The following is a 72,089-nucleotide window of genomic DNA, read 5'->3' on the forward strand; positions in this document are numbered from 1 at the left end:
AGCACCAAGTACGCCTCAGCAGAATGGTGTAGCGGAGAGGAAAAACAGAACCTTGTTGGATATGGTTCGTTTGATGATGAGTTACACTTCCTTACGGGACTCATTTTGGGGTTTTGCAGTGGAGACTGCAGTATATATACTCAATTATGTTCCTTCCAAGAGTGTTATGACACCTTTGGAGTTGTGGAACGGGCATAAAGCTAGTTTACATCACTTCCGCATATGGGGTTGCCCAGCACATATGCTTGAGGCTAATCCAAAGAAAGTGGAACCACGGTCGAGGTTGTGCCTCTTTGTAGGCTACCTCAAAGGTACACGAGGGGGTTACTTTTATGATCCGTCAGAAAAGGTGTTTGTTTCCACGAATGCTACTTTCCTGAAGGAGGATCATATTAGGGAGCACAGTCCACGTAGTAAAGTTGTGTTACGTGAGCTTTCCAACGAAACTACTGAAACTTCAACAAGAGTTGTTGAAGAGTCTACTTCATCAGCAAGAGTTGTTGATGATAATTCATCTAGTAGGTCAGTTCTACCTCAAGAGTTAAGGGAACCTCGATGCAGTGGGAGGGTTGCGAACCCACCTGTTCGCTATCTAGGTTTCACGAAAATCCTACCTATGGTAATCGATGGCGACGTTGAGGATCCGTTGTCTTACCAGAAGGCAATGGAAGATGTTGATCGAGATGAATGGGTTGCCATGGATCTCGAAATGGAGTCGATGTACTTCAACTCAGTGTGGGATCTTGTAGATCAGTCTGATGGGGTAAGACATATAGCTGTCTCTTATACACATCTAGATGTGTATAAGAGACAGATCCATTGTCTTACCAGAAGGCAATGGAAGATGTTGATCGAGATGAATGGGTTGCCATGGATCTCGAAATGGAGTCGATGTACTTCAACTCAGTGTGGGATCTTGTAGATCAGTCTGATGGGGTAAGACATATAGGTTGTAAGTGGATCTACAAGAGTAAACAGGGTATTGATGTGAAGGTGCAAACCTTCAAGGCTCGACTTATGGCAAAGGGTTATACCCAGATGGAGGGAGTCGACTATGAGGATACTTTCTCGCCTGTTGCCATGTTGAAGTCGATCCACATCCTCCTGTCCATTGCTGCTTATTATGATTATGAGATTTGGAAAATGGACGTCAAGATGGCCTTTCTGAATGGCAATCTTGAGGAGACCATTTACATAGTGCAGTGTAAGACCCTAACACTAAATCTAGGGTGAAAGGTTACTAAGAGAAGGAAAAATTCTAAGTATAAAATGTTAAAAAAATATTACTAAAAGAAGTATATATTGAAGCAAGAAAAAAATGGTGAATGCGTTAGTACTAAGTTATGTGGAAATGGAGAGGATTAAAAGATGTCCAGGAAAAACAAGTGTTTGGACTATGGTGAGCGCATGTGGAGGGCCTAAGTGCACTGAACGCAAGGGATGCATGGATGGCTGGCCTAGGATGCGTGGATGGCTAGCCTAGGGTGTGTGGGAGGCTGACTCTATGTTGCGCTAATCGTTGGACGCAAGGGTAGGCGAGGACGTGGGAAAGGCATGCGCTGGAGGGTGGCATGCGTCGATGCACAGCGCCCTGCCTAGTGCCCATGCGTCGAGCGCCTCTGCCAAGCGCCTAGCCATGCGTCGAGCGCCCTGCCAAGCGCCCATGTGCCCAGCGATCATGTCACATGGCGTGTGGCAAAGGGGCTTACGGCAAAGGAAGTATGTGTCATTGGTCGAAGGCAAGCGTTTAAGATGCACGACAAAGCTAAAGTATATGACAAAGGCTATGCATCGATGGCATTGAACATGCGATGGTTATAGCCACCCTATGCGATAGTTAATAGATGTATGGGCGCATGGACAAAAGGAAGGTTGACCGATGGAGGCTATGGATGCACTGTAACTCAAAGGTTGAGTTGACAAGAACCTCAAGAGAGGATGGCACCATCCAAGAGATGCGTCCATAGGCATAGTAAGTTATATGGATAAACATCCTTAGGCACTAAGTAAATGAGGTGGCGAAAGGAGGTTTCATGCAAAAGTGACTCTTATCACTCTAAGTAGGAGGTGGAAAAAGGAGGCTTCATGCAAAAGTAACTCTTATCACTCTAAGTAGGAGGTGGAAGAAGGAGGTTATATGCAAAGTAAGTAATTTTGCTGGAAAATTAAGGTTAATACAACTCATGACATTACTGGAAGGGGTTTAGTGTTGGCAGCCTTAAAAAGAGATTTATAGGTTGAGTTGTCACAAGGGGTGAGCTTGGGGTAGCTATAAATAGAGGGTTCGAGTGAGAACAATTCATCCATGCCATTGCCAAAATCTCAGTGTTAAGAGTCTATTTAGAGTATTAAGTTTGGGTACTGAGGCTACCAAAATAATTAGAATTCGAAGGAGTTAAAATTGCATTGATGGACTTGGAGGCTCGCACGGATGCATAGAGACTCGCCCAGCCAACTTGCACCATCGCAACGCAGCGCGCGCCTCGCACCAGCCAACACGTCGACTGTGACGCTGCGCCCATCCGTGCAGCACAGTGCGCGCTAGCCCAACGTTATAGCCAACCGTGCGACGTAGCACGCGCACCTCTTGCACAAGGCCAGATACCTCAGCTGACTGCCAGCATCCTTGTGCGCACCACGGTTAAAATAACCTTTAAAAGGTTGATTTTGAGGTTTTGACTAAGTTTTGAGTAGGGTAAGCTGGTACTTTTAACATATAAAGGTATTTTGACTATTTTAGCATTATTTAATGATATAACAATATTAATTGGGAATTTTCATTGAAATGGAGGAAATGTCAGGGAGATACTCTGAAAGTAAAATCCAATAGAAAATCTTGCAAGCGGTGAGTGGTTATTAAAATTTATGCATTGTTGTATGAATAAATGCATAGGTATGTACAAGATGCATGATTGTAATGTTATTTTGCTTGCTATGATATTGTCTGTATAATTACTATGGAAACTAAGATTATGCCCGAAATACATAGTTAGCATGCTTAAAAAGGGTACTTGGCAGAAAAATATAGTCGGCTTCTGTTGGCAGGAAATATAGTCAAGATACCTAAGCATGGCTAGCGGGAAATAGTTGTCGATGTGCACATTGGCGGGAAAACGGGATATAGGAAAGTTTCCATGAAAAGTTGTTATTATTGTTATTATATTCATAATATGAACATGTCAAATATAGCATGTGGTTGGAGGAAAATGATTGATTAGGATTACACGTAAATATGCATAAGTTATAATGAAATTGTTGATTATGTGATTGATTTCCCAAAAATATGTTTTTGTAATTAAAGCTATTGTTATTTTAAAAGGCACCACTCACTGGGTTTATTAGCTCACACCTTTCCAAATGTTTTCTTCTATTCCTCCCCCCTTCCGCCCCCAGGTTACGAAGTGGAGCGTTCAGGGAAGAGTCTTCAACCACTAAACACCAGAACTTGGTAATCTTTAAAAGCATGGCTCAGATTGTGTAATAGAAGAGTATAGGAAAATTTTGACTACATGTATGAGATTTGTACGGTTATTCTAAACATAATAGGGTTTTAATAGATTAATAAAAATATTGTCTTAGAATTATATTAGTATGCCTTCATGCTCTCGTCTAAGTCTTGGGTTAAGGCTAGGGAGGGGGTGTGACATGCTCGAGGGATTCATTGCCCAAGGTCAAGAGAAAAAGGTTTGCAAACTGAATCAGTCCATTTATGGGCTGAAACAAACGTCTCAATCTTGAAAATTCGATTTGATACTGCAATCAAATCGTACGACTTTGACCAAAACGTTGATGAGCCTTGTGTCTATAAGAAGATCATCAACGATTCGGTAGTTTTCTTAGAGTTGTATGTAGATGATATCCTACTTATTAGGAATGATGTAGGTCTACTGACTACAGTTAAGAACTGGCTAGCGACATAATTCCAAATGAAATATTTGGGAGAGGCTCAGTTTGTTCTGGGTATATAGATCTTTCGGGATCGTAAGAACAAAGTGCTAATGTTGTATCAGGCATCGTACATTGACAAGATGTTGCTCAAGTACTCGATGCAGGACTCCGAAAGGGGCCTACAGTCGTTCAGGCATGGAGTCACTTTTTCTAAAGACATGTGTCCTTAGACGCCTCAAGAGGTTGAGGAGATGAGATGGGTCTCATATGCCTCTACCATTGGCAGTTTGATGTATGTGATGCTTTGTACTAGGCTAAACATCTACTACACTATGGGAATAGTCAGTAGGTATCAGTCTAACCCAAGCCAGGGTCATTGGACTGCAATTAAGAACATCCTCAAGTATCTTCAGAGAACGAGGGACTACGTGCTCGTGTATGGAACTAAGGATTTGATCCTTACTTGATACACGGATTCTAACTTTCAGGCTGATAAGGACTTTCGAAAGTCCACTTCAGGGTCAGTTTTTACTCTTAACGAAGGAGCTGTAGTGTGGCGAATCAATAAGTAAGGGTGCATCACTCCACGATGGAGGTCGAGTACGTAGCGGCTTGTGAAGCTGGTAAAGAGGTCATTTGGCTCAGGAAGTTCTTGACAGAGTTGGAAGTTGTTTCCAGACATGTCTAGGCCCATCACCCTCTATTGTGACAATAGTGGTGTTGTGGCGAACTCCAAGGTGCCCAGGAGTCACAGGCGCGACAAACACATAGAGCGGAAGTATCATTTGATCCGCGAGATAGTGCATCGAGGGTACGTGATCATCACAAAGATCTCTTTGAAGCACAATGTTGCTAACCCATTTACAAAGGCTCTCATGGCTACAGTGTTTGAGGGTCACCTTTAGAGCATGGATCTACGGGACCACCCGCGACTGGACTAGGGCAAATGGGAGATATTTATGCACTGGGCCTTAATGCCCTAGTTTATTATTTTGTACTAGTTTTTATACACCACACTCGCTTTAGGACAAGTGGGAGATTATTGGGGATGATATCCTAAACTCTCGTGTCCTGTAGTTTGTAAACATAGTTTTGAACAAATGCTTGTGATGCATAATATATGATATTTTCTTCATTACTTGTCCTTGAATATTGGATATTTTATTTGCTTTACAACAAACCAATAAACTAAAATCCCTGGTTGTCATTATGTAACTTAAGCATGTATCTGGAGACATACAAGTGGATCATGTCTTAAGTGATAACCAAAATGGTCTATAGTATATGGATATAGGAGGGAAACCTTATCCTGCTAATGCTACGAATGCGGACCGCTTTGTAGAATAGTTACAAGTGTTGTGATTTGCTACAGATGGTCTGATCCTGATCATTCATGTGGGGACATGCGAGCGGGGGTGTCCTATACAAAGAGTTTGTATAATACCAGACTACGAAGTGTTAACGTCTCATTATATAACGTCGTTCATGACAGAGACTTCATTTCACTAGGATGACCATAGGTAACATGACCTCAATCCTGAGTGAGTTGGGAACTCCTGCTTTTGAGGGCGGTTCTTTGATTTGCATGGGTGTGAGTGGCTTGCTCGCCAACTCAAACCTACCACTTTGGGGATTCATCTGATTTGGGAGCTGGGAACTCAACTACATAAGATGAAATTCACTCCTTCCCCAAAGTAGAGGTAAGTAGATAGATTGCTCCCTTAAGAACTGATCCCGGGACTTGAACAATGTGGCACCACAAACGGTAAATTGGCCCAACTGTACTTACAAACATCTATGAAGGGTTATTGTACTGTTGATTGGTTATATCCAATGGACACAGAAATATATCTGTGGTAAGAAGATTTCAACTGTCGGTCTCTAGTGGAATGTCTGGCAGTTAATGGATGGTGGATCTTGTGGCTAAAGAGTTTAGTCAGCTATTCACGTACCGTTGGAGCTTCAAGCCATAGGTTCATAAGGTCCCCTTGGTAGCTCAATAGATTCAAGTTGAGAATCAATTTTTGGGTCAGTTTTGAAATGTTCAAATTGACAAGAGGGAGTTCAATTATATATGATATGATTGAACTAGTTAATTATATATGATATGATTGACTTTATGTATGAGATACATTAATTAGAGGAAAATGGATATAAATATGATTTATATCTAGTGGAGGAGAAAACATTATGGTTTATATGTGATATTAAACTATAGTTTAATGAATATAATATGATTATATTTATTATTTTAATTGGACAATTATAGGATAATTGTGCCTGCCGTTTTCTGTATAACCGTGTGTTAGTGGGAGATTCCATTCAATTTTGGTAACTGAAGAATAAAATGAAAATCGTTTTCATTTTGCAAAAGATCACATAATTTGCTCACGAAGTGTATACTGCCTATCGCATAGCAAATTGAGAGACATACGATAGCTCATCGTTGCTACACAATCGTATACACGTACGCATCTTTCTAAACGATCACCTAAGTTGTATAAATGATTGTCTAGCGTCGAGCGTTTACTAAACGATCGTCTATATGATCGCAGCCTTTTTACTACACGATCATGTACTTCTTCTAAACAATTAGGCATTGTCTATACGATGGACCCTGCCCTTCTCCCACTTGCTTGATCATTGTATATGATCTTCATATCCTCCTCCCCTCTACTAAATTCCAACAGAGCCCACTCTTTGGATTCTCACACTGAGAATACCAAGGGTTCTAAGTGGTGGTGTCATCCCCATTGTTCTTCTGTTCGTGTGGAGGCCGTTCGTGAGAAGATGATCGGAGTCTTGGTGAATGATTGCTTGGATGTTCCAACAAGAGCGAGAGGAGCCACCCCTTGAAGAGAGCGAGATTTTGGTGAAGAAAAGTTCTTCAACTAGTACGCATTCTTGTTCTCTTGTTGTTTATTTGTGAAAGCATGTCGGTAATTTGTAGTATAATACATATCTGTTCTGTTTGAATGTAAATGTGGTAATTCTGTCACGATGTATTTGGAATGATCCGCTTCCACTCAGAGGTACTCTTGTATAAGAGTTCCTTTAGGCTAAGGCTTGGGGTACAGGGTTTGGTTTGGTTCTTGAAACCTGGATGCTATTTATGTGGATTTTATTCTTGGATCTGTTTTAAGGAAATTTATATGATCATGTCATATCACTGTTTATAATGTCTTATTGATTGATACTAAGGTTTTGAATTTAATTGAATATTTCAATATTCTAGTATTGATTTATATCTAAAATGATTTGTATAAGGTTTTCAAAAGAAAAATGTATGTTCATATTAAAATCGTCACTCACTATGCTTCCCAACTCATATTTTCCAAATGTTTTGTTTCCCCCTCCCCCTCCCCCCAGGTAGCGAAAGAGAAGAGTTTCGAGTGCCACATAAGGACGAATTCTGTCACACCAAAGGATTAGGTTTCTTTTTATAAGTTTTAGTTCTGGGAGTGCAAGTAACGTGAAGTTAAGTTTGGAGTTTCTAAAAAATTTGTATGGACCATTTTGGTTGTACAAACTTTGAAATGTGTTGTAATAAAATAAATTATTAAATTGTCTACTTGGTTTTAAAAGTGGTTAGGCAGGACATGTCAAGACGAGCAATAAGTATCACAAAATGGTGGTATTGGTTGTCTTTACGCCTCATTCTAGGAGAAAGAGGTAAGCCTAAGAGAGGGTGTGATAGGCAGGTTAGGTGGTTGAGGCAAAGAAAGGAAAGTACTAATCAGGTTGAGGGATGCATTCATCAATATAGTCAAAAAAGTAATTAGTATTAGCCTACTCGTTGTTTATATGTATATATACATGTCTGTGAGATTGTGGATATAGATTGAAAATTTAGCATTTTTTTATTTTTTATTATTTTTGTTTACTCTTGAGTAGTTAGATTATTTTATATCTGGTTAGATCTTATTTAATAGGTGTCCTTAACTATAGGAATTGAGGTAGTTGAAAAAAAAAAACAAAAAAACAAAAAAGCAAAATTTGAGGGAGAAGTAGTTTTGTCACATGAATACTAACAAATCCTCCTAAAACGTAGATTTAGAGATTTTTGCAAATAAACTTTATTTTAAGTATTTTTTAAATGTAACTATCTAAAACTAGCTATTTTTGTGCACGACCCGATGTGAAAAACGGTCTAACAATTAGTGGATGGATGAAACTTGCAAAAGAGATTGCCTTGTTTGACAACATCAATACATCTCCTGAAGTAGGATTTCTATCATTTTGGGCTCAAACATATTCATCAATTAGTGAAATAACTAGGTAATTAGCCTACTATATAACTAATATTTCATAATATGTCCTAAAATTTAATATTAATTCATAATTAGATTATACCCACATTTTGGGACATTTTTAACCTTTTGATATTCAATCTTTAAATTTCATAATATTTTAAAATAAAAATATATATCATTTAATTTACTATTAATTATATAAGAACTTTATTTGTTCAAATATCATTAATTACATTATCTCTCATTAATAAATTATGGGAATATTTAACTCTTTCTTTTTTAACATCATTTTTTAATTTTGACTTTATTTTTGTTATTTATTAATTTCAATTAATAATCATTTAATGCAAGATATTTCAAAGGAATATTTCCTTCACTATGAGATTTCGTTTATTTTTTTCTAAATTTGTAGCTGTAAATCAATCACCTCTACATTTATATTTGAAGTATATGTCAAATAGACTGTGAATATACTTGAAAATGTAAATATACATAACATATATCATTGTTTACTTTTTGGTGTGTTTATAAATATACATCGTTTATATTGTTTGGTATATATAACGATCTATTTTACAAATTGTCTTGTTCATGCACTTACCAAGTAGTCTTCGTTGACTCTTACTTTCATTTATAAAGGTAACAACTTTTGCATATTTGGAGAAACTTTCCTTACTTGTATGGGGTTCGAAAAGAAAACTGTTTTAGAAAGTTCATAACTGCAAGAAACTTCCAACTTCCCTTACTTTGGTATTAATATTATTTTTTTAAAAAAAAATGAATAGTAAGGAGGGTTGAAAAAGTATGGACTAGATTTTTGTGTAAAATGATAGGTTATCTAGGTCAAAAATTGAAAAGTTTAGACAACTGTATACTTAGACCTATTTATTTAGGTTATACGTGGAGAAAGCCCTTGATTATTTGAAAACTTCTCGAGGGGAGGCACCATTTCAACAACGAGGTTTAAATTTTGATAAAATTCTAACTTTCATCCAAGGGATTTAATAAAGAGATTTCTTTTCACCCAAAGAGGTTGCTCATAATCTGGCTATCCATGCGAAGAAGAATCGATTTTTTGAATTCTATATCAAATACCACCCACCACAGATGCATGAAGCAATTGTTGATAAGATGATTTAATTTCTAATTTTTAGTAAGATATTTATTTAAGACTCATATGGTTTAAATGGTTTATCATCTTACATTAAGTAAATAGAAACCTTGTAATATTTATAAAATATATGAATTTGTCATATTTTTATAATATGGTATCTAAGCTCATGAAGTTCAAACAAATACTGATGTAACTCAATTCTTGGAGAAAATCTTAAAGTAGAGTATTATTGATTGTATGAGAATTGTAAACAATGATCCCTTTGAATAGACCCAAAGAGAATTTCACACCTAACTAACTAACTAATTCTAATCCTAAAACCCCTCTAAATAGACCCAAAGGGGAAGAGTGTTTTCACACCTAAACTAAAAAGAAAACAAATTAAAATTGAAAATTAATACAAATGGAAATTACAGAATATTCTCAAAATGTCCCTACATCAATTCGACCCCCTGAGAATTAAACTCGTCCTTGAGTTTATGATGAAAGTTGAAACTCATCAGGTGTGTAGTAGGAAAAAATATCAGCAACGTTGAATGTGTTGCTAATGTTCATAAATGTAGGTAGATCTATCCGGAAGGCATTTTCTCCAAATTTTTCTAACATTGTGAATGGGCCGAACTTTCTGTTGGTTAGTTTGGAAGAACTTCCAGCTGGTAGTCTTGATTTTTTTTATATACACCATGACTAGATCTCCAGGTTGAAAAGTTTGTTTCCTTTGGTGAGCATCAACTTTGTCCTTTTATTTAGTATTGGAAGTTGTTAGGTTCTTCACAACTTCTTCATGTATCTTTTGAATTCTGTCCACCATGTAATCTTCTGTCCACCATGTAATCTGCCTCAAGGTTGCTGTCAACAGAAGAAGGTAAATTAGTGAGGCCAAAAGTTAGTCTAGGAGGATGACTATAAACAATTTCAAAGGAACACTTCTTTGTTGATCTATTTTACATGTTGTATGCAAATTCTGCTTGTGAGAGTGCAAGATCCCATTTTTTGGATTGTTCTCCATAGATGCATCAAAGTAGATTCCCCAATGTTCTGTTTGTCACCTCAGTTTGGCCATCTATTTGTGGATGGCTTGTTAAGTTGAACTTTAAGTGAGTTCCAAATTTCTTCCAAAGGCTTTTCCAAAAAAAAAAAAAAATCATGAATTTAACATCTTTGTCAGAAACTATTGATTTGGGAATTCCATGAAAGCGTACGATTTCTTTGAAAAAAAATTGAGCAATATTTAAAGCATCTAAGTTTTTCTTGCAAGGGATAAAATGAGTCATCTTACTAAATCTATCAACAATAACGAAAATAGAATCAAACTCCCTTTGTGTGCAAGAGAGACCGAGGATAAAGTCCATAGAGAGATCCTCCCAAATGTTTTGGGGAATTGGGAAAGGGGTATAAAGTCTAATATTTTGAGATTGGCCTTTTGCTGTTTGGCACATAAAGCATCGTTTTACAAAATTATTTACATCTTTTCTAAGTTGTGGCCAAAATAATTTTTTAGACAACATTATATAAGTCTTATCTCGACGGAAATGACCAACTAAACCACTAGAATGAGCTTCATGTATGATGGCTTCTCTTAGGGACCCTTGAGGTATACATAACCAAATATCTTTAAAGAGATAATTGTTAAACAAATGACAATCATTAGGGGCAGAATGCGTATTATACTGCTACCAAATTGTATGAAAGTCAAGGTCTAATTGTTGGATTTTATATCCTAAAACTCGTGGTATGTAAACAATGGAGCTTATTCTGATAATTCAATAAAGGTGTTATTGAATAGATCTATTGCTTGAATAGAAATCCAATAAAACTAAAAGTCCTTTGACTATTGGACGAGTACATGAACTTTATGTGGAGACATAAAGGTGGATCGGGTTTGAGTAAATAGTCAAAATGATCTATAGTATATGGATAAGGTTGGGTACCTTATTCTGGTAACACTATTGGATACAACCTGCTCTATAGTTGTTACAAGGAGTTGTACAGTGCTACAAACGAAGTGATCCTAATTCGTTCATGTTAGACATGAGGAGTGGGGATGTCCTTGTGCAAAAGAGTTTGTACAAGATCGGACCACGAAATGAGTCACTCTTACTTTATAACGTTGATTACTGTTTAAGACTGACTATTTCAAAGCAGTGACCTAGGTAACTTGACCTTAATCCTAAGCTAACTATGAACTCCTGTTTATCTGGGATTGCCCTTAGGTTTGCATAGGTGAGGGTTGGCTCAACAGCACCGGCCCAATATGACTACTATTTCAGGGGTAAGACTGGATAGATATCTAGGGACATAGGGTGCAAGAGGGAATTCACTCCTACCCGCTTTAGGGATAGTAGAGAGGTTGTTCCCTTAAGTGCTGATTCTGGGGCTTGAACAAGGGATCCCACCCTCTCATTTGGCATGAGAGGGACTCGGTTTTGTGATTGGATCACAAAAAAATTGTTCATTAGGGGATCAATTGGGACTTAAGGAACAAGAGGTAATTTTAGGGGTAAAACAGAGATTTGACCCAGCCGTTATTGTGAATAACCTGTGAAAGGTTAACTTACTAATCATGGTGATATCGAGTGGACATAATATATCTACAATGAGGAGAGTTCAACTATGAGCTTTAGTGGAGTGACCCATTAGTTAACGAATGTGTGGTTAGATCAGTCTAATGAGTTTAGTCGATTAATCTTGTATCATTGGAGCCTATGATCTATAGGTCCATGAGGTCCCCCTACTAGCTCGGAAATGGATTAACTCTAGAGTAGTATGATAAGTTAATTTGAAACGTTCAAATTAGAATCAAACGGAATTGGAAAAAATATATTTAAATATGATTTAAATATATGAAGATGAATTTGTGTAAAAAATTAATTTAATATTAGATATTAAATTAATTAGAATTATTTAAATTGTTTAAATAATTATTTATTAATTTTATTAGAAAATTAATTTTTGAAATTAATTTGTAAAAATTAATAAATTTTGATTTTAGAAATAAAATATAATTTTAAGTTCAAAACGGATTTTTGGAAATTAGAAAATTACACAAAACTTGAAAAAATGGGTTTTTCATCTTCAACTAGCTTACTAAGAACCCACCACCTTCTCCTTTGCTTTACTCCAAGCATGAGTTGCATTCCATGCAACACATCTCTTTACATGATAGTCTGCAATATATTGAAGAGATTAGAGTGAAGAAAGGCATGAGAACCGACTGAATTTTTGCTGAAAAATTCGGATGAAGAAGGTGTTCTTCAATGGGTTCTGTCCAGTGAGAAAATTCCCTTTGATTCTAGCTTATTTTGAGTCCCACAACTCAATCTAGAGCACCAAGAGGATAGTAGGGAAGATCTTGTAGTGGTCTATACAAGAATTCGGAGGATTTTGCAACTGAAAATGGAGATTTCGTTGGTTCGGCCAAGGTATGTTCATGAAACCCATTATATTCTGTTTTTAGCATGTTTCTTTTCAACCAAATTAATGAATTAGAATGCTTATGGATCTTGATTTCTTTCGCTGCATGATGGTGTCCATCAAACAATTGGTATCAGAGCATCTTATAAGCATTCAGTTCAGATTAATTCCGATTTGGTGGGTATTTTGTATGAAGATATGAAACTGCTATAATGATATGGTTTTCTGAGTTTTGGCCTTTAATTTCTCTTTGATTTCCCATTTAAATTTGTAATTGGCTCTTGTTTGATGAGCTTTAATGTCTTCCCAAGAGTCTGTAATTTTTTTGGAGTCATTAGAGTTGAAATTAAGCTGTAATTCGAAGAAACAAGCGAATGGGTCGAGTTGCAGATTCCAGACGATCCGCCTTTGTTCATATCATCGTTAAGCTTCAGTAGCTAAACGATCTTTTAGCTTCATACGTTAGAAGATATGAAGGAAAGGCTAAACGATCGTCTAGCTTCGGGCGTTAATCATTTAGGTGTTGTGCGCTAGACGATGGTCTACCTCTGGAGCTAAGTGATGTGTTGTTTTGCTATGCGATGGCACTACACGATCGTATAGCTTCGGGTGGGATCTAAGCGATGAGGCAAAGAGCTATGCGATGGCACTGAGCGATCGCTTACACGATCATTTACCTTTGATCGGGAGCTAAGTGATGAGGCGAAGAGCTACGCGATGGCGCTGAGCGATCGTTTACACGATCACTTACCTTTGATCGGGAGCTAAGTGATGCGGCGAAGAGCTATGCGATGGCACTGAGCGATCGCTTACACGATCATTTACCTTTGATCGGGAGCTAAGTGATGAGGCGAAGAGCTACGCGACTGTCTCTTATACACATCTAGATGTGTATAAGAGACAGGCTATGCGATGGCACTGAGCGATCGCTTACACGATCATTTACCTTTGATCGGGAGCTAAGTGATGAGGCGAAGAGCTATGCGATGGCGCTGAGCGATCGCTTACACGATCATTTACCTTTGATCGGGAGCTAAGTGATGAGGCGAAGAGCTACGCGATGGCGCTGAGCGATCGTTTACACGATCATTTACCTCTGTCTCTTATACACATCTAGATGTGTATAAGAGACAGGCTATGCGATAGCACTAGGCGATCGCTTACCTCAGGTGTGTGCTAAACGATCAAAACGCGGTGCTAAACGATGGAGCTATACGATAGTGTTTGACACTAAGCGATCGTGTAGCATCCACCGGCGCTAGACGATGACACTATGTGATAGAAGGCAAAAACTATACGATCGTGTAGCTTTGTTAAACGATAGGCGTTGGTTGCTAAACGATCAAGCCCAACACATGATGATGGTCGTCAATGCTAAACGATCTAAATTGACGAGATTTTGGGCGAGAGCAAGATCAGCTGGTTCGACCGGTTCTCTTGAGGTTTGGTCCGGTTCATCTTCAAATGGTTTGTGGTTGGTCCGGTTTCAGACTCTGCTAGTCCAGTTCAAATGGTTCGAGTTCGATTCAAGCAGTTTTGGAGTGGTTCGAGTGGTGTTGAAGCTGTTTTTGTAATAGTTAGGTTTTTGTTTGCTTGTTTTTGCCAAAACTAAAACCATATCATTACGTGTTTAATTATTTATGCATTGGATGTATGTTACAATTAAATAAATCTTGTATGTGCATATAGTATGCAATTTAGATTTAAAATCCCACCATAGGAAGCATGCAACATGCATTGAAAGAATTTGTTATAATATATAGTATGCATGTTAGGGTTTCTTGTATTTAATATAAGTGTTATATTAGATATTGAATGTCTGTATGTTGTGGATGTTTAGCATGTCTAAAGTTTTATAAGCTGTTACAAAATTGGGTTAGACATTTAAAATCCATAACGAAGAATAGTTGCATGCTCACGTAGGTTAACTACTTGTTTTAGTTAGTTAAAATAGGTCGTTAAACTTGTAAAACTAGGGTTACAAACTCAACCGGTATATAATCTTGTCGAAGGTTGGGGGTATTTAAGTTGACAGTCTACGGAACACCTCCTACCTGGGGATTATGGTCGAATAATTGAGCGTTGGTAACTAGTTTTATGAGTATCCGTGAGCGATGTGAGGTAATAAAAGGATTTATCACCTAGACATCGTAGGTTTATACATGGATAAACCACATAGACTTAGGGTTATTTTTATTTAGTCAGAAAAGAACCTAAGTATGTAGTTACCCAAATATTAGAACACTTCAGTGGTAGTGAATAATTTCTATATGATAGAGTTATTAGAAAACTTCAGCGGGAGATTAATAACATACGCAGTATGTTATTTTAGCTCTCGCGTCCCTAAGAGTTCACAGTCTGGATTTAAGTGATACTTCGTGTCACCCTAAGAGTGACCTCCCTTTGGAGAGTATTTTTTAGCTTAAATTTAGATTCGGGTAAATAAGGGGAAGTTGTTCGATCAGAGATCAAGTGTATGATTTCAACTGCCACGTCTCCACATAGTTCACACCGTGAGATTCATATGACGCTTCGTGTCACCCTAGGAGTGACCTCCCTTTGGAGAGCGGATATATGCATTAATACCAAGGTGAACAGAGGAAGTAGTTCATAGTAAGTGGGTGAAGGAAATGTGTCAACATATCCTGCGGTCTCCTCCATTAGTCTGAACTGTGAGATTCCTATGTTGCGTTGCTGGTTAGCTTTAGGCGGCCCTTTACTAGTCGTTTAACGACGGCTATCCCCACAGAGGGTTGTAATATAGGATTCGGTAACAACCCAGGCTTCAGTAACATGAATAGGGTTTTATAGTTCCGTCTTGGGTATTGTTTTCTATTTTCATAGCGATACTCATCCATTCTATAAGATCTGAAAATGGCGGGTCTACACTTACATAATTATTAATTGTTAATAATGTCTGACCAAAAGTGATACCTAAATGACTATCAGAATATGAGTTATTCTGGAGGTAATATTTAGTCAAGAATGTCTTGATGTAGTATCGTTGCAAAAGAATAATCTTGGGTAAATTATTAAAATTGGTAAAACTTGATTGGATATTTAAATTTCAGAATGACAAGTTCTTTAATACAAGTGTTGGTGTCAGATAAATTTATTGGGGATAATTAATTGAATTAGAAATCAAATTTGAACACGATACTTGTGATAAACAATTTGAGGTTTTTCTTAACTGAGGTCTATCTTCTCATTCCTAGCTCTAAAACACAAACGGAAATGTTCGAGATGTATATGATTGATGGGTCAAGGCTAATAATATAGCCTGTGTTTATATCCTCGTCAGCTTATCTGATGTGTTGACAAAAGAAGCATGAAGATATGAGTACTGCCAAAGAGATTATGGAGGGATGCCATTAAGTATGTTTACAACAGTTACATCAAAGTGGGGACCAATGTTTGTGAACATATCCTGGACATGATGGTCCACTTTCATATGACAGAAGTAAACGGTATCGTCATGTACGAGAGAAGTCAAGTTGGTTTTATTCTAGAATCTCTTCTGAAGAGTTTTCTGCAATTTTGAGTGCATTAAAGAATAAAATTTGACTACTCTACTCAATGAGCTACAGGCTTACTAGATAATGTTGAGAACAAAGGGTCTGATGCCAGAAGTAAATGTTACTACTACCGAGAAGTAAGGAATGTACTCCAAGCCTAAAGTTGCTTCCTCTTCAAAGAGTAATAGTATTCTTGTGAAGAAAGGCAAAGGGAAAAGGAAGAAGAAGCCTACTGGATTGAAAGGCAAGAATAGCGCTGCAAAAGGAAATGTTTCCACTGCAACGATGAAAGGCACTAGAAGAGACACTGCCTTCAATATCTTGTCGAGAAGAGAGCAGAGAAAAGGTAACCAGGCTAACTTGACCCTGGGACCATTTGCTTAGCTCATCCAGTGGGAGAAGTTGCTACTTGGTTTTAATTGTTAAAACTTATATAGAACAAATTGTATATATTTTTGTGTTAAATGAAATGTTCATTTTCAAAAATTATGTTTATTCTAGCAACCTCTGTTGAGAATCAAATTGTTAAATGTCATTTGTAGATATTCAAATATCTAAATGGCTAGATCAAAGTATAGAAAGTTTAAAGATTTCTAGATCTGACTGTTAACAAAGAGTTGTTGAGACAGGTCAAATGCATCTTGCTCAAAGAGTTGAGAGTACCTCAATGTAGTGGGAGGAAAGTGTGCTTCTTGGCCATTATTGAGATTAAGATGCAATCCCCTTATAATTTTATCTAAAGTCTATTATATACTAAAATGTTTACAATAATTCTCTCGGCTAAAGTGTTTGAGAATTACCTAGTAAGACTAGGAATACTAAATAACCTAGGGCAAGTGGGAGAAATATCGGGTATAGAGATACCGAATGATAAAAGATGGGTATGGGATGCCCTAGTTTATTGTATTTCTCTATAAAACTCAGAAACTCAGTCTTATATATTCGATGTATAAATTACCACTAGAGTTTTAGTCCAAGTGGGAGTTTGTTGGGTTTTATGTCCTAAAACTCGTGGTATGTAAACAATGAAGCTTATTCTGATAATTCAATAAAGGTATTATTGAATAGATCTATTGCTTGAATAGAAATCCAATAAAACTAAAAGTCCCTTGACTATTGAATGAGTACTTGAACTTTATGTGGAGACATAAAGGTGGATCAGGTTCGAGTAAATAGTCAAAATGATCTATAGTACATGGATAAGGTTGGGTACCTTATTTTGGTAACACTATTGGATACGGTCTGCTCTGTAGTTGTACAAGAAGTTTTAAAATGCTACAAACGAAGTGATCCTAATTCGTTCATGTTAGACATGAGGAGTGGGGGTGTCCTTGTGCAAAAGAGTTTGTACAAGATATGACCATGAAATGAGTCACTCTTACTTTATAACGTTGTTTACTGTTTAAGACTGACTATTTCAAAGCGATGACCTAGGTAACTTGACCTTAATCTTGAGCTAACTATGAACTCCTGTTTATCTGGGATTGCCCTTAGATTTGCATAGGTGAGGGTTGGCTCAACAGCGCCAGCCTAATATGACTGTCATTTCAGGGGTAAGACTGGATAGATATCTAGGGACATAGGGTGCAAGAAGAAATTCACTTCTACCCGCTTTAGAGATAGTAGAGAAGTTGTTCCCTTAAGTGTTGATTCTGGGGCTTGAACAAGAGATCCCACCCTCTCATTTGGCATGAAAGAGACTTGGTTTTGTGATTGGATCACAAAACAATTGTTCATTAGGGGATCAGTGGGGACTTAAGGAACAAGAGGTAATTTTGGGGGTAAAACAGAGATTTGACCCAGCCGTTATTGCGAACAACCTATAAAGGGTTAACTTACTAATCATGGTTATATCGAGTGGACATAATATATCTATAGTGAGGGGAGTTCAATTATGGGCTTTAGTGGAGTGACCCATTAGTTAACGAATGGGGGTTAGATCAGTCTAATGAGTTTAGTCGATTAATCTCGGATCATTAGAGCCCATGATTTGTAGATCCATGAGGTCTCCCTACTAGCTCGGAAATGGATTAGCACTAGAGTAGTGTGATAAGTTAATTTGAAACGTTCAAATTAGAATCAAACGAAATTGAAGAAAATGTATTTAAATATGATTTAAATATATGAAGATGAATTTGTGTAAAAATTTAATTTAATTAGACAAGTTGTTAATGGAGTTTCTAATGTGCTAAAATGTTTTATGAATTTTCTGTAAAATGAAGCTAACCCTAGAAATGATTGTACCTCCTTGACTATGGATGGTATTGGCCAATTCTTTATAGCTTCAACCTTGAGAGGATTGGCTTGAATTCCTTTTGAGCTAATAAGAAAATCAAGGAAAGAAATTTTGTTATTTAAGAAAACACATTTCTTCAGATTAATGACTAATTGATGAGTGTCAAGAGTATAGAAGACATCCTGTAAATGTGATAAATATTCCTTTGTACTCTTGCTGTAAATTAAGATATCGTCAAAGTAAATAACAATAAACTTATTTAAGAATGGTAGGAATATTTGATTCATGAGTCTCATGAATGTGCTAGGTGTGTTTGATAATCCAAATGGCATAACCAATCATTCAAAGAGACCTTCGTTTGTTTTGAATGCAGTTTTCCATTCATCTCCTAGCCTAACTCGAATTTGGTGATAGCCACTATGGAGATCTATTTTGGAAAATACTTGAGCACATGCTAATTAGTCTAGGAGATCACCGATTCTAGGGATGGAAAATCTGTATTTTATAGTGATTTTATTTATGGCTCGACTATCAATACAAAGGCACCAACTACCATCATTTTTTGGGGCTAATAAAGCAGGAACAGCATAGGGGCTTAGGCTAGGTTGGATGTGCTGTTTTTTTAGGAGGTCTTCGATAATTTCATGAAGTGCTTTGTACTTGAATGGGCTTATTTTGTAATGGGAAAGATATGGAAGTGAGGCACCGGGTATCAAATCAATGTTATGTTAAATGTCCCTTAAAGGAGGTAAGCCCTCTAGAATTTTGGTGAGGTTGGGAAAATTGGTAAGGAGATTTTCAATCCTGCTGTCTACAGGATGTGGTAAAAAGGGGGTAGTGGAGAGATCTTTAATCATTAAGGCTAAAGTAAAGGATTTTTAATCATTAAGGCTAAAGTAAAGGTAGGTGCTATTTTTAGAGCTCTTTTTATAGACAAAATGGAAAATAGGTTGTCTTTATCTCTTCCTAAAGTGGAAGAGGAAGTTGTTGTATGATCTTGGAGAGGTAATAGAATAACCTTCTTACCTAACCAATTGAACTCATGTAATTTCATGGCATTTGTGGATGGCATTTATGTCGTATTGCCATGTTCAGCCAAGAAGTAGATGACAAGCATCCATTTCTATAACATCATATATGATTTGATCTTTGTAGTGGGCACCAATGGACAAAGCCGCATATTTCATTAATCACTGTTTCACCACCTCTTTTAATACATCCGACCTTATATGGATGTGGATGTGGATCAACTTTAAGTTTCAAAGCCTAAATTAGCTTTTCCGAAACCATGTTCTCATTGCTGCCACTGTTGACGATAACTATGCACATTTTACCTCTTATGGTGCACTTTGTTTGAAATAATGAATGTCCCTGGGGGTTTCTCGGAGTTGTTGGGGATAGAAGTATTTTTTGGATAACACAAGATAGTTCATCTCCAATATCCGGGTTTATTCGAGCTATATCATCCTCTTCTTCTAGCTCATCTTCTTCCTCTGAATGTGCTACTTGGATTGTTAGAGTTCTTCTTTTTGGGAAGTCATTTGATAGATGTCTCATTGTCTGCACCTAAAACATTTACCAAGGTTAGGTCTGTTATAAGGGTTGGAATTCTTATTTGAAAGATTAAAAATACTTCCCTTTGCATTCGTGTCTTGTTGTGGAAGGTTGTCCTTTGCTGTGCTTGAAGAAGAGTTTGCTATAACGGGACGTGTTTGAAGCCAAGGTTGTCCTTTGCTGTGCTTGAGAGACTTGTCATTGGATGGAGATGTGTCTTTTCTCGAATATCTTGTCGAAGTCCATCAAGAAGCCGAGCTATTTGTTGATTTTCAATCTCGGCCAGGTTGTTTCTTGCACTAAGCCTTTGGAACTCTTCCGTATACTCTTCAATGCTTCTTGACCCCTGTTTGTAATGTTGGAATTGGCTGTACAACAATCTTTCATAGTTAAGTGGAAGAAATCTTTTCTTCATGAGTTTAAGCATTTTTTGCCAACTTTGGATTGGAGGTTTTCCATACATTTTCCTATTTGTTTGGAGTTGATCCCACCATGCGGACGCTCCACTTTTTAGTTTAAATGACACAAGTTTTACCTTTCGATCCTCGAGGGTGCCCATATGGTCAAAAAAAAAACTTTCTACCTCCTGCACCCAATCGAGAAAAACTTCAATATTCATTCGTCCATTGTAAGTAGGGAGGTCAATCTTCATTTTGTATTCAGAATCTTGTCTCCATGGAGGTCTTCTTTTCATTTCCCATTACTGGGGCCAATATTGTTCCAAGTCTTGATCATTTTCTTAGAAATCTTGAAAGTCTTGATTGTTGTAGTTAAATCTCTATCTGTAAGGTTGGCCAACTGGCATGTTTTCTTAATTTTGTGTGTCTTCTCCTGAGGAATCAGAATTAAACCCTAAAAGATTTTGTGGCATTATTATGGTTTATTGATGAGGCCTAGGTTGTGGTCTCCTTTGGTCAATCCCTCTTAGTTGCATGAGTCTTAGAGGGATTCTTAGATGTTCTTGAATTCTAAGAGGGCCAAAATTTTGAGGAACACGGTTCTGTCCACAAAAAGTTCTTCCTCTTTGATGGTTACCTCTGAATTCTTGGTGCAATAGAGGTCCCATAGCCTTAGTTTGGTGTAAAACTCCTCTTTTTCTTGTTGTTCTTGACTACTTACTTCTTTTTCTTGAATATTGGCTTTAGTCTTGTTTGATTTGTTGTTTTCCTTTACAATGGAGTTTAAGGTCTGCTACATCTCAGCCATGGAAGTCTGTATCACATTGAAGTTGTTGATCAAGGTTTCTATGGCATCTTCAACTTGGTTTATACGGTGGTCCATGGATTGGGGGTTGGATGCTTCCGCGTTAGTGGGGAGGGAAGAATCAATGAGTTTGCTGGAATTTTTTCCAGTCATCAGGCCCAACTTCGTGGCTGCTTTGATACTAGTTTTGATGTAACTCAATTATTGGAGAAAATCTTGAAGTAGAGTATTATTGATTGTATGAGAATTATAGAAAATGATACCTTTAAATAGACCCAAAGGGAAAGGGTTGTTTCACACCTAACTAACTAACTAATTATAATCCTAGAAACCCATTAAATAGACCCAAAGGAGAAGGGTGTTTTCACACCTAAACTACAAAGAAAACAAATTAAAATTACAAATTAATACAAATGAAAATTACAGATATTCCCAAAATGTCCCTACATCAAATACTAACATAAAATAAAATAAATTTGTCGTTTAATAAGGGACCTTTAATATTAATCTTGTTGTTTTCAAAACTTATTAAAGAAATATTGTTGTTTTGAAACTTATTAGAGAAATATTGTTGTTTTGGAAATTCGAGGGTAGAAGTCGAGGGTTGAGGATTCGACTAATGTAGAGATCGAACATTGAGAACTCGACAAACAAAGAAAAACTTGGAAACAAGGGTTGTCGAGGGTTGAAGTTTCGACATACATAAGTCGAAACTTCAACCCTCGACAAGAAAGATAAGTGGGTGAAGCAGATTGTAAGAGAGAGCGAGATTGTAAGAGAGAGCGAGATTGAGAGCGCGAGATTGTGAGATTGAAAGCAAGATTGTAGGAGAAAGCGAGATTGCAAGCGAAGATTGTAGGATGGGACAATCTCCAACGTCTATGGAATGTATGCGTCTCGCTCTCTCCTACAATCTCGCTCTCTCTCACAATCTCTCTCTCTCCTACAATCTCACTCTCTCTTACAATCTCGCTCTCTCTTATAATCTCGCTCTCAATCTCACTCTCTCTTACAATTCAAAATTCTGTTATTGTTGTTATTTTTTCATTAATGATTACTAGCTTTTTTTTCTCATTGGTCATGTGTATATATATATATTTCTATGGAAAGTAAATAAATTTATTGTATATTCAATTTTTTTTATTATAAAGTTGTACATTATTCTTTTAATTAAGTTGTACATTATTCTTCTAATTAACTTGTACATTATTCTTTTAATTAAGTTGTACATTATTCTTCTAATTAACTTGTACATTATTCTTCTAATTGAGAAACAAATATTTTTTTAATTGAGAAATAAATATTTTTTTTTTTCAGATCAGGGCTTTAAACCCAGGACCTGTTGATCCCGATGTTTTGTACGACCAGTCCATTCATCGATCATCTGTTGCATGGTGAGATCGTACTACTGGAGAAATATCTTACAGGCGTCGAGAGGCAGTTCTCCAGCGCACTATCCCGCTCCACCCTCGAATACTACTGCTACTGCGCATATCTGGATTCTATGGGGTTGCCATATTAGGATTTATTCATTTGGACTGACATCTGATCACAGCCTTGGTCGAGAGATGGATGCCTGAGACGCATACATTTCATATGTCTGTTGGAGAGTGCACTATCACTCTACAAGATATAGAAGTGTTGTTGGGGTTACATGTTGACGGTGAGTTGGTCACCGGAGTGATGTACGATGACTGGTTAGAAGTTTGTCAATTGTACCTCGGTGTGACCCCACCTGCCGACAAGATTAAAGGATCGAGGTTAAGTTTAATATGGTTAGGAACACAATTTCGTGAGCTCACAGATGGTGGAAGTCTGTTTTTCAGATAAATCAAGTCATTTTGTTCACTTGATGTTCCTGCCACTATTAGCTAACCTCCATGATGCGGGCGGTATTCATGGGGTAGAGCATGCTTGGCATGGTTGTATAGACAACTATGCAAAGCAACAAGACCTGAGGTTTGAGAGATAGATGGGCCTCTCATACTTTTGCAACTATGGGCTTGTGAGCGATTTCCAACAATGGCTCCACAGCTACAACATGTTAATGACACTCAGTTGGTTGGACGAGCCTATGCTTCTCGGTATGTTGTTTTAATTCAATTTAATTTTTATATCACTGATCTACTTAATTTAAATTATAAATTATCAATTTAAAAATTTAGGTGGAGAGACAAATTTTGTGACTAGGACAGCCACACATGTAGTCAGCCAATATAGATACATGTTTGATCTGCTTCAACCTGAACAGGTACGTTACACTAAACCTAATTGATTATTTTATACATATTTTTATTGTATTTGTCTTTAATATTCTCTAATATAATATTTTGTGTTTCAGGTTATTTGGGAGCCGTACAAAATTATTATGCAAATTTTTGTACGAATGGTCAAAACATATGGCAGACGATAAGTTCTCTCATATGTTTTCACATTGGTGAGTGGCATCTTCCTGACAGGGTGATGAGACAATTCGATTTTCAGCAAAATGTCCCATCGCCTTGTAATACTGAACCCGTACTGCATGATATTGACTTAAGGACTGGAGATTGGTTCAAAAAAGTTGCACATTTGGTAGTACGATGGCACTATCGTGCAAGGTTTATTGCAGTGGGGGTTTCTCTTGAACAGTTTGACACAGATGTCACTCCAGAATATATTCATTGGTATAATAATATCATAAGGCGCTACGTCACTCGTCTGAGAGCAGCTGTGGGTCATCTGGTAAATGAATATTATCTAATTATTTTTAATTTAAATTCGTTTTAAATATTGTCTAATTGTTTTATAATTCACAGAGATCGAACAACCATAGACTCCGTGAGGTAGCGAATGATCCGAACCAGGTTCTTGCTATATGTAGTGACAACCAAAGCTATATGGAGGAAATTCATTATCACCAGCTCCTAGACGTAGAGGACCTGTTCGGGAAGAGGATGAGTTTGATAAGGTTGCCCATAATGTGGAAGAGTTGCCCCTATGATGCAGACGTAGAGTCAAACTGATTAGTCTGATGATGATGATGCCAGCATTTGGTTCAGGACATTATGACTCAAAAGCTAGTCCTTCGTCTTCATACGTGCATGGACATGGTCAGGGTCGTGGAGAGCATAATGAATATTTATATTATGAAGCGCCTGCAGAGGTACCAGAGCAACATCAAGAAGAATTCCGGCAACACTCAAGTTCGAAGTCGACGACGACAACCAGCTCGAAATCGACGATTGTCCGCCTTATGGGACACATTGATTTTTGAATTATTTTTATATAAATGAGATATTTAATTTACATTTTTTTTTATTTTTATAGATATTATTTTTTTAATTTATTCTTTTTATATATTTATGAATAGTAATTATTTTGATACAGAAGCTTTAAATATCACCGACATAAATAATAACATCAGATAGTCTAAATCTAAAGTTAGGTAAAAAAACTTCAATATTCAAATTTTACATATTTTAGATAATAATTTGGGGACATAATAAATCAAATCAACACTCAACTTCACATGCAAGTCTATTAAATAAGATTGTATTATTGATATAAAGAACAGAAATTTTAATCACAGTAGTGAGGTCCATAGTTTAAAAGATTTTACAATAATGATCTTGAATTCCTTTTGTACATTTGGTTACCAAGATTTTGATGGAGTTTTTTTTCTTTTTTAAAAAAAAATATAAATAATAATAAAATATTTTTAGAAATTGTTTTTATAAAATGGAAAATTAAAAACAAAAAAGAAAGAAAGAAAGAAAGAAAGAAAGAAAAGGTGGAATGTGTAATAGTTAAAAAAAAAAGAAAAAAGAAAAAAGAAAAAGAAAAGAAATTTGTATGGATATCTCGCTCTCGCTCTCACTCTCAGTCAAAATCGCGCTCTCGCTCTCTCTCTTACTCTTCCCTCTTTCGTTCTCTCCCAATACAAAATTATTTTTAACACATCAAATAATTATGATTGTATGAGGAAGGTCTCCAGAAGGTCTCCGGAATGAGGAAGATCTTTCGTTCTCTCCACATCAAATAATTATGAGAAGGTCTCCGGAATGATAATTAAACAAACTCAATAATAATGTTAGGGCAAGGTCGAGGGTTCAAAGTTCAACGTGCAAATGTAAATGGAAAAGGGAAGGTCGAGGTCGAATTTTCAACCCTCGACTTATTTAAAAAAAAACAACAATAATATTTTTACAAATAGTTTGAAAACAATGACAATATCTTTTTAATTTTCCCTTTAATAATTGTCGCCTTGGGGAATAGTTATTTGTGAGCTTCATGACATGAGTGTTTAAAGGGAAAGATTGAAACGATACGTTTAGAAAACGAAAAAATCCAACGAACCAGATGGTACCACGCTTGCAAACCTATGGAAAAACAAATTCAAGCTGGCAGTTGTGCTTTGTATTTTTTCTTTTTTTTTTTTTTATAAAGTATAAATATTTTTTTTATATTTAAAAAGACTGCAATTTTGTAATTCTATTATTTGAATTATATTAATTATTTATCATTCTTTTAAAAACCGTAGAATGGGTTATCCTTGGTATAAAAAGGGCTGCTTGCCCCTTGGATAATACAGCGAAGAAAAAGATTCCTAGAAATTATCTGAATTGTCATTGCTTTTCTATGAGCGCCAACCTTCTTCGCCCACTCCCAAACCTCAGCTGGTGTCGCATAAATTCATCCATCATTCATCAATGCATCAACTTTAGCCAAAATGTCATCGAACTCAAACAAATTCACTGCCTTCTGATCAAATCTCCAGCCGAACCCCATCGTGTCCGCCCTCTCTTGGCCAAGTTACTCAACCGGCTGCTTCGGCTTCCACCCGACAATCACTTCTATGCCCGCCACCTGTTCGACGAAATACCCAACTGTACAAATCAGTTCACTTGGACCTCTCTCATTTGCTATTATGTTCAGCATTACCATTTTGGCCAATCCATATCCTTGTATGCTAGAATGCAGCAGGCAGGCGTTCTGGAATCTGCATTCACCTTCTCATCGGTGCTCTCAGCCTCCGCTCGTATGCCCGCGATATGTGAAGGAAGACAAGTTCACGCAAGGATCATGCAGTTGGGTTTCTTGAGTAACAAGATTGTGCTAACTTCGCTGATGGATATGTATGCTAAATGTGGATTCATGCTGGATGCTAGGAATGTGTTTGTTGCAATAGATGATAAAGATATTGTTGCTTGGACTTCTTTGATTCGTGGATATTCTAAGCTGGGAATGATGGATGATGCACAGGAGTTGTTTGATAAAATGGAGCAGCGGAATTCATTTTCTTGGGCAACTATGGTGGCTGGGTATGCCAACTGCGGCAACATGAAAGCTGCAAAGCAGTTGTATGATGCAATGCCAGAGCAAAATCCTGTTTCACGGCTTGCTATGATAGCGGGTTATGGGAGGTGCGGCGATGTAGCAGAGTCCAAAAGGATCTTCGGTGAAATATTGGTACCAGATTCATCGTGTTGTGCGGCAATGGTGGCTTGTTATTCTCAAAATGGGTATGCAAAAGAGGCCATTGAACTGCATAAGAAAATGAAAGAAGAAAATTTGGAAACCAATGAGGTAGCGTTCGTAGGAGCGATATCGGCTTGTGTTCAACTTAGGGATGTCGAGATGGGAAGCAAATTAATTGACCAGGTTGAAGAAGGTTGCTGTGGTAAGTTCGGTACACTTATATTCAGCGTTAAAGGTTTCTATCCTAGCACATTAAACCTCTAAAGACCATCGCTTAAGTTTAACTCATATGATAGAATGTAGAATCAAGTAAGGGGATTGATTTAAAATCTATAAATCAATAGAAGGCTAACAAGGATCTTGCTTGATGCAAAACTAAAAGTTTTCTTGGAGAAATCTTGGAGCAGAATTTTATTGAATTGAAATTGTGATTGAAACAATGACATTGTTCCCTATAAATAGACCTAAAGGAATCGGGCGATTTCACACCTAACTACCTAACTAACTAACTAACTAAACCTATCCTCCTTTAAATAGATTTAGAAGAGAATGGTGGTTTTACACCTAATCTAAAAATACTAAATTGAAATTTTAAAACAAATAATAAAATATAATCATTTTAGTAATTCTGAAATTTCCGAAATATCCTACATCATTGTTCTAATCTAAAATCCAAACGCTAACATTTTGTTGGTTTTTTCGTACATGTTAAAATTGCAGATCGGACTCTCTTCGTCTCCAACGCATTGATCCACATGCATTCGAAGTTCGGTAATATAGAAAAGGCACGAGAAGAATTTAACAGAATGAAGGATAGAGATGTTGTAACTTATAGTACGTTGATCACAGCCCTGGCTGACCATGGAAAAGCCATAGAAGCATTGGATCTCTTCTCCAAGATGGAAGAAGAAGGCATAAAGCCAAATCAAGTTTGTTTCACTGGTGTACTAAATGCATGTGGCCATGCAGGGATGATTGAACAAGGATGCAAGTATTTTGAACTAATGAGTAAGGATTTTGGAATTGAGCCGCTAAAGGAGCATTATGCCTGCATGGTTGATCTCCTTGGAAGAGCTGGTGAGGTTGAAATGGCATACAGTCTTATTAAGGGTAAGGTGAGGGAAATTGATGCTAAAACATGGGGGTCATTGCTAGGAGCTTGCAAGATCCATGGTAATTTGGAGCTGGGTGAGATTGCTGCTAGACATCTATTTGAAATGGAACCTGAGAATACAGGAAATTATGTACTTTTGGCGAATACATATGCTCAGATGAAGGAATGGAATGAAGCAGAAAAGGTTAGGAACATGATGGTTGAAAAAGGGATCAGAAAATTTCCAGGGTATAGCTGGATTTCAAGATCTTCGTGAAACGGAAACTTAAATTCTTGACAAGGTTGTACAACATATAGAATAAGGTCGTAAATTCTTCTCCTGACCTAATTCATTGTTCTTAGGGTTTGTGTATATGAATATTTGGCAAGTCAGAATTAGTAGAAAAATTATGTAATTAGAAAGCTCATATAAGGCAACATGTTCTTAAATTTATAACGGTAACACCTTGATTCTAATTCATGACAAGAACAAATGATTCTACTGACAATTAGCTATGATGTAAGAAGAATAGAGTTGATTGAGTAATTGGATAATAGTAAGTTAATTCCCTTTTTACTCCCATTTGTATTAAAACTTTATAAATAAGAGTCTTCCCCATCATGTATGGACAATGAATGAATAATACTTTTCCTTTGAGAATTCTCCAACATTCATCCAAGCCTACTCTTTGGAACTCCCCCATAAAAGCTGTGTTAATTTCTTATATCAATATATTATAAACGCAATGCTATAAGAGCACAAACTGGTAAGAATTAGACAGTAATATGAATGGGTGATTCGAATTCCAACCATATCATCAAGCCAAAATATAAAACTTTTGGCATATCTTTCATAATTTTTAAAAACATGGAATCGAATTGTAGTTCTAGTACATCTTAACATCTAAAATACAAAGGATTTCTTATCAATAACTTCCAATTATACATTGTGGTCTAAGAAAGATTTGCCGATGTTGAGCAGGGCCCGGTGAAAGCAACATAATAAATCACATCATAATCTTCGTGGATTGATTGGGATATAAAACTAACCGGATATGTCACACATCTTCAATGAATAGTAGCTCTGCTTCAAACAAGCACTCCAGATTAACTTGGTATCATCTAATGCTGTAATTATGTCTTTAAAGGAGCCTTCTTTTCTCTGTCAGATATCCGAGCTGGACCAGTTGTATGCGACTTGAAACGACCTCTCCCTCCCTCTTCCTTTTCCTGAAAAATTCAAATTGCAGGTGTCATATACACAACCAAAATACAATAAAATATTTAATAAAGTCAAAATGAAAAGTGAGGAGTTGTTATAGGTCACAAAATGTTCGAATAATTACACTATGGACTATGGAGCGGTCCCAGTTAAATTAGCAAAGACGAACAACATTCTGTACCTTTTTCTTAACAATCTGAACCACATCCTCGTCATTTAGAACATGACCAAGGCCACAATGCTGTGGATAGTGGCGCGCACTTGTACCCCATACAAGCACGTATTTCACATCTTTAACCAAACTCCTGTGGATATGATTGCAAAAGTCCTCAACTGTACAGCCACCTCTATCCTAAAATTACATTCATGGAGAAATGACAACAAAAGGATTAAAACAAATACATTAATAAATGATTTTAGAAGGGAAACGGGAGGGTAATGCATACAGCAGAAAGAACAACTGGATCTGAGAAGTCAGGTTGCTGGCCTTGAGGCTTGGTATAAACTCTAACAAGGCCCATCTCCTCCCACATCCTAGATAGTAGTCTGTCCAAGTTCAACTGTGCAAATAACAGAAAAGAGAAACTCATTATGGTAAAATCCATATAGACTGGCAAGCCACGTTTAAACAACATATTTACTGCTTAGACTACCTTGAGTTCACACCAGATATGTGATGTGAATGCAACTTAACTACAGGTTTCGGCACTTGGGTAATATTTTATTACATAAACAAATAGAAGATTAGAGAAAACCAAAAAGAGATTGTGCATGTCAACACGCTACAGTTAAACTCAGAAGCTAAATTACTGATGGAGATTTTCAAGCGCAAGGATGCAAGACATGTTAATATGTTGGTCCAACATGGATGGGCAGACATTAAAGTCTCCACTCAAACTCAGTGGAAACTAAAATGATAGAACATACCTTGAGATTACAACTAATGACAACTGAATTGGGCTGGCGGGCTAACTTGTCTACGTCATCAATACCAACAACATCAATCTTGTTGTAGACATACACACACTTCATGTACTTACGGTTCCCCTCAATTACATCAATAAGATCATCAACCGTGGCATCCTCTCGAAAGAGTACCTAAAAAATCAACATAGTGGTCATGCAGATTGTCAAATAGAAAGAATGGCGTGAAACTAATCTAATACCTTCTATCTATGCAGAAAAAAAGAATCATGCAGAAGAAAGGGAAAAATCGTTCACATATACTACTTAAGACTTCGTGACCCAAAAGGTCAACCTCCAAATACCTAGACGTTGGAACCATCTGTCAGAGGCGATCCAACTGTGCAGGAGTTTTGGGCTCCAGATGGAAATCGAGGGCAAAAGTACAAAGTGGAACAAAGCGTCAGTTTTCAAATTTGGGGGATAAACTATAGTTAGTACAATCAACTTAGTTTATTGCTATACAAGTAATTAGAGATATCGCAATGGAGAGTGCAAAAATGGATGAATCCACCTAGTAACATGGATACTACCAGACAACTTCCCTAAGTGGAAGTTCAAATTTTTTTTAAAAAAAAAGAGGATGCAAATATGAACTTAGCTTAAAAGTGAAGCCATATTTTACTTCTATGAGGTTGTAGGTCTGAATCCATCCACCGCACATGAATATATTATTCTAAGGAAAATAAAAAAAAATAAAAGATAAAAAAAAAAGGCCAGTCTGCAATATGATTGGGTGACATAAGTCGGATCTGTCCTATTTCAGATCGGCATTGATGCCAACCACGAGCCTCTTTTAAGGTCAGACTTAAGCCAAAACAGTTCAGTAGAACTTGTTTTTCTTTTTCAACAACTCTCCCTCATCATAGTAAGTGGAAAGCTTTTTATATGCACTCTACATCTTCCGTCCGTGGACTATCACATCTTCAACCAGTTCTTCCAGTTCAGTAACATGGATTTCCCTTGCTTCCCAATAAATAAGAAATTGAAGGGGGGGAAAATGAGAATATCGAAGGAGGTAATCACAGATAATTCAGTCATCAAAGGAAGGTTCCAATGCAAGGAACATAGATCAGAAATTAAGGATGAAAACCAGTCACCTACATTCAGTTGAAAGCTATACCTCTGCATTGTGAATTTTGTATTCGTGTAGAATTTGATAGCACAACTTCTCGTCAACATGTGTTAAAGGAAGAGTACTATTGAATGAAATACCTCCTGTTTTTTTCTTCTTGAAATATATCTGCATATAAGAATTAAAGCAGAGATAATTGAAGTGCTAACTGATTAACCTGAACAAGAATGAACGAGAAGAATTTTCTATTTCAGCCAAATTGAAGTAAATATGGGAACACCGGTAAAGAAACTAGCAAAGCCAAAAACTTACTTGAGGTGGTCTCTTGTTCAAACGCAGACCCACTGCTTCCAGTTCTCTTGTTAGAATCTGGCGATGGCCCTCACTCTAGAGATTACATAGAAATAGCATATCATGAGAATGTGTTAGGATCCTCCCTAACAAGAGAAAACTCAATAACAAGGAATGGACTCAAGAACAATCAAGCATGAAAATATATTGAAATATTAAAAGAAATAGTAACAAGATAATACTCAGCACATTCTAGAGGGCTGAGAAATCCTCTCTCAAATTCCCAATTAGGAAATCCCACTAAATTCTTCACACCTTACTCTCACCTCTCTTCCCCTATTTATAACTAAAATTCATAACAAACTTACTATCTAATTACTCATATGTCCCTTCTAATCTCCCTGATAATATTCCTAATATATTTCTAACTAGGGATCTTACAATACTCCACCCTTCAAAGACACCTTGTCCTCAAGGTGTGCTTACAAATCACAAAATTGGATAACGTTCCTTCTCACACTTTTAACACACTCTCACTACCAGCTTCCTTGGAAAAAATTGTCTTCTCTTTAGCCTTGGAAATAAATTGAATTGAGTAATCTCACTTGCATTCAGCCCATCAGACTACCCAAGACCCTATAGAGACTTCCATAATCTTCCTTCTCACAAGGCACGTGACCATTATTAACAACTTGTATATCCACGGCCCAATTCACACCATTTTCTTTAAAATTGCCCATGAGCTTCCGTCCAGCCCCTTTCCTGCCATTCTAACAAATGGGCATCAATTTCATTATCAAACTCAAGCCCACTGAGTTCCTTTCTTCTGTCTTCAAGAATCTTTGCGTGGCCAACTTTCCATATTTCCAGCACCTCCCCTCTGGCCCATAACCCATATTCCCTTAAGAACTCAACTTCCTCATTTATACTAGGTCGCCCATTTGAAGTTAATTGCGCCTTTTTAAGCAAATTCAGCCCGCTAACTAATTCAGACTTAATATTGTAATTTTTTCCAGTCCATGGCCCCACCTCGTGGGTGTGTGTTTTGTTGCTCCAATTTCTCACAAAAAAGGCTGCCCCTTCCTTCCACCACCTTCTCCATTGACGGTAACCCCTTTTTTTTACCATCTTTAGCGTCTTCAGCTTCCTTGCCCATATCTGCAACCTGACGCCTTACTGTCCGATCATTTGGTCGCCCTCCTCCGCCACTCAGTAACTCGATTACTGCTTCTTCAATAGTTTGACGGGGTTTATTCGCTACAATGAGATGATAGACCGCCATGCTTACCTCAAGAAAAGCCCGTCCTAAGTGCACAAATGACTTTCCAATGCCACTTATGGTAGCCAATAAATAGGTTATCTGCCAAATCTTCCTTCGCCGTCCAACTTGCCTTTCTGCAAAATTTCCCCCTTTTCCCATTTTCGCCCTTCCTCTACTTTTCTGATGAAATTTCCATCGTTGGCCATTGATTTTAGGGTTCAATTTTAGTCCCATAACCCTAGAATTATGGTCATGATTCCATTCCCCTCCTATTGCCCAAAAGGTTGACACGTAGATTGCACTAGGGTTAGACTTTTCATTTCCCTCCCATTTTCGCCCTGGCCAATTTCGTTCACTTTCCATCCGAATATAACCATGGGCTAAGTAAGCCCATAACCTTCGGGTTGACATTCCCTTTCCATTTAAACGTCTCTCCTATAAGATTTTGACACGTCAGTGGTCCCCATCTTTCCCACGATCGCTCACCTTCCTCCTCCTCCATCTTCGTCGCGACTTCTTCTACCATGAACAATCCGATTACACTCATCGCCAACCACCTTCACCTTCGTCATTGGATCTAGCTATTGTCCTCTTTGTTTTTGGATCCACCGTCATCTTAGCTACCGGTCAGCCTTCAAATCCGCCCACGTCATCTTCTTCCAATCTTTGTACGTAGCTCTGCCTCTCTTTGTGATTTCTTCATCAACTCCGGCCACCCATGCCATCGCCTCTGATCTTCATCTTCATTATCCTTATCTCTTCACTCTCGCACCTTGCGGCTTCTAAACCAACCTTTCTTCCAATCTTTTAGCCACCCCAGCCGCTGAACTACCAACGACTTCTTTTCCTTCATCCGACCGCCAAGTCGTTTTTCCAACCATTTGATAGCCGAAAAGTTATCCCTCCAACGTTTTTTCGTGTGTTTGCCAACTCCTCTTTTTGACAGTGTTGTTCTTCCTCCTTTAGGTGTTACTTCTGTCTCCTTCAATCAATGCATCCATTTCCAACAAGTTCTTATCTCCGGCCATCTTATCTTTCGTCACCGGCCATGGGTACGTGTGATCAGGTTTTGCATCTTCTTTCCAACTTCTTCATGAACGATCCTCCGATTCAACCTTCGTAAACTTGCCTCAATCTTATCTAGCATTATATTCTGATTCTTCTCTTTTCGTTACCCATGTTGGAGTTTCGCTCGATTCTTCGTCCTTTCCTACGATTGAACCACTGTCGGTCTTGATTTCCACTTCCAACTCGAAAATCTCATCTCGATTTTGCTCTACTCTTGGATCTCTAGAATTTTCTTGCAATTTCTCTTCATGGTTTTCTTCTTCCGCCATTCTACACTTGTTTATCTGCAATCCACTTTTGTGCTTGCTCCATGTCCATGGAGTTTCTCCTCGTTCCTCCATCTCACATTTGCAATCAGCATTCCATTGTAGCACTCACTCCCATGACCAACGAGCTTCTTCTTCCATTGCTAAAAAAAACATTACTCCCATGATTGAACGGCTCTAATACCAATTTGTTAGGATCCATCCTAACAAGAACAAACTCAATAACAAAGAATGGACTTAAGAACAATCAAACATGAAAATATATTGAAATATTAAAAGAAATAGTAACAAGATAATACTCAGCACATTCTAGAGGGTTGAGAAATTCTAGCACATTCTAGAGGGTTGAGAAATTCTATCTTAAATTCCCAATTAAGAAATCCTACTAAATTCTTCACACCTTTCTCTCACCCCTCTCCCCTATTTATAACTAAAATTCATAACAACTTACTATCTATTTATTCATATGCCCCTACTAATCTCCCTGCTAATATTCCTAATATATTTCTAACTAGGGGTCTTATATAATGTTGACTTAAATTACACCCATAAGAAGGTACTAACTAAACTAAGGAAATTACAATAAATTGATAGAACCCGGATATATTGAAATATAAAAAAGATATCAAAAATGCAAGATAAACCAAGTGTTTGAGGTACTTGGACCCTCCCAATCTTGAGATAACCCTCAAGCCCTAATTCATATGCCAAATATTGCTTGCCTCCTCCATTCCCTTTCTCCCTCTATTTATAACCAACAATTATAACTAACTCCCTATCTAATTCCTATTATGCTCTTAATACCCTAATAATCCCCTAATACTGATTCTATCATTACCGGCCCCTAAAACACACCTTGTCCTCAAGGTGTGGGTACACAATTTTTTTTTTTTTTTTAAGGAGTCATAAAAAAAAAACAACCACCCGAAGCTAATGTTAATATCAGCCCCAAAACTGCCTTTGAGAACGAATGGGCTGCCATTACTCCTTAAAGCCAGCCCATCAGCCCAACAAACAGCATGCCAAAATAACCCACGTGATGGCCAACTACCCAGATTCTTCTTCCTAACAACCCACGTGACTAGGGCTTCATTTCAGTTTCTTTTTAAAAAAAAAAAAATATTCTCTGCTTTTTCGTGAATCCCTCTCTCCTAACAACTCTTTTCGTGAACCCTTTTCACCATGGCCGCCCTTCACGAAGCTTGTGCCGCCGCTGGAATCAGTAAACGTTCACCTTGCTATTTTTTTTTTTTTCTTACGAAAATTGCAATGTCGCCATCTCCAAGTCCAGTTCCCCGGCCATTCACACGTTTGTCGTTGACCTCCATCAATGATTTCTTCACGATACTCCGTCGGTGCCTACTCTCGATTTTTGTCTCTAAGAATCAAAGGCGACCTCTCTTCGGACCTCTATGACACCACATCAATCCCTCTGCGGCCTCTTCTCGACCCTTGCATCGACCTTTCTTCCAAATTTTCATCTTGGCCCACACTTGCACATATGGACGACTGTCTCCGCTGGCTATTACTCTTCTTTGATTTTTATTTTCGTGTGAATCGTCCACCCACGCCACCGCTTCGCGGTTCTTGCGACGACGCCTCCAACTTTTCATCTCTACCCTTCGAAGCCACAATCGCCAACGATTTCCCTTGAAACGTCTTTGGCCACCGATTGCTCCTTGCCGGCAGATCTCTTGCAAACTCCTTGCCTCTTCTACTTTAAAACCACTCTCTGAACTTCAGTAAGTTTTCGAATGTCGTCGAACTGTCGATTGGCCCTTCGTCTTCATATTCTTCGGTAGTTTCCCCATCTTTTTATTCTTTTTTATACTGCTTTTACAGAAGCCATGTGTTCTGGTTTGTTGTACATATCTTCTCCTTTGCTTCTGCTCGGCCTTGTTTTCCCTCTTTTCCTTAATTTTTTTCTTCACATGATGATTCAGAGGCCTCGTTCTTTCTTCTCCCTCATTTGTTGGAGTGTTTTTCTCGTCCTCGATGATTGATTGTGCAATTTTTTGCACAGGATCAGTTTCCATCACATTTTTCTTTGATTCCACTGAGGCTGATTCCATAATTCCTCTCTCTTCATCGGTTGTCATTCGCTCTGATGAAGCACCTTGATCACCGCCCATCCAAGTCTCCAGGCGATATAAAACCAGATTCAACTGATTCAATATAAATTCAAGCTTCTTGCTAAGCTTTCTAAAGTGCAGATTCATCTTCTCCTCTATTTGAGCTTGCTTTTCTTCCACAGCGATCATTCTGCTCTCCATTTTTCCCACCATGCCCAAAAAACTGCTCTGATACCAAATTGATAGAACCCGGATATATTGAAATATAAAATAGATATCGAAAATGCAAGATAAACCAAGTGTTCGAGGTACTTGGACCCTCCCAATCTTGAGATAACCCTCAAGCCCTAATTCATATGCCAAATATTGTTTGCCTCCTCCATTCCCCTTTCCCTCTATTTATAACCAACAATTATAACTAACTCCCTATCTAATTCCTATTATGCCCTTAATACCCTAATAATCCCCTAATACTGATTCTATCATAAATATATTATAGGAAGTGCTTGTCAACTGCTTATAAACAGTAGAATTTCCAATAATATTAAATAATCCTTCAAAGAAGTAGCATATGTTGGTTGTCATTTTCAAATGGTTAATTAATAACATTAAGATACCCAATCACCATAGTACCAGTAAAAACTTTAAAAACAAAATCTTTCTAGCATATCTGGGAAATAATTGCTTGTGAAGAGACCCATGTGACCGTCAGGTAATTGAGAAGGGGCATTATTCTCTTAACAAAAACCATGCAAGAATATGTATAAAAGACTAGAAAATATGAATTGGTATTAGGCTAGGCTTTCGGACAAAAGTAATTATAGCAGGCAGCAGCTAACACATCCAATAAATTATAAGCACCAATGCACCATACAGTTATAGTAATTGAACAACTACATTAGATATTTTCTTGTTATTGTCCCAGATTTCCTGTGAATTTTTTTTAGATAAGAAACCAAACTTTCATTGAGAAAGCAAAAGAATGTACAAGGGCATTAAAAAAAATATCCCACGAAAGGAATCCACTACAACCTACAACTAAAAGAAAGGTAGCCAATCCAAAAGAATAAGACCTAACTGATACTTAAAATATGATTCACAGAAGCCCATAAAGAGGCATTAATCTCACAACCTCCTAGACCTCTTCCAGCGACCTCTAAACCCCCTAAAGATCCTACTAATATCCGTCACACTCCCCACAAAATTGAGAAACATGCCTACGATAACACTCATTCCTTATCACAAAAGGGGGAGTTCATCAGAATCTCCTCAATCAAACAATGACAATTCCCATTACACACCCACACCACCGCAAACACAATGAAGCACCAACTCCAAAGAGAGGGAGCAATTTGATAGCCCCATAAGAGATGGTCAAGATACTCCTCATAACATCTGCAAAGAACACACTATTGCGACCAAAACACAAAGGTAGAGTGTTGTTGGATAAGATCTTGAGTTTTCACTCTCCCATGCAAGATTTGCTAGGCAAAGAACCTCACTTTCTTAGGAATTCTAGTCTTCCAAAGGAAGGAAAAACTAAGGCTACCTAAATAGGAGAAAGGAAACAAACCAAATGGAAAAAAGAACAACAGGTGAACTCCTCAGACGGGAGAGGATTCCAAATCCTAACATCCATTCTCCCTAAACAAACCCTCTGATAAAAGATAATTGAAAGAAGGCCCACAACCTCCAGAGTATCATAATCAGAAAATGGGCGTAAAAAACCCAAAGTGGGCGAAGAAAACAAATCCTGGGAAGATAACATCAAGGCTACTGAATGCAACCTCATGTCAGACAAATTCAATTATACAGCCTTAATTTTGGTGTCGAACATTAAAGAGTGAAATAATTCAACATATACAAGAAAATTTGGTTAAAATCAAAAGCACATTCAAAGAATATGGCTGTTAAAACTTACTTTTGAGGCATCAAGAACCATCAAGACTAAGTCTGAAGACTTGGAAACGGCAATAACCTGTGTAAAATAAAGTTCATGTAGCATCCATGATATATTGAATATTTAAAAGGGAAGTGGACTGAGTGGCTAAAACAAAAGGACTATAACCAATTACTCTTCAAATAAAATAAACAAAACATGAGATTATACCACCTCAAATGGTTAATCATGTACTATAAGCCTACAACAAAAAAAAATTAGAAACTAATTTACCTGTCTACCACGCCCCTTTCCTTCAGACGCACCTTCAATAATTCCAGGAAGGTCAAGCAGCTGAATTTTGGTATCATTGTAGTGTATAATCCCAGGGATGCAAGTCAGCGTTGTAAACTCATAGGAGGCGGCTTCTGATTGAGTGCCCGTCAACATTGTTAAAAGTGTGGACTTTCCCACACTACAAAAGGAAAAAGGAGACTTGTCAGATTGATTCCTTTAATACAAACAATGCTATTCCATATATGAATAGACCAGGATTGCTTAATAAGTAACACGTACTTTAAGGCATAATGGAACCTGCAACTCAATTATAATAAAATTTGACAACCACATTAATTTTAATTAATTAATTAATTATTATTATTATTATTAATAACAACAACTAGTTTCATATGAATTTCCTTCGAGGAGGAGGACATCCAATAAAATTGGAATAATGCAACGACAATTAGTATATCCCCTCGCAAGGATGACATGCACAAAACTCTTGTTTATTATCAAAAGAAAAGAGAAGAACTATGCATGCATAATAAGAAAATATACATTATCCTTACAAGTTTATGGCAACATGAGCTTGTATCATTCATATTCATCACTGTCTATATGCATAAAGATAAAGCATTAAAACTTATGGTCATCAAGTTTATGGTGCCATTGTCAGGAATTGGTAGCGGTTAGTGTTGAAAATGAAATAAAAAAGAATAGTGTTGGTTTGGAGACGAACATCCACAAGATCTGAGCATATAGGTTCAAAAAGCTCTTATGGTCAAGTTTTGTTCAGAGCACCAAGCCTGGTGTCTCCTTCCATATCAAATTCAAGTATCTCTTTTCTACAGTTTTAAGAGAAATAACTATCGTAAAAGTGAGAACAGGAAAAACCTTGGAAATCCAATGAGTGCAACACGCCCATGGCCATATTTTGTAACTTCAAAACCCTCTCCACCTCCACTTGAACCCTGAATGCATCAGGTTAAAAATGGTAAATATGAAAGCCAATTTTTCACAAATCCCACCATACAAGGGGGCTAAGAAGAAATATCCAGGAGCATCTTAGCAAATTTAGCACGGACTAAAATAAGTAATATGAGAATTTTAAACACCCTGATTAATAATATCAAATTTATTTTGCTTGGATATCAAAACACTACAAAAATGTCTGCTTTGATAACATGAAATTTCATTCAAAAAATGTGTGTAATATGAACTAGATTTAGAACAAGTTTGGGATTGGAGTTGACCGTACAAGAAAAACACATAACGTTTGATAATAATGGTTTGGATTTATAATTTCTTTGGGAAGAAGAAGAGAAAGAAGAAGAAGATGATGGATTGCTTGAGTAATAATAAAAGAGGCTATATTGAATTAAATTTTGAATTAATCAGAAAACGACTCGTAGTAGGATGAAATTACTTTTAAGAGTTCCAAAAGCAACACCAAGTGCCTATTCGCCGAAGCACTAGAACGCATAGAAAACTATCAATTCCGAAACAGATAAGTGACAACACCACGAGGGAAGCAGATGCATTCTTCCGGGTCTCACTTAAACAAAGCTTACAAACTAAAAGAAAGAATCAGCAGACATGGAGGAACACAAGATATCCATACTTTTGGAGGCTCTAACAACTGCGTCCTCAACTTTGCTATCTTTGCCTTGAGCTGACCAAGATGATATTCTGCGGTTTGAGAAAGTAATACAAAAAACCGTTTTGAACATTTAGACCAGAAAAAGTAAATACAAATTGTGGTATATGCACAACTCACGTAAAAGGAAGAGACTGATGACAACAGATTAATGAACCAAGTACCTGTGGCCTTATTTTTCTGAGTACGAGCCATCTCGGCCTCGATTTCTTTAATTCTTTCAATTATTCCCATTTTGCTACGTCTTCAACTGCAAAACCACAATCGAAGCACCAACACAAGAAGAAGTAAGATATATGTTGTGTTCAACCGAATTTACCTTCAAGAAAACAACAGAAAACAATGTACGTTGATCGACACCAATGAATGCCTCAGTGGAGTATTGACTTCGGACCAGTCTCCGTTTTGCTGATCGATAAATTTCCAAAATAACAAAAGAAAATGAAAGAAAGAAGATCATAATTACGAATTCAAGTTCACGTCCAATTATAAGCATCAACGAACAGCAAGCTACAGTTATTAATGGATAATTCAGAAGGCTACAAATCAACCGGAAGAAGAAAGAAAATGATGGAGCAAATTAGTTGAATATGACTCACTGTGATCGACTAGGCGAGGATCCGTGGAGCTTGAAGGACGGAGAAGGGGGGAAGGAGGAAGAAAAGCGCCAGGCCAAGAACAAGAGAGCATGGCCAGACAGAGTAGGTCTTTAAAAATCAGATTTAACAGTACTGGGCTTTTCAAGAGGCCCAGTTTCATTCAAAATGTCTACTTTTATTTAAAATAATTTTAGGGTAAATGGGTCATTGCAATGGTGGAAATTATAGGAATGATAATTAAGTTGGACCTTTAATATTAATATTATTGTTTTCAAAATTTATTAGAGAAATATGGTTGTTTGAAACTTATTAGAGAAATATGGTTGTTTTGGGAGTTCGAGGCTAGAGGTCGAACGTTGAGAACTCGACTAATGTGGAGGTCGAACGTTGATGAACTCGACGAACAAAGAAAAACTTGGAAACAATACATAGGCGAAACTTCAATCCTCGACAAGGGAAATCTCGCGAATCTCGCTTAGGTTGTCGAAGATTGAAGTTTTGACACACATCCACCCTCGAGATTGCTGGTTTATTACTTTCTTTTTCCCTCATAGAGGAAATAAAGTAATGAGATGGTATACTACATGTATCTGGGTATACTATATGTATCTTTGTACTCGAGCTACTTCTAACAACCTATGCATTTTTTATCATTTCGAATTAGACGGAGGCTTGTAGGATTAACGTGAGGGAGTGGGATGGCTATATTTCTGGGAGCCAACTCCAGACGAATATGAAGCGCATGGATACAAGTTATGCCTTGGAATGAAAGACAATTCCAAATTAGCTTTGTCTACGAACAAAATTTTGTATATTAGGTTGTCGAAAGTTACACACATGTCGAAACTTCAAATCGATTAAGGAGATAAGTGGGCTGAAGCAGATTAAGGAGAGAGCGAGATTCAAAGCGAGATTTTAGGAGAGAGCGAGATTCAAAGCGAGAATGTTGGAGAGAGCAAGATTTAGTTTATATTGACTAATCTGACTAACATTGAACTTCGTAAAATGAAATGATTGAATAATTGAAAAATGAGATTATTCAGGAATACACATTGAATGCTAAGATTACGAATTGAGTTTCTACGTAGTAGATCCATAATCAAAAAAGTGTTTGTGATTGTTCCAGAAGAAATGAAAGCTAGTAATCATTAATTGTAAAATAACAGCAATAACAGAGAAAGCAAGATATTGAGAGAGAGCGAGATCTTAGGAGAGAGCGAGAGTAAAGAGCAAGATCTTAGGAGAGAGCGATACTGAGAGAGCGGAGATCTTAGGAGAGAACGATACTGAGAGAGCGAGATCTTAGGAGAGAGTGAGAGTGAGAAAGCAAGATCTTAGGAGAGAGCGAGATCTTAGGAGAAAGCGAGACTAAAAAAGCGAGATCTTAGGAGAGAGCGAGAGTCTTCACTTTATTTGAACTTTCATAGAAATATTATATAAAAAAAGAGAAAAAATAGCTAATAATCATACTATAATTGAATAATCATTAGACTATAATTGAATATATTAGATTTTATACTATAATTGAATAATCATTAGACAAAAATTGAATATATTAGATTATTATACTATAATTGAATAATCATTAGATAACAAATTGAATATATTAGATTATTATATTATAAATTAAATATATTAGATTATTATAATGTAAAACTTTATTGATTACAAAAAAAAAATGAATATACAATAGATTATTATAAAAAAATTGAATATACAATAAATTATAATAAAAAAAATTGAATATACAATAAAATGAATATATAATAAAAAAAAATATTTATTATTCAATCTCTAACTATCTGGAGGCCCGTCTTAGTAACGAAGGACACTTCCTTCGATTATGCCCTAACTGGTTACAAAATCCACATCGTTATCGAGTGGCTGGTTCTGTCCAATCACATTCTCGTTGTGATAACGTGAACTTTTCGGTCTACCAAGTCTTCTCAACAACGATGGATCAGGATGTAAGACAGGCATATTAAGGTGCGTGGTCCAATAATCTTCATGCGATACAGGTTGAAATTGAGGAGATAACATTCAGCATACGTTGATAATTTTAGTAGTCCTTAATAAAATCTTCGTAGTTCATGTTAAAATGTGAGCAAACGGCCATAAAAATGCGAGCATGGAATATCGAATGCTTGCCAACTTGTTACATATGACAGTACGCTCGGTATGGTGGCTTGTTCGAGATCACTAAGTATGAAACACCTAAGAGAAATTGTAACACACGAAAAGGTATGTTTAATTTCAGATCGACATGCTGGTATAATTGCAGCAGTGAACAACCCAGCAAATGGTTGGACGGACCAAAATGTCATCATTTCTGCTTACGACATATCTTCAGCAACTTCAATAAAAAGTATAAATTTAATTCATTGAAAAATTATGTTTATCGTGCCGGGTGTCAATTCTAAATTCAAAAGTTCAACAAAGCAATTGAAGATATCAAAGGAATAAATCGGAGTTGTCTAAGTTTTTTTGACAACATTAGTTTAGAGCAATGGACTCAAGCACATGATGGAGGATTCAGATATGGGTGGATGACAACAAATCCATTGGAGTGCATAAATGGAGTCCTCAAAGGAGCTCGATGTTGCTTATAAATACTCTTGCTCGGATAACATTTTTCAAATGCGTGAACTATTTCGAGAAAAGAAGAGCAGAAATAAGGGATGCATTGAAGCGTCAAGATAAATACACCTGGTAAATATTATTTTTTTATATATAAATTTATTAATAGTTTATTTCAAACATATTTTATAATACTAAGTAGAGTAAAAATCTAGGTACGCACACGACAAAATAAATAAATGGGCTGCACGATTTAGTAAACATGAAGTACAATCATACGATCGGTATGAAGGTGTGTTTCATGTGAAGATCGACCATCATAGTCTCAATGCAAAGGAAACAGGTCCGAGCGGTACTATTCATGTAACAAGTCGGACAGCCACACATGTAGTCAACCAGTATAGATACATGTTTGATCTGCTTCAACCTGAACAGGTACATTACACTAAACCTAATTGATTATTTTATTTACATTTTTATTGTATTTGTCTTTAATATTCTCTAATATAATATTTTGTATTTTAGGTTATTTGGGAGCCGTACAAAATTATTATGCATACTTTGCCTAATTTTTGTACGAATGGTCAAAACATATAGCGGACGATGAGTCCTCTCATATGTTTTCACATTGGTGGGTGGCATCTTCCTGACAGGATGATAAGACAATTCGGTTCTCAGCAGGATGTCTCATCGCCTTGTAATATTGAACTCTACTGCATGATATTGACCTAAGGACTGGAGATTGGTCCAAAAAAGTTGCACATTTGTTAGTGTGATGGCACTATCATACAAGGTTTATTGCAGTGGGGTTTCTCTTAAACAGTTTGACACAGATATTACTCAAGAATATATTCATTGGTATAATAGTATCACAAGGCACTACGTCACTCGTCTGGGAGCAACTGTGGGTCATCTGGTAAATGAATGAATATTATCTAATTATTTTTAATTTAAATTTATTTTAAATATGGTCTAATTGTTTTATAATTCACAGAGATTGAACAACAGTAGACTCCGTGAGGTTGCGAATGATCCGAACCAGGTTCTAGCTATATGTAGTGACAACCAAAGCTATATGGAGGAAATTCATTATATGTACAATATACCTATTGTTCCTCCACCAGCTCCTAGACGTAGAGGACCTGTTCGAGAAGAGGATGAGTTTGATGAGGTTGCACAATAATGTGGAAGAGTTGCCCCCTATGACGCAGACGTAGAGTCAAACTGATATGTTTAGTCCGATGATGATTATTGTCAGCATTTGTTCAGGACATTATGACTCAGAGGCTGATCCTTCGTCTTCATACGTGCATGGACATGGTCGGGGTCATGGAGAGCATAATGAATATTTATATTATGAAGTACCTGCAGAAGTACCAGAGCAAATATCAAGAAGAACCCGAGCAACCTCAAGTTCGAAGTCGACGACGACAACCAGCTCGAAATCGACGACGTCCGCCTTGTGAGACACATTGATTTTTGTAATTATTTTTATATAAATGAGATATTTAATTTACATTTTTTTTTATTTTTATGAGTTATTATTTTTTTAATTTATTCTTTTTAGAGTTTAAATAAAATAATAAAATATTTTTAGATTTTTTTTTATAAAATGGAAAATTAAAAAAAAAAGAAAAAGAAAAGAAAGGATTAGAAAGAAGAAGGTGGAATGTGTGATAATTAAAAAGGGAAAAAAGGGAAATTTGTACGGTATTCTCGCTCTCTGTCAAAATCTCGCTATTTCGCTCTCGCTCTCGCAAACTCTCTCTCTCAAAATCTCGCTCTCTCTCATAATCTTGCTCTCGAATTTGATTGGGAAGTTCAGTGGCAAAAAGAAGGAGATTCATTAGTTCGTTATTTAGTTAGACTTGCTGAGATGAAAAAATCCGTAAAAATTATTTAACAAGCTTTGGAAGGAATTCCAGGGGGACCTTATGAAAATTTAGAAATACGATCTTTTGATAGAGGAAGGTCTCCGGAATGATAATTAAACATACTCAATAATAATGTTAGGAAGGGCAAGGTCGAGGGTTTAAAGTTCGACGTACAAATGAAAGGAAGGTTAAGTCGAATTTTCAACCCTCGACTTATTTAAAAAAAATAAAAAAAACAACAATATTTTTACAAATAGTTTGAAAACAACAATATTTTCCTAAATAGTTTCTAAAAGAACAATATCTTTTTAATTTTCCCTAATTAAGTGTGTAGCAACATTATTTAAAAATTATAAATATAATAAAATCTATTAGTGATAGATTCCATCACTAATAGAATTCTATCAATAACATAGTCCATCATTAATAGACTTCAAGAGTTGATATAAACTTTTTTATATCTACAATTTTTTTTACATTGTATTTATCTGCTAATATTTTGGACCTAATTGTTATATTTGTAATTGTCCTTTCTACTTTAATTTATTTCAGGACAATGGACAACGTGAAGAATTGCTAAATCTAAATAGTTAAACTTACTATTTTTTGGAGCAAAATGAGTTAAATGCATATTTCAACTTATGTGACGAATGTATCCTTGGTATAGTTTCATGCTTTTAAACTTTCACCCTCATATTTTAAAATTATTGATAACATGTGCTATCTCGCTTGACTTAATTCAAGTTTGTTTCCTATATTTTACATGTTTATTTGATATTTCGTAGGTCTCGAGCGATAAGGAGGTAGATTCAAGTGTTAGGTTGAAAACCAAGCTTAGATAGAGCAATCGAAGCCTGAAACTAGGTCAAAGGAGGTGAAATGATCATGGATGTTCCTCTGTCGTAGCTTTGAGGTGTTATGTGGCGCTATCCGTGGCACTGAAGGCAATAGCTCCAATGTTAGGAATCGTTGCGACAATGTTGGCCATCGAACCATAGTGTCGTCCTGCAACGCCATAGCAGAAATGGAACTCATTAAAGAAGGAAAGAAGTTGGTGTCGTAGTGCAATGCATTGCACCCTAATGCTCTCGATAGTTTATGATAGACTCAAAAGTAAGGGCATCATAAACCACTCTTCACCAATCAAATAATATTTATAAATCACCAAACTAACTACTGATACTACTATGTAGCACAAGTGGTAAGTCCTGGGTCGAATCATAGGGAGCCTAAGATAGAATCTCTCTAAGTTAAATAAGTCTTTAGAAAGCAGTATGAAGGGAAGGAGGGGGGTTGGTTCGATTTGGTTGACAGAAATACTAAATGCATGAAATTAAAGTGCGAGAAATTAAAGGATAATGGTGCAATTAATCAAGATGTCCTAATTTAGAGGGATTGAGTCACCTAATGCAATTCAGATCATCGAATTATCAACATATGTCTATAACTTTCTGCCTATGCCTAGCCCAATTGATTGGAAATCCAACCAGTGGCCTTAATTACCTAAACATGCATAGATGAATCCATACTATACATATTTACGTAACTGCATTATGCTCTAGGGCTTACGCTAAAATGAGTATTGATTTCCACCACTTTATTAAATATTCAATATGGTTTTTCCTAAGGTCAATAGTTCAATGATCTTCATTGTAGACAACAAATCATAAGCCTATCAAACATTTTGGTTCTCAAAGATTAACCCACAATTTAATGTCACATATTGCAAGTTAATCTAAAGCATTCAAATTGTACAATAAAGTATTGATTGTCAATCAACAACAAAATCATGTCATTCACAAACATTATACTCAATGAAACCCATAAACAATAAATATATAGCATAATATCAAGGTTCTTCCAAAACTACAAGGGGTTTCTCCAAACCTCTAAACTAAGAAAACTTAAAACATTACCTTTCCATAGATATGTGAAGCTAAAATTCAGAATCTACTTGATTAGTTACGAGGTGAACACCCAAAGAAGAAAGTGGAAGAGAGAAGAAAGAGGAAAAGGGGTTGGAAGCCCAAGTGGATGCTAAATTTGACCTAAAATCAAAGAATTTCTTTTATGGGCATTGCATAGCACCCACTCTAGGCCTTTACAGTAGTGTAGACCTCATGCATTGTGCTTGCGCAACACTTTGGCCTTTTGTAAATATCCGGAACGTTGAGACGCTCCAAGTCAGCATTGTGGCGCTCTCACCTATTCATGCGTTCTGCCTTCAAGCGCAACGCATAATGTCATTGCGCTAGCCTCTAGGGACAATTTCGTAATTTTGTCTTCTTTGAAACTCCTATGCTCTTTTTAACTTCTAATTGCTCTAAATTAACCCTGAATGGTTCATAATGGTCAATTCTACTTCCTTGGCACTCAATACCTGTAAAAAAAAAAACTAAATAAATACATTAAACACAATAACAACCTTGAATTAAGCGAAGCGAGATAGCACATTTTCGTTGCTATCAATCTATAAAATGGATCTTGATTGTTGGGAATGTCCTAAAACTCGTAGTTCGTAAATATTGTTAACATATTCTATTTATCAATAAAAGTATTATTATGTATTTTATTCAATAAATTATATTGATATTGCATTCTGTTATAAAAATCCAATAAATAAATCCATGGCTATAATATGAATACTTTAACTTTATGTGGCGACATAAAAGAGGATCAAGTTTTAGCATATAGCCAAAATGGTCTATAAGTATATGGATGAGATTGGATACCTCATCCTGGTGACACTATTGGATGCGGCCCATTTTGTATACCAATACAAATGATGTGATCCCAAAATCATTTATGTGGAGACATGTGACTGGGGGCATCCTATGCAATGAGTTTGTATAAGACTGAACCTCGAATTAGTCATTTTTCTTTATAGTGATCGTTTACTGTTAAAACTGATTATTTCAAATTCAATGACCTAGGATAACTTGATCTTAATCCTAAGCTAACTATGTACTCCTGCTTATTCGAGATTATCCTTTGATCTGCATAGGTGATAGTAGTCCAACTACACTGCTCAATAAGCCTCCCATTTTTGGGATAAGACCGGATAAATAGTTGGGGACATAATTCTGCAAGATGGAATTCGCTCCTACCCAATTTAGGGTTAGCAAATTAACGTTGATTCTTGGTCTTGAACAATGGGGCCCCATCCTCTCATGGTTGAGAGGGTCATGGTTTATAAGTTGGACTATAAACCAATTATTCAATAGAAGATCAGTGGGAGCTTAAAGAGCAAGATATATTTACAGGAGTAAAACGGTAATTTTGACGTAGCTGTAAATACGAATGGCCTGTAAAGAATCGACGTACTGATTGTGGTTAAATGGATATAAATATATCTACAGTAAGGAGAGTATAACTATCGAGCTATAGTGGTATGTCTCGGTAGTTAACAAAAATTGATTATTTTGGTCTAAAGAGTTTAACCAATTTAATCTCAAATCGTTGGAGTTCATGATTTGTAGATCCATAAGATCCCTCTACTAGCTCGTAAAATATATCTTGGAATAGTGAATTGAGTGAATTTGAAATGTTGAGATTCGATATTAGGGTTTTGAATTTGAAGTATTCAAATTTAATTAGGGTTTTCATTAATTGTATTTGATACAATTAAAATCTTTAATTTTGTTGAAATTAAACGAAATTGGAGAGTTCAAAAATATTTAAATAATGATTTAAATATTTGATGAGGTGAAATATAATATTTGATATTTGATATTAAATTTAATTAATTAAATTAGTTTAATCAATTATCTAATTTTATTTAGTTTTGAAATTTGTTTAAAATTGGCAATTTGATTAATTGCGATTTTCTAAAATTCAAAATTATAAAATTTAAATTAAAAATTGAATTTTTGAAAATTGGTTTTAATTAAGTTTTAAATTAATCAAATTAATATTAATTAAAAAATTTTAAAAATAGAAAGTGGGAAAATCCAAAAAAATTGTTTTAAAAATAGAAAATCCCACTCTTCATGCCAGTTTAATTTCAATGGAAAATTAAGTGGCATCAACTGTTTTAATCATATATACATGGTCTTAATTTATATATTGAACTATTGACTTCAAATTTCCAGCCATGCAAGCTGAATTCTTACTGAAACTCTACTAAAAAATTCATCTCTCCAAACCCTTTTCCCTCCCAATCAAATTCACTTCAATTCAGAGATTTCACCTCTCAATATGAGATAGAGAATAGTAGAGAAGGTCTCTGTGATGGTCCTTAGCTGATTTGAAGTTTCAATCCGTGGAGAGAAGCTGGTATTACTGAGATTCATCAAAGATTATAGTTCTTGAAACCCTTCTCTTTGAAATTTTGTTTCAATGCACGTTTTAAACTCAAATTAAGTGTAATTAGAGTACTTATTGATTATGTTTTTTCTACTGCATGTTAGTTTACTCTATCGTATTTTAAATCAGGTCAAGACATCAAGCAATATCTTAGTCTTTATTTCGACTTTTCCATTATTCCCTCTCTATTTCCTCTATATTTTCCCCCTTTTATTTTGTATTTTGGCCTTTCACACTTATATTCATTGAAGGTGGAAGCTTGTATGGGCTAAGAGGTCTGTTCTAGCCTAATTTAGAAGTTTTCCTATTTTAACACTTGTGGAACTTGTTATAAAGTCAAGTATTTCTTTATTATCTATGGACGTTCAATTTACTTTATGTTCATGATTGTGTTTCTTTGGGAATGTCTGACAAAATAGTCAAAGTTATATGATCTATTCCTACAGTTAAGTCTTAATATATAATGGTTGAGATCCTTAATCGTGTGACAACAAAGTTAAGTTGTCCATTCAATAAGTATTGTTTATTGAACTTGGTTGAATATCATAATATTTGGCTTATGAGACAATACCTGCTTGTCATGCATCTTAGCTTTATCCTGTTGGTAAAATTTTCTTATTTTTCAAATGAAAAAAAAAAAAGAAGTAAAGAAAAGTGAAAAATCCCAAAATAGTTGGGATAACAAGAAGATGCCTCCTTATTTACCCCTAACTTTCTTTATGTGTTGGACCCCAAGGAGTACCAAAGTTTAGAAGGGGTGAGAAGGTAAGCAAATGGGATTTGATGGTCTTTCCACATGTGTGCGTGCGTGTCGTCCGTCTGATCAGGCAAGGCGTGGTGGCGTGGCATGTAGGGGTGTACATGGGTTGGGTTGGGTTGGGTCGAGGGTGTTTTTTGAACGAACCCGAAAATTCGGGGTGGTTGGATTGACAACCCAATTGACCCAAGTAAAGCTTTCAACCTAACCTAACCCAACCCTGAAAATTCGGATTGGGTTGGGTTGGGTTGTCGGGTTATAACTTATTTTTTATTTTTAATGAAAAATATGTAAATTTATTAAACAACATATGACTAATAACTAAAATCTCATTAAATTTCAATGCTAAATACCAAATATCTATCATATTTATTGCAAACTTTAAACAAAAACAAATTTCATAACAATTTTAAAAGAAAAATATTAAAAATTCACAAATTAATCAATATAAAGTAATCAAACTTTAAACAAAGAGGAATATGAATATATATATATGTAATTGAGTTAGGTTGAGTCAACCCATTTTTTTTTAGCCAACCCACAACCTAACCCAACCCAACCTAAGAATAAAACTAACCTAACCCAACCCTTACATTTTTGGTCGGATAGTCCGAGTTGTTCAAGTTGTCAGGTTATTTGAACACCCCTAGTGGCATGTGGGATAATAATTTTTTACCATTAAAAAAAACTTTCCTTTAATCAAGTTTTTGCTCGTTTAATAATCATCCATTTTTTTCCATTAACAGATGCACGTTACTTCGTTTTGCACATTCACTGTTGGCCTTTAAGGCCTTTTAATAAATTGTGTTTCGAGTCTTCGAAAATAAATAATTTTGAAAATAGTCGCAGTTCTTGTGAAACCTTGAATGTTTATTTTTGTAATTAAAGCTTGGTTAATTAAAAATTTAACCTAAGGGACTAAATATTAAAGTGAAGGTTTGGGGAAATAAATTTGACTAAGTATTTAGACATATGAATATCTAGTGTTGATATATGTTACTTAGCAAGGTGCACGCATGAAGGCCTCATGCGTTAGTGATAGGCATTGAAGATTGAGGCAAAGCAAAGTGTGAGCGCCAGGGCACTAGCCAAGGGTTGGTGTGAGTAGGTTGATCACCCGTTGGAATATCGTTGGGCGTGGATAAGGTATGCGATAGCTAAGGGGCTTGTGAGTTTAGGATGCATGCGAGCAAGGTATGTTGGGCGTTGGCGCAAGGTAGACGCTAAACCTATTGCACACATGCAAATGATGCATGGAAGCTTGGACGCATGGTATAGGCATTGCGCGATCAAGCAGCGAGGAAGGGTCACCTAGTAATGGGTGTAAACGAGGCGCTGACGAGTAAGACAATTTAACGCAAGGTGTGAGCGCTCAGCCACACGCGTGAAGTCATGCGAGCGAGGGCGTAAGGCACTGAGGTGGGGTGTTGGAGTGTTAAACGCAGGGCTGAGTGCTGAAGTGATGAACACAAAGTGCTAGGCGAGTGTTGAAGCTATGCGATGGCTAGGTTGATTTAAGATTGGGGAACCCTCCTGAGCACTTACATGCTCCATAAGAATGGCTTAGGCGTAAGGTTTTCATTTAAATATATGGTATGCAACAACCTAGGTGAAGGAGTTGAGCACATCATGCACCAAATAGAAGCTATCGTGCATCGAGTAATGGCTATCGTGTTGTGAGCAGCGACTAACATGTATCAAGTAATGACCAGACACGAGTGAGGAAGTACTTGGTTATTTTATGATCTTGAGAAATTCAAAGACTTTGGGCTGTTAAGTTATGATTTAAGGGATGAACGGTGGGTGATGCACCAGCTTAAGAGTTGGACAGATTGAAACTAGGAGCTGTCAGCTGGAAATTTAAGGTTGAAATGGGAAGAATTGAGGTGGGTGCACGAGAGGGCATGCAATGAAAAGTTGAAGCGTTCGCTAAAGGAAAGAAAGACACTTACAGACCAAGGTGGAAAGGGGTTGGCATGGGCAAGGAAAGTTTAGGGCATATTGACATCCAGTTAAGCTGGAGGTGTCAAACTGAGGAGGACTTAGGACGCCTATAAATGGGATGGGTTAAGACGATCAACTCTCAGAATCCACTCGTGCCTTTTGAGTGAAGTTAGTGGGAAAGTCCTCAGAAGGGAGGATAGAGAAAGGTCCTTGGCTGCCATCTCAACTGAGGCATTGAAGAAAGAAGAGCTTGTGTTGGAAATCTAGTGGCCCAGCTGATCATATAGACTGATCGTGTAGGCCTATCATTTAGCTCTATCGCGCATCCTTGCCAGCACAAGTGCTCGTGCATGTGCCTCGCCAGACACATTCAAACGAATGCATAGACGCGTTCTGGCGTGCATTGCGTGCATCTTGTCACCCAGCGCTCCCTGTGCAAGTTCTGCCACTCAATTGCATGCATTCCATCCCACCTACGCACCAGATGCACCCACCCTACTGCCTAGCGCCCACCAACTTGCCAAAATAACCTCCAACCAGTTATTTTGGAAAAGTTAGGCCTATTTTTAGGGGTAAGTTGGTCTTTCTAACTTGGTGAATAAGATTGGGATTATAGGGAAAAAAGTTGTGAACTAATTTAGAATTTCTTTAAAAGAAAATAAATTCAAGAGGAACAGGACAAGAAGCTGGTTAAAGAATTTTCTAAAAAATCGATAAGGAGAAACGGTGAGTGGTTTATATTTTTAATGGCTGGATGTATTATATATTTATACCTGTCTGGTAAATATTGGCATAATTTGAAAATATATATTTCTTAGATTATAATTACTGTTCTTTTGTTAGATGATTATTTACTCTGTGGGTCTTGGCTTGGATGTTTTGTTCTAATTGGTTTGTCTGGAAACTGGAAATTGTACTCGGATGTAATTAGCATATCTTGTGGGCGTTGGACTGAAACTATCAATATATCTGGCTAGGGTTATCCACGTACACTAGTATTTCTAGCAGAAATTGTTGACATGTGCACATTCGACGGGTTATTTGGGGTATTGGAAATTGTTTCCTCAAACCAGGCTATGGGAGGATTTATTATGTATTGTTGGATTTCGTGACCATGTCAACTTGGTTTCATAAATTGTCTGTATGTATATGTGATTGGATGATGGTTCATGTTGTGCTATTGCTTTCCCAAAACTATTCTAAAAAGTGGATATTATTTAGTTAGAACTTACCACTCACTGAGCATTCTCGCATGATTTTCAAATGTTTTTCTAAATCCCCCTAAGTATCAGAAAAAGGGCATTATGGATTAGGATCAGTCATCGGAATGATTGCAGAAATCATTCTGTCTTGATAACGGTATCAGGAGGATTCAGACGCATGGTGGTATTAAAGTGTATAAATGGATAAACGTTAATGTATTGAACAAACATTCTCAATTGAGTTAGCACGGTTATGTTTTTATATTTTAAAATGAAACATATAAAAATAAAATCATAGGCAATAGAAGTTCCTATATCTGTAGTCCTCACCTCTCCTTCCGAGTTTGAGGGATCGACTCGAGAAGAAGTGTGACAGTTCTTCTGTATTTTCTTTCTCAACTGCATGTTTTTTCCTATGTATTTCAAGCACAATCTAGAAGGGTGTGAGCATTTTTTATCGATTTTTAGTGCAGTTTTGATCGAGACAGGTTCAATTTCGGCTATTTTATCTTGAGGATGGCATGGCATTCTTCCCAAATTTCTTGCACAAAGGGTAGAGCCGTGAAATGTCTAAAGGAGAGTGTGATCTACGACTCAGCCTTTCACAAATTTTTGTTTTACATATTATGTTTGTTGCTGCTAATTTTTGAGTTTCTGTTCTTGTCACTTTTTGTCGGGTAGCAATTCTAACAATCTTAAAATGTTACGATTTGTCGTTGTTCGTGATGGTCGTATCAACACAGAATGACATCTGCCCACTAATTTCAACCGCCCTTTCCTATTCGAAGGGGCACACTTCAAATGTTGGAAGCAAAATATGTTGTTCTTCCTCACTATGAATAAAGTTGATGATGCATGCATCACAGAGAAGCCAATTGTCCAATAAAGAGATCCAACCGAAGAACAGATCAAAGATGCTAATGTTTGAGAAGAAAATAATTTCCTCTACAAAAAAATTATAATAAATGGTTTGATTAATGATCTATATAACTATTACAACATAATGACCAAGAAAAAGAAGTTTGGGGGTTCAAAAAGTATGTTATCAGCCGTTATTTGAAGTTCCAATTGATGGACGAGAAATCTGTGGAGGCTTAATCCCATGAATGGAAGAAGATTGCTCATGAAATCATTAGTAAAGATATGCCTCTAACTGAGCAATTTCAAGTTGTTGATATTATTGATAAGTTATCCCCTATGTGGAAGGATTTTAAAAATACACTAGGGCATAAAATCAAGGAATTTTCCTTGGAAAGTATGATATACACCTGAGGTTTGAGGAGGAAGCCTGATAGCAGAGCCAAAGGACGGAGGTAAACATCGTACTAAGAAATCCACCTCTGTTGTTTTGAAACCTAGACTAAAGCCAAAGGGAAACAAGATGAAAGTTCAGAATCATGGATCCAACAACTGAAAGAGTCAAAAGAATCAAAACTCCCCTCAGGAGAAATGGTACAATTTCTTTGCTTTAACTATAACAAGCCTGGCCATATGGCCAGGAACTGTAGAAACAGACGTCGTCCTATTACATAGATGAACCTGACTGAAGAAGAATTAGTTGCCATGATCACAAAAGTAAATTTGATCGAGGGTTCTGAGGGGTGGTGTCTAGACACTGGCACTACACATCATGTTTGTCATGATCTTGGTTTATTTAAATCATATTCTGAAACTAAGGATAGAAATATATTGTTGGAGATCACCACTCAACAATAGTTGCTGGAATCGGTGAGGTAGAGCTGAAGTTTACCTCTGGAAAGAATGTCATTTTGAAGGAAGTTTTGCACACTTCGAAAATAAGGAAGAATAGGTCTCGAGCTATCTTCTCAACAAGGTTGGCTTTACTCAGACCATAGGGGCTGACTTATATACTCTCACTAAAAATAATGTCTTCGTAGGGAAGAGATATGCAACTGATGGGATGTTCAAATTAAACCTTGATATGAATAAAGCTCAATCTTCTGCTTATATGTTGTGTTCTTTTAATGTTTGGCATTAGGCTTTGTCATGTTTGGCATACTAGGATATGATTTATAATTGAATTGGAAAGTAATATTTGAATAACATTCAAATTAATTAATTCAAGTGATTTAGATTCACAAAGAATTAATTAATACAGAGGTTTTACTCATATACGTGGGATGTATATGATAATTAAATATATATACTAAATTGGGTTTAATATGTAAATATTTATTTAATTATTATGCAAATTAAAATTACATAAGTGTTATTTAATTGAGCTAATTAATTAAATAAGTGTTATTTAATTAAATGGGTTAATTAAATAAATAAATATTATTTAATTAATTATAGAAAGAAAAATATTAGGAAAATCATCTCTATATAAAGACCTTCTTATGACCCTTTGGGGATACGCTAAAACACATAACACAATACACAATACCATAGTATTATTGTACATAATTTTTCTCTAAGTCATAAAGAAAATCCAATTTTTCTCTAAGTCATAAAGAAAATCCTTTCTATTCTCCAAAACTCTTTTCCCCTATCCCTCTCCCAATAGTTGGATACCACTTATCCTTCTATTAGAATCTCAGAAAATAATGAGGTTACTCTCTTGGTATTGTTCGAGATTGTTCAAGAAATTGTTCGTGATCAAGATCGTTGGAGATCCATTCATCAGAACTAGGAGAAGATTGTTCGTGGCACTTAGGAATCTACAAAGGTAGAATCGTTCTAATCTTTTCCCTAATGCATACTAATTTACATGTTTATATTCTATTTTAATTCAATGATTATGTTTATGTAAAAATCGGATTGCGGGATGCAAGACATTCTAACAAAACCCTTCCGCTGTGGGATTCAATCCCCCTTTCAATTGGTATCAGAGTCAATTCTTTGCATCTTCATTCTTTGTATTTTTCTAAACAAAATCGTTTAGAGGTGAGTTTCATATTCTGCATTATGGAATATTTGAATGTTGGTTTACAAAATTGAATGTTTTTTATTTTGGCACTATATTACTTTTTAATTTGATTAAATTGTAAAGGCCTGTTGTATTTTTTGGGCAATTCATTTCTTGCTTCGAGTTTGTAAGTCTGCTTCAATCGATAAAGCAATGGTTGCTTAAGAGATCAGGAAGAAACTGAGATGTTCGGGGCAAGTTCGAAGCTGAAAAACGTGCAGAACATGAGTGTTTTGCCGATTGGCATTGCAAGCTGCTATCGCAATGTTACAACGCTGAAAGGCAGAGGCGGTGCGTTGCGGTTGCCACGTTGCAACGCTCCGAGTATAGACAGAGCATAGGCGGCACACACAAGGCATCTTCAGCTGCAAATTTAACCTAATTTCCTATTGTAATTTTAATTAATTTTTAATTAAATAAATTAATATAATAGTTCATTAGGGTGCAAAAATTAGTGTTTAATTTAACTATGCATTGGATGGGTGTTTTAAATTATTTTTTGAATTCATATTACATATTGTATGTCATATAGATTAAAAAATACCCACCTTAGGATAAACATGTGCATGTTGTTAGAGTATAATAACAAGCAGTGAATGTATTAAGGATTCATAAGCATTCAAATTCACTAATTTTGGCAGAAACTAAAGCATGCTCATCTAAATAAGAGAGTTTTAGATCATACCTTTGTAGAACTCTTCAAGATCTTGATCAAACAACAGTAGTCTTCTCCAAAGATCACCGTGAACCACCTCAATATCTTCTCCACTATCCTCTTGGAGCAACGTAAAACCGAAGGAGAAGCTCACAACACTCAGTTTTGAAGAACTCTTCTTCAGCTGAAATTTTCTCTCAAAATTTATGTAGAAGGTATGCCTCCAAATCACACCATTCTTCTTTATTTATTGCAGATGAACATGTAAAGAATAAATGTGCATGGCTTACAGCTCATGCTTGGAGTTCAATGAAGAAGAGGAAGTGGCTATTTGTGTGAGCATAAATAAAATGATAATGGAAAACCATGAAAAACCATTTTGTGCATGTTTTCCAATTTTCCAAATTTTCTTTAAAATCAAAACCAATTTCAAAAATTCAATTTTGATCTCAAAACTGAAAATTTAATTTTCTAAAATTAATTTAAAAAATATTAATTATTTAATATCAAATATTTAATTATTTTTGCAACAACCATCTTCATATATTTAAATCATATTTAAATATATATTCTCCTAATCCATTTAATTTTAATTTGAACGTTTCAAATTAATTTCTCAAGCTACTCTAAAGCTTAACTATTTACGAGCTATTAGGGGACCTTGCGGACCTACAAATCATGGGCTCCAACGATTCGAGATTAATCGGCTAAACTCATTAAACCGATCTAACCCTCATTCGTTAATTAATGGGACATTCCACTATAGTCCATAGTTGAACTCCCCTCACTGTAGATATATTATGTCCACTTTATAACCATAATCAGTAAGTCGATCTGTAACGACCCAAATTTCTAGTATGTTTCTAGGATGTTACTCTATGCATGTATGGGCTTGACAATACATTTCTCGAAGAATAATTAAACAAAAGAGATAAAGTTTTTATTTCATTAAATAAAGTTACAATAAATAAAGAAGAGAAATCCTGAAAATACCGTTCAGGATACCCCTAACCCAACTTTAAAATAAATAACAATGAAATAAATCAATAAGTGAAATCAAGGAATATTTCATAAGATTTTAAAATGCCTGTCTCCTAAACCAGACACTAGTACATGAAACCTAAGTGCGGAAGTAGTAATTCGTCCAAATGGCCAGGTCACAGATCTCTTTTGTCATTTTCCGATCTATCTCTACCTTTACCTGAAACACATGAAAGGAAAAAAAAAAAGATGAGTATAAAAGTATACTCAGTAAACAACCTACTACTAGCCCACTCAGTGATCTGTTAGCCTTCCCATTGAGACACAAGTGCACAAGGGCATCGTAGGCATCGGCATAGGCATAGGCATAAGAGGCGAACCCGAAGGTAGTGACCCCGGAGGGTACAATCATAAATATAAGTGGTGGTCCCAAGGGGACACCGTACATAAGCATACGGTGTGGGCCCGAAGGCTCACAACATACGATGTGCATAGCCCAATAGAAATGTTAACAGTCACTGCAATCTCATAAAGTCACAAGCATACAATTGAGGTCTTAAATCATGCTAAGGTCAACATAACAGTTTCCACAATATCCATATTCAAACACTGTTACAACACATAACATCAAACAATTCCACGAAATAAGCATAAGTTACCAAAAATTTCAACTGACTAACAAAGCTACAAAGAATATCTCATACTAACGTAGGGACTATTATGTAATACATGCTTGGGTTCGAGGGTGAATCAATAGTAAATCACTTACCCGAATTATGTCGAAACAATTAGCAAACAAATTTCCAACTATCAATCAAATCCCTCTTCAACTTGAGTCAAATGCTTGAATCGCCCTAGAAAAACCAATTTAATGTCAATCCTTTATAAACACAACCTAATTCACCCAAATGCACAACCAAAAATCTCCAAACCACTTACCCAAATGTCGACTTAACCAGAAGTACCGCCTGGAGCTTCAAGTACAGAATCCAATCCAGTTCATAAGGTCAAACTGAAGGTTTTCAAAACTCAATTCTAAAAATCCAATTAACAATAAATATTCACTAAATCAATTGGGAAAACAATAATTAACCAGAACAACCATTTATAGCTTACCACAAAGGACCAAAAGTGATCTTTGATTACTGCTGGACAATACCGAAAAATGTCTTGAAACCACCGAATTGAGCAAAAATGCATCATGAGTATTACTTAAATCAGACCAAAATTCAATAGGCATTTCAAAACCCATTAACTAAAAACCAAAAGAACTTAAAATCTCACAAAAAATTCCAAGTTTTCTGCAAATGAGAAAGGTCGGCGACTAGCAGACGACAAGAATGGGAATGGAAAATTGAAAAACTCAGCTAGGGAAAGCGTCGGCGCACGATGCGGCTGGCTAAAAAGTGGAGGTTCAAGCGTATGAGCGACATGGGCTAAGGAATGAGCGACCAGATGGCTAACGAACGACAAACTTACGTACGGCTGGTTGAACAAAATAATTAGGGGGGGGGGGGGAGGTGTCTTGCATGTGGGGCTGAGAGGAAGAAGAAAGGAAAATTTTTAAAATTTATTTTTTTCTTTTCTCTGCACACAAACCGAGACCACTTAAATCCTTCATTTATAACCAATTGTACCCCCACTAAACCCTATCTCCTCCCTTTTCCTTAAAGAAATATACATATAACTTATATATATATATATATTTAACCCCTCTAATTCCCTCATTTAATTAAATAACCACCCCCAACAAGGTAAAATCCAAAAGAATTAACTCAAGTCCAAAACCCCAAACCACTTATCACGTACTTTCAAACCTAAAAATAAAAAGGAACAAAACGAATTTTACCTTACAATTTTTGGGACGTCACACTCTTCCCTCCTTAACAAACTTTCGTCCTCGAAAGTTCTAATCCTGGAAGAGCTCTGGATATCGCGCTCTCATCTCATCTTCTCGTTCCCAAGTTTCTTCCTCAAACTAATGGTTCTACCACAGAACCTTCACTAGTGGCACCTCCCTGTTGCGCAAAACTTTCAACTCCCTGGCCACAACCTGCGCAGGCTTCTCTTCGTAACTTAAGTTTCCATTCAGCTGCAAGGGCTCAAAGTCCACCACATGAGACGGGTCCATTAAATACTTCCTCAGCATGGAGACATGAAAAACATTATGGACCACGGAAAGGGACGATGACAAAGCCAAATGGTAAGCCATAGGGCTGTCTTGCTCCAAGATCTCGAATGGCCCTACAAAATGCAGACTTAGCTTACCCTTCTTTCCAAAATATCAGGACACCCTTCAATGGCGCCACTTTTAGGAACACTTTTTCACTTGCCTTGAACTCAAGATCTTTACGCCTAACATCAACGTAACTTTTTTATCTGCTTTGCGTTGCTAGCATTCGAGCCCAAATCTTCTGCATGGCTTCATTTGTCAACTTCCCTAACTCAGTTCCCATAAGTTTTCTCTCCTCAACTTCACCCCAACAAACAGGAGACCTACAACCTCTACCGTAAAGAGCTTCAAATGGTGACATGCTAATGGTAGCCTGATAGCTATTATTATAAGCAAACTCTGCCAAATGCAAGTGGGAGTCCCAACTCCCTGAGAATTCCAACACACAAGCGCACAACATGTCCTCCAACGTCTGTTTCAAGCATTCTGTTTGCCCATTCGTCTGGGGGTGGAAGGCTGTATGAAGTTTAATCGTGTCCCTAAGGCTGCCTGAAGGCTCTTCCAAAAACTGGAGGTGAAACCAGGGTCCCTGTCGGACATAATTGACACTGGCACACTATGCAATCTTACTATCTCCTTTATGTATAGCTGAGCCCACTTACTCACCGCGTACGTGAGATTCCCTGGAAAAAAATGTGCCACTTTGGTGAGCCTGTCTATCACCACCCAAATCGTTAAGAAGCCTTTCACTGACCTGGGCAAACCCGTAATGAAATCCATGGACATGCTCTCCTACTTCCATTCTGGCACATCCAATGGCTGTCAACAAGTGAAGGCCCCAAAGCAAAAGATAGCAAGCTCGCTACAACCATTGAAACCCCATCCTTCGACACCACGTGCCCAAGAAAGGACCTTGCATAGCCAGAACTCACACTTAGAAAACTTTGCATACAGTTTGTTTTCCCTCAATGTTCCTAGGACTTTATGAAGATGTTCCTCGTGTTCTGCCTCTGTCTTGGAATAGACCAAGAAGTCATCAATGAAAACAATTACAAATGTGTCCAGGAAATCCCTGAACACCACGTTCATCAAACCATGAATAACGCTGGAGCATTGGTCAGACCAAAAGAATGAACTCCGTATTTGGATCAAAACGCAGTCTTCGAGATATCACTATCCCTTATCCTCAGTTGGTAGTAACCTGATCGTAGGTTAATCTTGGAAAATACGGTAGCACCCTGTAGCTGGTCAAACAGGTCATCAATCCTAGGAAGCGGGTACTTGTTCTTGATGGTCACCTTATTCAACTCTCTGTAGTCTATGCATAAGCGTAATGATCCACTTTTTCTTCATAAAAACACACTTTAGTGCTCACCAACGGAAGAAAACACTGGGTCGCTATGAACCTTTTATCAAGTAGTTCCTGCAGCTGGAACCTTCAGTTCTTTTCATATTTCACGAAGCCTTTTGTATGAAGTTCTTGGGATATGGGAATAGTCAGCTCGATCGCAAAATCAATCTCCCTTGGTGGAGGCAACCTTGGAAGTTCTTCTGGAAACACATCAGGTTAATATCTCACAACTGGCTCAGAGGTTAGAGCAATCTCGGTTTCTCTTGTGTTAACTACGCTAGCCAAGATACTCCAGACACCTTGGTTAATCAACCTCTTGGCCATTACAGCTAAAATCACCTTGGGCAAAACTACCGTTTCGACCCCTTGAACTTGAAACTGGTTTCCCTAGGGGGGTTAGAAATCACCTCCTCACGAGAACAGTCTATGCTAGCATGGTTGATAGCCAACCAATCCATGCCCAGAATCACGTCAAAGTCACGCATTCTAACACTATTAGAGTCACATCAACGGTGCGATTCACTATTTCTAACTGACACGCTTATATCTTTTCACTTGCTATCATAATTTCTCCCGACAGTGTAGATATTGATAAAACATAACCCAAGAGTTCTAAAACTAGCATAACATGTTTTACGAACAACAATGAAATGAAAGAGTGAGACGAGCTAGAGTCAAATAATGCCAAGGTATAGTGCCCCAAGATTGGGAGTGTACCTATCACTACTCGTCCCAAATGCTTAGTTTCCCAACGACTGGTGGCATAGATCTGACCCTGCTACTGCTATCGGATTGAACTACCCTGATGTGAACTTGGAGGCTGACCCCCTGCACTTCCAGAACCAGTACTAGGTCATTGGTTCGCCATATGCCTTACTTGCTTACATCTAAAACAAATCCTCGTGCCAATCAGACAACGTCCCCAATGATGCTTCTTGTACAACTTGCACACCGGTCTTTCCCTTCAAGCTCCTTTTGAAGCAGTAGCTTATTGTAGGGCGTGCCCTAGCGACCTGTCTGTACTTTGAACCTTCTGCGGAGGTCCCAGAACATTCTGCTCAGCTTTCCTCTTCTGGCCTAGGGCAGTGATAACAGGCAGAAATACACGTTATCATAGTGCTAAGTTCTTAAACAATGTTGGATTGCATTGATGAAATATGTTAAATTGCGTCCATTAAGCATAAATTCTATAATATTGCGATCGCATGCGTCCAACGCATTAAAGTAGTTGATCTTTACATTTTTGTGCAGAATATGCGTTAACACAATGTAGAGATTGCGATCATAGGAATACATTGGTCGAGCGCAACTTCACCGCAAGACTTTAAGTTGGTCATGCTCTCAAACATTCGCCCAAGAAGAATCACTGCAACTTGGCCAGTGCAACATGGTGGGCGCATCTGGGTGATAGGATAATTAAAAGCGATGGGACAGAAAGTTGATGAAGTCGGATCCAAATTAAGTTGACAGCTGATAATGGTCACAAAGTACATCAGTTTTATTGTTAACAATCATCCGGCGCATCAATCAGGAATTAAAGAAGTCTCATCTGTACAACCGGGAGAGAGAAGCCGCCTTTCACCTTTGATGCCCTATAAATACCAAGTGCAATCTTCAGAAAAGGGGCGATCAGTTAATGAATTCATCAGTGCTCTGTTCATAGTTTTCTTTTCCATTTTACGGCGGAGTAAGAGAAGAGTGGTGATGCCAGAGATCGCTTAGGGCAGCTCGAGAGAGAACCTTAGGGCGTAAGAGTAGAGAGCAAGCCGACTCTCGCGAGAGCGAGAATATCTTTAGAGCACGAGTAGAAACGGTGTAAACGCCTGGCAGCAAGAAATTTCTACCAGACGCTTTACTATACTTGCATTGTTATTTTGTACTTCATCTCATATCTATTCAATGGAAGTTCTATTTCTACATCTGCTTAATCTTTTAATACGCACGAGTAGCTAAACTAGTTGAATGGGTTGAGAAGAACTAAGCTAACATGACCTAGGAAGTTCATCGCTTGCGATTGTCTTATTGTATGCTGTGCAAAATACCCTTTAGAGTTACTCGAGAAAGAATCTAAAGAAAGAACCTAATGACTCGAGAGAGCTAGGTTAGAATTTGAACTCGAGAGAGCAAGATTAGGTTTGCATAAACAAGAGATAGGGACTTAGAGATAGGCTCTATTTGTCAACTTACATCGCATGCATCGTAGGAATGAGAGTGATATTATATAGTCGCATATTGTGTGAATGTCATGTTGTCATCGCATAAATAGAGATAGAAGTTTATGTGTAAACCCTGTAGACTTATCACATATTTATCGCATGCGTTCTAGCTTTAGAAATCGTAGCATTCACGCCGAGAGGTGGTTTACTATTGTATGCATGTTGCATGATCGCAAAGCATGGATGCATTCTAGGGAGTGTTAGCCGAAACTTTTCTCAACCCGTTCACCGCATATTCATCGTATTTCCCCGTTTACCAACTCTTTTCAAACTTTGCCACATTCGTTATTTATTTTCATCAACACAAACAACAAACCCAACGATTTATTTATTTAACTGGTTACCGCAAGTTTTCATAAAAATCACCAACGCAACTATTTTCACAAGTCCCGTGTTCGACCCTGGACTTACCAGGAAACTTGGAGGAATTTACACTTGAATTCCGCTGGGGAAACTTGAATGCACAATGAAATCCATCAATTCATATCATCCATAATTACATTCAATAAAATAACGCATCAAGTTTTTGGCGTCGTTGCCGGGGGACTTCGGCAAAATAGTTGTTAACGGTAATTTTTGTGAATTCTTTGCAGAACTCTCAATCTTTGGCGAACTACGACTCGGAGATTGAGAGAACATTTATAAGGAGACTAAGAGACTGTCAATAGCAACCATAATCCGACAAAGAAGAGATGGCAGAATAGCCTGGAGGTGGAGCACCAAATGATAATAATGTCATGGCAAATCCGATTCTGTTGGCAAACGATCGCAATAGGCTCATTAGGGACTATGCATCGCCAAACCTCTATGATTTCTCTCAGGGAATCATAAGGTGTTCTCTCGACGAAAACAGATTCGAGATGAAACTGGTGATGCTGCAGATGATCCAGACTGCAGGTCAATTCGAAGGAAGGCGTGGCGAGGATCCGCAGGCCCATCTCCGAAGTTTTATTGAAATCTACAATACTTTTGTGTTCCCGAACATCTCTGCTGAAGAAGTTCGACTAACGTTGTTCCCATTTTCTCTCTGTGATCAGGCTAGAAAATGGGCTTATTCGCTCGAATCAGGAGAGATTACTTCTTGGGAGTAGGTAGTGGAGAAATTCATGAAAAAGTATTTTCCACCTACCGAGAACGCAAGATGAAGAAAGCTTATTATTAATTTTGAACAAGATATGGACGAATCGCTCAATCATGCTTGGGCGAGGTTTAAAAGGTTGGTCCGAGATCGTTTGCATAATGGGCTACCAGACTGCCTTCAAATGGAAATTTTCTATCACGGTTTGAATCCTGCTTCGTAGACCGCTGCTAATGCAGTAGCCGCTAGTGGTCTTCTTGCTAAAACTTACGAGGAGGCGAAGAATATTCTAGATCGCATCTCTAAGAACCATGAAGATTGGAGGGAGAATGACTAGAGATTGAGACTCAAAGATTCTGATGCAAATAACAGTGCCATTGTTTCGTTACAAAACCAAATGACCGTAATGATGAATTTGATTCAAGGAATGGTGATCAGTAGCCCAACACCGCAAGGTGGGCAAATTAACGCAATAAGTCAAAACACCCCAAGATGTGCGACTTGCGGTGATGGGCATGCGATGGAAGATTGCCCGCAAAATCCACAGTCTGTATATTTTGTAAAGAATAATCCCTTTTCAAATACTTACAATCCCGGGTGGAGAAACCACCCCAATTTTTCTTGGAAGAATCAACAAAATTTTCAATCTATGGCGCAAAAAGAAGGGCCATCAGGATTCTTCCAAAGCAACAACAGTCAACAGAGCAACCAAGCAAGTAGCTCACAACGACCAACACAATCTTCTTCTCTAGAGAGCCTATTGAAGCAATATATAGAGAAAAACGAGACAGTGCTTCAAAGTCAGGCTACATCCATCCGCAACCTGGAATTGAAAATGAGCTAAAAAGTAGACCGCAAGGGGTATTGTCAAGTTCAATCGAGCTTTCACGCAACCCAGGGGGATCAGGTAAGGAGCAATGTCAGGTTGTGACATTGCGCAGTGGAAAGACTGTAAAGGGAGAAAAGAAGGATCAGAGTAGAACAACTTCCATCACAACTGAGCCCGAGATTGCGGTAATGCAAGAAGAAGAAAGAGATAATGAAACAGTGGAACATGAGGTTGTGTCAACCTCAAATTTGAATGAAACAGGAACTGTGAAAGTCCAGTTACTACCTTTCCCTCAGAGGTTAAGAAAGAAGAAAAATGAAGAGGTACAGTACCAATTCTTCTTATCTATGTTAAAGCAACTACATGTTAACATCCCTTTCCGTGAAGCGATTGAGGAAATGCCTGCCTATGCCAAGTTTCTAAAGGACATGGTAACTAAGAAGAGAGGCGCTAGAAAATTTGTTACGGTGGCATTAACGCAAAGTTCAAATCTATTATTCCATCGAAGATGAGCGATCCAAGGAGCTTCACGATTCCTTGCTCCATAGGAGGACTCTATATTGAGCAAGCCCTGTGTGACTTGGGGGCCAGTATAAATTTGATGCCGCTGTCAATATTTCAACAATTAAATGTAGGGCAACTTGTGCCCACCTCCGTGACTCTCCAATTGGCTGACAGATCTCTGCTTCATCCAGAAGGTAAGGTGAAGGATGTGCTGATCACTATTGATAAATTTATTTTGCCAACTGACTTCATCATCCTAGATTAGGAGGCTGATAAAGATGTGCCCATCATTCTGGGGCGACCTTTCCTATCAACGGGTCATGCTTAAATTGATGTGCACAAGGGAGAAATCACTTTGAGCATAAACGGACAGAAGCTCAAATTCAATATAATTCATGCCATGAAATTCCCAGATGAGTAAGACCAACAAGATTCTGATAATGACCTGAATTTGATTGAAGAAGAAAAATCTGATGAAGAGTGTGAAGAAGAGGATGCCAACGTATCCGTAGCTGTCTGCAATGCGATTGTAGAAAAAACAAACAAAGAAGAAGGAACGATCGCAATGCAAGAAGAAAAGCCAAAAGAAGAAAGAAAAACAATGCAACCTTCCCTTGTGGAATCACCAACACTTGAACTGAAGACCCTACCAACACATTTAAAGTATGCATTTCTGGGGCAGAATGAGAAGCAGCCAGTGATAATTTCTTCTGCGCTCAATGCAAATCAAGAGAATGTGTTGATGAGCATTCTCAAGAAATATGAGCGAGCAATTGGCTGGACGCTCGCTCACATCAGAGGAATTAGCTTCGCGTACTGCTTGCACCACATTCGTCTTGAGGACGACCAACAAGTAACTATTGAAAATCAATGAAGACTTAACCCTACGATGAAGGAGGTCATCAAAAAGAAGATTATCAAATGCCTGGATGCGGGCATTATCTATCCCATTGCAGAAAACACATGGGTCAGCCTCGTGCAATGTGTGCCGAAGAAGGGCAGAATGACGGTAGTCCCCAATGAGAACAATGAATTAATACCGCAAAGAACCATCACTGGATGGCGCATATGTATGGACTACCACAAATTGAATGCGGCCACAAAGAAAGATCACTTCCCTCTGCCATTCATTGTTCAAATGCTAGACAGACTAGCAAGGAATGATTTTTACTGCTTCTTGGATGGATATCTCGGGTACAATCAAATCATGATAGCTTCTGAAGACCAAGACAAGACCACATTCACCTGCCCATATGGGACATTTGCTTTTCGCCGCATGCCGTTTGGCCTCTACAATGCGCCGAGCACGTTCTAGAGGTGCATGATGGCGATATTTTCAGACTTTCTCGAAGACTCAGTGGAAATATTTACGGATGACTTCTCCGTTTATGGGAACACTTATGAAGTCTGCCTGGCCAATTTGGAGAAAATTCTACAAGGATGTGAAGAGACGAACCTGGTACTCAACTGAGAAAAATGTCACTTCATGGTGAAAGAGGATATAGTGTTGGGACACAAGGTCTCCCGAGAAGGTTTTTGGGGCATGTTAGATTCTATAGACGATTCGTTAGACTTTTCTAAGATTGCACGACCACTGAGTGCGTTGTTAGAGGCGGATAGAAAGTTTGAATTTGAAAACAATTGCCTCAACGCATTTCGAGTTTTAAAAGATGCGTTGGTTACCGTGCCCGTGTTGATTACGCCGGATTGAACACTGTCATTCGAAATCATGTGCGATGCAAGCGGGTATGCGATGGGAGCCGCATTAGTGCAAAAGAAAAAAGCTATTTTGCACCCCATCGCATATGTGAGTAAAACTCCGAACCCTGCTCAAATCAATTATACCACCATTGAAAAAGAACTCCTGGCTGTGATTTTTACGTTGGAAAAATTCCAGGCATATTTATTGGGAACCAAGGTACTTATTCACACTGATCACTCGGTAATCAAATATTTGATGACAAAGAAAGACGCAAAGCCGAGGTTGATCAGATGGGTTCTCCTTCTTCAAGAATTTGATATTGAAATAATTGATCGAAAGGGGACAGAGAATCAAGTTACGGATCACTTGTCCAGATTGGAAAATCCCGAGGTTGACCGTAATGAATTTGAGGTGAGTGCTGTGTTTCTGGATGAGCAGCTATTCCACATAGAAGAATTTTCCTGGTATGTGGACATCGTTAATTACTTGGTTTGTGAACAATTCCCTGAAGATTACACCTACCATTAACGGAAGAAGCTCAAGAATGAATGCAGACACTATTATTGGGATGAGCCGAATCTGTATAAAAGAGGTGCAGACCAAATCATTCGATTAAGCGTACCAGATGCTGCTCAACAACGCATATTGTCATAGTGTCACGATTCACCATATGAAGGGCAATTTGGAGGGCAATGTACTGCAACCAAAGTTTTGCAAAGTGGATTCTTTTGGTCTTCATTGTTTAAGGATGTCGCCGACTACACAATGAAATGTGATCGGTGTCAACGCACAGGAAACATTTCATGGAAGAACGTAATGCCAATGAATACTATCTTGGAGCTAGAACTATTTGACGTATGGGGGATTGATTTCATGGGACCATTCCCTCCTTCAAACGGTAAGCACTATATTTTATTAACCGTCGACTATGTCTCCAAGTGGGTAGAGGCAACTGCATGCGCCGTAAGTGATGCGGCGATAGTCTCCCAGTTCTTGAAGAAAAATATTTTCACTCGTTTTGGCACTCCTCGTGCCATCATAAGTGATGAAGGATCACACTTTGTCAATCACAATATCAAGGAGCTGTTGCGCAAGTACAATATCCTCCACAAAGTGGCCACCGCATACCATCCACAAATGAATGGCCAAGCTGAAGTGTCCAATCGAGAAATTAAATTGATACTTGAAAAGGTAGTAAAGCCTTCATGAAAAGACTGGGCAACAAAGCTTGACGAGGCGTTGTGGGCATACGGACCGCATTTAAAACACCCATTGGTATGTCCCCCTATGCGCTGGTATTTGGTAAGGCGTTTCACTTGCCTTTGGAGTTGGAATGTAAGGCACTGTGGGTGGTAAAGAAGCTGAATTTTGATTTGAAAAAGGCAGGGGAAACGCGAAAAATGCAACTGGTCAAGTTAGAAGAATGGAGGAACAACGCATATGAAAATGCGAAGATTTACAAAGAGCGCACCAAGCGCTGGCATGATCAACGCATATGCAGTAAGAACCTCTAAATTGGGCAAAAAGTCTTGCTTTTCATTTCACGTCTGCGACTCTTCTCGGTAAAGTTAAAGTCATGTTGGTTCGGACCGTTCATAATTCAACAAGTACTTCCGCATGGTGCAGTGGAATTATCAAATGACGACGGAACCAACATATTCAAAGTCAATGGGCAGCGAGTAAAGGCATACCATGGAGAAGACTGGCATCGCCAAATCGACTCCATGGAACTAAAAGACTTTGAATGAAGAAGGAAGTAGGTGGTCCCTGCGTTATCAAATGATCACAACTTATCAGGGACGCAAGTTTTGGGAAACCTCAAGTCTTCAACTCTTTTCTCCATTACTCGAAAATTTCACTATCTTTTCAATTATGATTTATCCTTACTTTACTATCACTATCGTTTTTACAAAAAAAAAAAAAAAAAAAAAAAAATTGGCGATAGCGATTTTTATTTTGTTTAAAATAATCTGACCATCTCTTTGTTTTTCTTACAACGATCGAGGCGCTGGATTGCGGAAATGTTACGCGAAGCAACACTTATCTTATTACATCACCACAACCCAATGAAGAGTGATCGCCGCAAAGATGGATGCGTCAATTCAATACGGGCGACCACGCAAAATTTGGGGGTGTACTCTTCCTTAGCTCTATTTCCAATTTTGCGCTATGACATTGCATTTTAGTTTTCAAAATTTTATCACCGCAACCTCTTTAATCACCGCAATCATTTGATATAGGTAAATTTAGTGAGTTACCGCATTCTGTTTCTTATCCAAGTATGATTTCAATGATGATAAATATACTTCTATCTTTCGTATACACTAGAGTCAACTTAGTCTTAAAATAATCATCTCATGAAATATTTCTAGAAGTTAGAAGTTTGCTAGCTTTCTTTCAAACTCTCTTTACAAGCATTCTATGACCATCCCATGACCTATTTTAACTTCTTTTGGCAATGAGGACATTGCTGCATTTTAAATTTGGGGGTGAGGTATTTATTTTCGACCTTGCTATCTTCTACAAAAAAAAATATTTTTGAGAATAACAACTCCACTGTCAATGTAATGGGAAACCCTTGTTGATAAGAGTTAAGTTGTGAAAGGCACTTACCCATAGTTGGATGTCCGCGTGACACACGTGGGGGTAAGCCAAAACGAAAGTAAGTCACCAGGATCAACGCATAAATCAATGACCGCGACTCCACTGCCAAATCGGTATGAGTTTAGTCTGAGAAAGAGTGCATTGCTCATAGTTGGATGTCCGCATAACACACGTGGGGGCAAGCCAAAAAAAAGGCAAGGCACTCGGATCAGCGTAAGGTCAGAAAAAAATAGCAATGAAGAAAATTTTTGGCAAGGATAAAATCATTCGACACCCCGGAAGAAAATTTTCTTTTAAAATAAATCATGCGATATTCCGGAATTTAGTAAAGTCCATTTTGAAAGTTAAGCTTGCAATCTCTAAGTCTTAGAAATATTTTAAGAAGAGACTTGAATAAGACTTAAGAAAATTCTGGTATATAGGATTTGAATGAAATATCCTTGAGAAATCTAGGGAAGAAAACTTTACGGTTAACTGGCTAAAGGAATCTTTAGCTTATACTTGAGAACAAGCATTGTTTAAATTTCGAAGTGTGATAACGGACAGAAATGCATGTTATCATAGTGTTAAGTTCTTAAACAATGTTGGATTGCATTGATGAAATATGTTAAATTGCATCCATTAAGCATAAATTCTATAATATTGTGGTTGCATGCATCCAACACGTTAGAGCAGTTGATCTTTACATTTTTGTGTAGAATATGTGTTAACGCAATGCAGAGATTGCGATCATAGGAATACATTGGTCGAGTGCAACTTCACCGCAAGACTTTGCATTGATCGTGCTCGCAAACATTCGCCCAAGAAGAATCACCACAACTTGTTCAGCGCAACATGGTGGATGCATCCGGGTGATAGGATAATTAAGAACGATGGGATAGAAAGCTGATGACAGTCGGATTCAAATTAAGATGACAGCCGATAACGATCACAATGTACATCAGCTTTATCGGTAACAATCATCTGGCGCGTCAATAAGGAATTAAAGTTGTCCCATCTGTACAACTGGGAGAGAGAAGCCGCCTTTCACCTTGATGCCCTATAAATACCAAGTGCAATATTTAGAAAAGGGGATGATCAGTTAACAAATTCATCAATGCTCTGTTCATAGTTTTCTTTTCCATTTTACGACGGAGCAAGAAAAGAGTGGTGACGCTAGAGATCGCCCAAGGCAGCTCGAGAGAGAACCTTGGGGCGTAAGAGTAGAGAGTGGGCCGACTCTCGCGAGAGCAAGAATATCTTTAGAGCACGAGTAGAAACGGTGTAAACGCCTGGCAGCAAGAAATTTCTACCAGGCTCTTTACTATACTGGCATTGTTATTTTGTACTTCATCTCATATCTATGAGATGGAAGTTCTATTTCTACATCTGCTCAATCTCTTAATACGCATGAGTAGCTAAACTAGTAGAATGGGTTGAGAAGAACTAAGCTAACATGACCTAGGAAGTTCATCGCTTGCGATTGTTTTGTTGTATGCTGTGCAAAATACCCTTTAGAGTTACTCGAGAAAGAATCTAAAGAAAGAACCTAATGACTCGAGAGAGCTAGGTTAGAATCTGAACTCGAGAGAGCAAGATTAGGTTTGCATAAACAAGAGATAGGGGCTTAGAGATAAGCTCTGTTTGTTAACTTGCATCGCATGTATCCTAGGAATGGGAGTGCTATTATGTGGTCACATATTGTGTGAATGTCATGTTGTCATCGTATAAATAAAGATAAAGGTTTATGTGTAAACCCTGTAGACTTATCACATATTTATCGCATGTGTTCTAGCCTTAGAAGCCGTAGCATTCACGCCGAGAGGTGGTTTACTATTGTATGCATGTTGCATGATCGCAAAGCATGGACGCATTCTAGGGACTGTTAGCCAAAACTTTTCTCAACCCGTTCACCGCATATTCATCATATTTCCCGTTTAGCAACTCTTTTCAAACTCTGCCGCATTCATTATTTATTTTCATCAATGCAAACAACAAACCCAACAATTTATTTATTTAATTGGTTACTGCAAGTTTTCATAAAAATCACCAACGCAACTATTT

The 72,089-nt window shown here is 37.3% G+C and overlaps 3 protein-coding genes across 5 annotated transcripts; 1 reads left to right on the forward strand and 2 right to left on the reverse strand.

Annotated features, from left to right (window-relative positions):
* Window positions 1-25,588: 25,588 nt before the first annotated feature.
* On the forward strand, window positions 25,589-28,742 carry LOC120082539 (putative pentatricopeptide repeat-containing protein At5g37570). Its single transcript, XM_039037751.1, has 2 exons — window positions 25,589-26,839; window positions 27,358-28,742. Exons 1-2 carry the CDS (start codon window positions 25,798-25,800, stop codon window positions 28,005-28,007), a joined length of 1,692 nt encoding a protein of 563 aa, XP_038893679.1. The 5' UTR covers window positions 25,589-25,797; the 3' UTR covers window positions 28,008-28,742.
* LOC120082547 (developmentally-regulated G-protein 2) lies at window positions 28,546-40,498 on the reverse strand. 3 transcript variants are annotated; one of them, XM_039037764.1, is made up of 13 exons: window positions 40,366-40,466; window positions 40,115-40,174; window positions 39,931-40,016; window positions 39,731-39,798; window positions 39,004-39,080; window positions 38,122-38,302; window positions 37,870-37,926; window positions 31,303-31,377; window positions 31,039-31,158; window positions 29,880-30,050; window positions 29,399-29,512; window positions 29,134-29,304; window positions 28,546-28,960 (listed from the first exon to the last, which is right to left on the reverse strand). In XM_039037764.1, exons 3-13 carry the CDS (start codon window positions 39,998-40,000, stop codon window positions 28,865-28,867), a joined length of 1,200 nt encoding a protein of 399 aa, XP_038893692.1. In that variant the 5' UTR covers window positions 40,001-40,016; window positions 40,115-40,174; window positions 40,366-40,466; the 3' UTR covers window positions 28,546-28,864. The 3 variants fall into 3 exon arrangements, with proteins under 3 accessions (XP_038893692.1, XP_038893707.1, XP_038893701.1); XM_039037779.1 differs by having other exon boundaries at window positions 40,161-40,174; window positions 40,366-40,408; XM_039037773.1 differs by lacking the exon at window positions 40,115-40,174 and having other exon boundaries at window positions 40,366-40,498.
* A 19,466-nt stretch (window positions 40,499-59,964) lies between these two features.
* LOC120078864 lies at window positions 59,965-61,598 on the reverse strand. The gene is made up of 5 exons (XM_039033147.1): window positions 61,468-61,598; window positions 60,918-61,109; window positions 60,695-60,834; window positions 60,436-60,581; window positions 59,965-60,351 (listed from the first exon to the last, which is right to left on the reverse strand). The coding sequence occupies exons 1-5, from the start codon at window positions 61,596-61,598 to the stop codon at window positions 59,965-59,967; spliced, it is 996 nt and encodes a 331-aa protein (XP_038889075.1).
* Window positions 61,599-72,089: the final 10,491 nt, after the last annotated feature.

This window comes from Benincasa hispida, chromosome 1 (genome assembly GCF_009727055.1).
Source record: "Benincasa hispida cultivar B227 chromosome 1, ASM972705v1, whole genome shotgun sequence".
Lineage (NCBI taxonomy): Eukaryota > Viridiplantae > Streptophyta > Magnoliopsida > Cucurbitales > Cucurbitaceae > Benincasa > Benincasa hispida.

Bases quoted from the DNA above. Each gene is read 5' to 3' on its own strand.
- LOC120082539 (XM_039037751.1), top strand. From the start codon at position 25,798: ATGAGCGCCAACCTTCTTCGCCCACTCCCAAACCTCAGCTGGTGTCGC. The intron at 26,840-27,357 runs GTAAGTTCGGTA...TTAAAATTGCAG, and splicing joins GGTTGAAGAAGGTTGCTGTG to ATCGGACTCTCTTCGTCTCC.
- LOC120082547 (XM_039037773.1), bottom strand. From the start codon at position 40,000: ATGGGAATAATTGAAAGAATTAAAGAAATCGAGGCCGAGATGGCTCGT. The intron at 39,081-39,730 runs GTATGGATATCT...TGATGCATTCAG, and splicing joins AGTTGTTAGAGCCTCCAAAA to GGTTCAAGTGGAGGTGGAGA. The intron at 30,051-31,038 runs GTATAGCTTTCA...TTGATTTTTTAG, and splicing joins ACAAAATTCACAATGCAGAG to GTACTCTTTCGAGAGGATGC.
- LOC120078864 (XM_039033147.1), bottom strand. From the start codon at position 61,598: ATGCGTGACTTTGACGTGATTCTGGGCATGGATTGGTTGGCTATCAAC. The intron at 61,110-61,467 runs GTAGTTTTGCCC...GTTTTTATGAAG, and splicing joins AAGTTCAAGGGGTCGAAACG to AAAAAGTGGATCATTACGCT. The intron at 60,582-60,694 runs GTGAGTTCTGGC...ACTTGTTGACAG, and splicing joins GTATGCAAAGTTTTCTAAGT to CCATTGGATGTGCCAGAATG.